The following is a 72,089-nucleotide window of genomic DNA, read 5'->3' as shown; positions in this document are numbered from 1 at the left end:
TTGTCTGATAGGCCCATGTAATCTGAGAGATTGCAAGTTGGGAATCACTGTAGATGGAGACTTTCTCAACCCCGACTTCCTTCGCCAACTGCAAACCGACAATGCATGCTTCATATTATGCTTGGTTATTTGATGTAGGAAAGGTGAAGGTCAGCGAGTGTTCGATGGTCATCCCCTAGCCGTTATCCAAAAAAACCATGCTCCGCTGCCCCGAGGACTGGATGAACCGTCAACATATATGGTGCATATTTGCTCAGAATTACCTGGTTGTATGGTCAATTCAACAACGAAGTCGGACCGAACTTGGCTTTTGATAGTCATCCTGGACTCAGGCTTGTGCAAATTTTGGCGGATAGGTTGATTGGTTCTGATCACCACCAGGATGGGATTGAAAATACTGTCGCAGCCGTCTTGTTGCCACCAAGAGGGCGTAGACGGCCTTTTCTAACTTCTGATACTTGAGCTCTAGGCCTTGTAATGCTTTACTAGTGAAGTACACTGGGTGCTGGCCATCTTCACTTTCTCTGATTAGGGCGGTGGCTACGACCCCATCTGTTACTGCCAAGTAGACGTACAATGTTTCGGTAGGTACAGGCTTTGAAAGCACGGGAGAGGTAGCCAAGTATTGTTTGAAAACTTGGAAAGCTGATTCGCAATCTTCCGACCAAGTAAAGGTATTGCTTTTTTTGAGAAGTTGGAACAGTGGAAGGGAATGTTTGGCGGATGCTGGAAGGAATCTGGCCATGGCCGCCAATCGCCCATTAAGTTGTTGAACTTCCTTAATTGATCTTGGGTTGTGCATGTTGATGACTGCTTGGCATTTTGCTGGGTTGACTTTAATACTCCGACTTGTTGACAGAAATCCTAAAAACTTCCTGGCTTCGACTCTGAATGTACATTTTTCCGGGTTGAGGCGTATATTAAACTTGCGTAGTCGCCCGAAGACGACATTTAGGATACTCACATGATCCTTTGTTGGCAGACTCTTGGCGATCATATCGTCCATGTAGACTTCCATGTTCTTCCCAATCTGATCTTCGGAAACGGCTCTGGTATGTAGCCCACATGTTTTTCAAATCGAACGACATGACCTATAATAGTAAGCCGCCTTGTGTGTAATGAAGGCGGTCTTGTCTTGATCTGGGGGTTACATGGGAATCTGGTTATACCCTGAATAAGGGTCCATAAATGATAGGAACTGGTACATGGATGAATTGTCAACGATATGATCGATGTTGGTGAGGGGGTATGGATCCTTTGGGCACACTTTGTTCAAGTCTGTATAGTCCACACACATCCGCCACTTCCCCAATGATTTTTTTGACTAGCACGACGTTTGACAGCCAAGTCGTATATGCTATTTCATGGATGAAGCCGACCTCTAGTAATTTTGAGATCTTTTGAGTAACCTCGGTTGCTCTGTCGGCGCCCATCTTTCTTTTCTTATGGGCCACCGGTCGTGCTCCTAGGTTTGTTGTGAGGCGATGGCATGTGACATAGTGATCTATTCCGGGCATATCCGCAGCTGACCAGGCAAAAAGATCTTTGTTGGTCTTTAGGCATTTGATCAGTTTAGATCTCCGAGCTTCGTCGAGAGTAGAGCCAATATACACCAAATTTTATTTCAAGGGGTCGAGTTGAAGGGAAGTTTTTTCTCATTCTGGCTGAGGTCGTATGTCTTATGTATCTGCTCTGACATCTAACTCCACCAAGTGCACGCCCACTGTTTTTTCTTAGGGGGTGGTGTACGTGTTGAAGTTTGATTTGGTCGAAGGCTCATCTGATAGCAACTTCTCGCACTATGTTGATCTCCCCTAAATGTGCATACATGGAGGTCAAAGGAGAGAAACTTCATGCAGAGGTGTGGAGTAGAGACTATTGCTCCGAGATGTTTGAGGGTTGGTCGACCGAGTATGGCGTTGTAGACCGAAACACAGTCGATAACCAGGAACTTTGTTTGAATTGTTTGGGTCAGAGGGTGTTCCCCGACAGTCAGCCATGTATCAACATAGCCCCAGGGGTGATTCCTTGTCCAGTGAAACCGACAAACTGTCCATCATATGGCAACATGTCTTTGTCCTTGAGTTCCATTTTTGTGAATAAGGTCTCTGTCCTTGAGTTCCATTTTTGTGAACAGGTCTTGAAACATGATGTCCGCCGAACTACCTTGGTCAACAAATAAATGTCCCAACTTTTTATTATTCATTTTGGCGGTGATGACGAGGGGATCATCATGACCGCGGACGACGCCTTCATAATCACGATCATCAAAGGAGATCAGGGGTGCTGCCTGGTGGCCCTCATATTGGCGGGGTTTTCACATAGTTGATTGCATTATCTCCCGGACATATCTTTTATGAGTTGGCCTAGATGTACACCGGCAGCGAATCCGCCAGATATGGTGTGTATGTCCACTAGGCTCTGTTGCCGCCTATTGTTGGAGCGATAATGGTCTCTCCGATCTTTGTTCGGAGGGTGTTCCTAGTGATGATGGGGAGGGGGGGCGTCTCCGAGGAGGACTGGATCGATGTAGAGGTGACGATCGTTCTTGGTGGGCTCGAGCTATAAATTTTCGGAGATGTCCGACTTGGATCAGGTCTTCGATAGTGTCCCTCAGTTGTGTACATTCTTCTGTTACATGGCCAAAGAGGGTGTGGAAGTCACAATATTTGGAGCAGTCTTGGGTCCCTAATCTCCTGCTTGGATTGGGTTTGGGGAGCTCGGTTAAGTGGGCGGCCATAACTTCTTCCAAAATTTTAGTTCGACTAGCATTGAGGGGGGGTGTAAGATGAGTATTTGGGTTTTTTGGGTTGTCGGTGTGGATCATCTCGAAGGTGTTCGTATGTTTTTGGGCGTTTGGTTTCCCGTAAGGGAAGTTGGTATTCTCTACGGTCAATGGGTGGGCGGTTAGGATGAGTTTCTTCTAGATTGATGAATTGTTGAGCCTTAGATCGGAGTTCTTCCATTGTGAGGTCTGAATATTTAGCCAATTCTTACCTGAAGAGGCCATACTGCAAGCATGTCACCAAGATATGTACCGCCACCTCCGGGCTCAGAGTGCGAACCTTCATGGTCGCCAAGTTGAATCTGACTAGGTAAGCTCGGAGGGGTTCATGTGACTCCTGCCGTATAGCGGACAGGGTGTAAGAAGAGCGAGGTTGCTCTTTGCTTGCTGTGAAGTGGATTTTGAATATGTTGGCGAGAGTGGCCTATTGGTCGATGTTGTTTGGTGCGAGTCGGGTAAACCATTACAGCGCGTTTCAGAGTAAAGAGCAACCTCGCTCTTTACTCTGAAACGCCAAGTTGAATCTGACTAGGTAAGCTCGGAGGGGTTCATGTGACTCCTGCTGTATAGCGGACATAGTGTAAGAAGAGCGAGGTTGCTCTTTGCTTGCTGTGAAGCAGATGTTGAATATGTTGGCGATAGTGGCCCATTGGTCGATGTTGTTTGGTGCGAGTCGGGTAAACCATTACAACGCATTTCAGAGTAAAGGGAAATGCCCGACACATGATGGGGTCGGTGGCCCCATGGAAAAGCATTGAGGCTTCAAAGACATCCAAATGATCCTGTGGGTCACTTGTTCCATCGTATTGTTCGATGTTGCTTGGTCGGGTAAGATATTTTGGGAGTGGTGAGGACATAATGGTGTCAGTGAAGGGATGTCTTGCTCGTGGGGAGATGTGGTCGTGTTGGGGGGGGGTGAGTTATCTGAGTGGTTTTCGTGTTTGGGGGGACTACTAACCTAGAGGCTTCAACGGAGTGCTCATCGACAACTGACCGTGAAGGTCCATTATTGGGTTCTGGTCGATGTTGGCGCAGCTCGGCATCGGCAATTGACCGTGAAGGTCCATTACTGGGTTATGGTCGATGTTGTCGCAGCTCAGCTAGTAGTTGGGCCTGTTGCTGGATAATTTGGCCTTGGGTTTGTATCATGTGGAGGAGTTGTTGGGTGGTGGGTGCTTCCGTGATGGTGTTTGGGGGATGACTTTGGCTGGCTTGGTGAGATGATTGCACTAGTGCTGAAGGTTCAATGGAAGGGGTATCATGATTCGGGTTGAGTGGTTCTGCATGGCTAAGTGGTTGAGCTTGGTTACGGATGGTCACCATGTTGTAGGTAAGCCATAGACGGTGCCAATGTTCTTTGCTGGAAGATCGGGAATTGAGGACGGATGGTTGGGAGCTGATGATGAATGAACGGGGAAGTGTGGGAGAGCAGGAGACTTGGTCGGATGATTGGCTGGACCCGTCGGGGGAGGTACCTGAAAAGGTTCTCCGACGATCAAGTCATTAATGTATTCTAGAGAGAGAATGAGAGTAAATAAGAGAGAGGTTAAAACAATAAGTGTTGCAATGAATGAGAGAATGAGAATTAATTATACCCCTTGTGTGGTCTCCTATTTATAGAGCGTTGTGAATGCTGAGTTGAGATCTGACCATTGGTCAGCATCTAACGGGCATAAGGAACATACTCAAATCGACCTTTCTTGTCCTACGAATATGCTCTGGTCGAATTGTCGGGAACAGGCGGAATGTGCAGGCGGCGTGGCAAACGGTCTGTTATCTGACATTGAACGATGAGTCAACGGCGCATTAAATGGTGAGTCAGTGGCACATTAAATGCTATGTCATGAGCATTAAATGTTATGTCAAGAGCATTTAATACTATGTCGGAGACTCTTATAGTTTCTCCCATGGGGAGCCTACTTAAGGCGGGCAATGGACGTTATGCAGGGTAATGGACATTATGCTCAGAACCCATTGTTAATTGCCCAATTATGACCGAGATGGAACAAAGAGATTTTTTTTTGGAGATTCTAGAAGGTTCTGTTTCCAGTTCATTTATTTTATTGGCTAATATCTCTCAAATAATAACCTTGATTCATTCCCTTCCATTTCATTTCCCTTTATTTTATTCACACAAATATAATTTAGGGTCTCTTTGGGAGTTCGAAGGAAAATGGATGAAGAATAAGGGATTTTATCCCCTCCTTGTTTGGGAAATACAACTCATGTGAGGAGAAATAACCAATACGGAAGCTGATATCCAAAACACGGGTATAAAAAAGATAAAACCATAAAGATATTAAAAAAATAAAAATTGATGCTTGGAATTTATAAATCAACTATCATGTGTGCCTATATTTCTCAACAATGATTTGATATCATTAATTATGTGCTCAAGATCTTATCAACTTCACTAATAAGTTGTTGGTCTAATAATATACAATCATATTAAATTTTTAGAATGACCAAAAAGTGAATAATTCGATTCCTATGAGCGACATTTGTTGAGATATAGTCACGCACCCAAGAGTAATTAGTTATTTAACCAAAAAGGTGAGGAAATACCTTAATAATACCAACAAAAAAAAACATCTTATCAACTCCAACAACAGTTCATGTGACTAATGATGCCTCTTACAAATATTTGTATGCAATGATTTTACAAAATGTCTACATAAAACTTTAAAGGTTCGTTTGCAAATTGAGTTTTAAAGAGGAACGAAGGGAAATGAATTTTTTCTGTAGTCATCTTACAAATGTATTTCATGATTCTCAAGCGTTTTATTTTCTTTCATTTTCCTCCAAAGTCCAAGTCCCGAAGAGACTTAATTGTTGGGGAATAAATACTGGACACTTAACACTGCAAATCCCTGGCTTACACTTAGTTAAGAGAAGGAAAATTTATACAGGAGGAAAATGGGCAAACTCTTGTTATGCACTCCAAATCTTTGTAGAATTTTTTAAAGGAATTATGTATTAACTTGAAAATTCAGTTTTTAGTTAAATCCAAGAGCCACAAGGAAGGTTTGGAAGGAAAAGTCAGTGAGCATGTGTGCCCCAAAGAAAATGAAGGTCAATCATGCAATGATCATGCACAAAAACAAAAAGTTGCAATATAGGAAGTGAAGGAGCGCTATGGTATGTTGCATAAGAGATGAATGAGTACTAGTGTAGATAACAGAATTCCAATAAATGAACTCTAGATCTGGATGTAGTGCAGTAGATTGTAAATGGACATGGTTTGAACAACATACAATTCTGGCTAAAAAATTAAAGGACATGGCAGTAATCTACTTTCTACATGTTGAGTCAGCTAAAATTCAGAGATGTAACTTGTTGCAAGCAAAATTTGTAGATAAAGTCATAAAACACTAGTTTCCCAGGGAAAGGAAAATAATACACGTTATTTTGATTGTTATTAAAAAAAATGTGATATCAAAAGCTAACAAACGTGAAAACAGAGAAAAGTAACTTCAAATTTTTGAAATGAAATACCAACATGATAAACTATGTGAACACCCAAGAAAGAAAGACCTTTTCTTTTTCTCCACCTTTCCAACATTGAGCGAGACATTTGAGTGTAGAGTTAACCTAATCCTTGTACTTCATCTCTGAAAGCAGGAAACCAGGCATATCAAATGAGGAGGAGAACTTCTCAACATCAGCTTTGAGATCTTCAATAGACTTGTTGTTCACCAAGCCCTTGTTGAAATCCTTGAGAAGTTTGCCATGCTCCTTCTGGATCTCCAGTGTGAGAGTCACAGCACGGTGAAGGAACTCTCCAATCTGCTCAAAATCCTTTTCAACCAAGCCTCTAGAAGTCATGGCTGGGGCACCTGTTAAAACAAACTCCTACATGTCAGATACTCATGCAAAATGAAAGCCCACAACCATCTGGCTCATGAGAAAAATAAAAAGGACGGCCTAGCGCACCAGGCTTCCACCTAGTGGGGTTTGGGGAGATATATGCAGCCTCCAGGAGTCTAGGTCAGAAATATTAAAGAAGGCCAGTGTGCCAGCTCAAGCTAGAAGTGATACAGATTTAGTTTAGTACTTAATTTAAAACACATCCTCAATGAAATTCCTACGATGCCTTTACCTTCTACCAATACAACAAAAACCAAGCCTTTACCTTCTATCAAAACATTAAAAAATTAGATTCACATAACAAAATCAAGTTCATACAGAAATTTCTTACCAACCCGTACTCCTCCAGGAGCCAAGGCGCTGCTGTCACCAAAAACAGCATTTTTGTTCACTGTAATGTTGCAAAGATCACAAAGTTTCTCCACCTTGTTGCCTGCAAGAACATGAAGCAGTGATGAAATTATTGTGCTTTAAACATATCAATGCCAATTTAAACCAGGTGATTCTGGTATTTTTTTTGGTTTTTCCCTTTTTTAAGCTACTAGTTAAGCGAGGTATCCTTTACCAGTCAATCCAAGAGGTCGGAGATCCCACAAGACAAGATGATTCTCAGTTCCACCAGTGACAAGACTGTATCCCTTGCTGATCAAGTAATTTCCAATAGCAACTGCATTGGCCTTAACTTGCTTGGCATACGCCTTGAACCCAGGTGTCATGGCCTGCTTCAAAGCAACAGCAAGGGCACCAATTTGGTGATTGTGTGGACCACCCTGAAGGGAGGGGAAGACAGCAAAGTTGATTTTGTCCTCAAACTCATAAACTGCATTCTCTGGCTGGCCCTTCTTGGGTGGTTTAGGTCCTTTCCGGTAGAAGATCATACCGGCCCTAGGGCCTCTCAAGCTCTTATGGGTTGTTGTTGTGACAATATCACAGTACTCAAATGGGTTATTAACTTCCTGTAGACAAAAAAAATTACTCATTTCAAATAAGTCACAGATTATTTGAAACAAAGTTCTGAGGCATACGCTAAAACATTCTTGATTGTTATTATCATTCACATATAACCCACACAGTGATAATATAAAAAAGTACAAATTAATCTCTTGGTCCATATTTGATCCTTAAGTAGGTCCGTATAGTTTAACAGTTTTTAATTAGGTCCCAACAAAAAATGTTATGAATGTATCCCTACTAGTACAACTGCACTTAATTAAAAAACTAAACTTTAAAGAACTACTTAAAAATTGCGTGAAAGGGGACTAAAACAGCAGTCAAGCCAATAAAAAAATTACAAACAACCTATTAAAATATGATCAAACCACTCCTTCTAAACAATGTACATTAAGTCTTTAAATATCAAAATCTAACGTCAGTCAAAGAAGAAAACATGAAAAGACCAACACAAGGCTTCAGATTCATTTCATTATTTCATCAATGTCAAACACACACATCTAGATCCAGATCCAAAATCTAGAATATACTAAATCAACAGATCCCATTTCACCAAAGTAATAACAATGCAGATACATTAATTCATTGCTCAGGATGACATGCTAGGTGCTAACAGTAACCCATCTATAAAAACAAGAGCAATACAGATCTGTAAAACACAAATATAATAAAAGAAATTTAAAACTTTTTATGCATTTGAATACACCATTTTCCAAAGCTTGATTTCTATCCCGAATCCTTAACCAATGCCATCAAGATACTCAACATTCCACACAAAACATAGTCAGAAAATGCAGATCCAATTGAAACACCACAGCAACAATAAAACAATAGATTCAGATTTAGATTATATTATATTATACCTGAGCAGCAACAAGGCCACTAGTATGAGCCATGTCACAAAGCAAAAGCGCACCACACTTATCCGCAACCTCTCTAAACTTCTTATAATCCCAATCCCTAGGGTAAGCACTTCCACCACAAATAATCAACTTAGGCCTAAAATCCAACGCTTTCTCCTCCAACCTCTCATAATCAATATAACCAGTACTCGAGTTCACCTTATAAGGCAAACTCTCAAAGTAAATCGACGTAGCCGAAATCTTCTTCCCTCCAGAGGTATAATACCCGTGGGTCAAGTGTCCTCCGGAAGGGAGGTCCAGCCCCATGATACGGTCGTGAGGGTTGAGCACGGCGGTGTAGGCGGCGAAGTTGGCGGGGGAACCGGAATAGGGCTGAACGTTGACGCCCCAGGATTGTGGATCGAGGTGGAAGGCTTGGAGAGCGCGTGAGCGGCACGTGTTCTCGATCTGGTCGATGAACTCGTTGCCGCCGTAGTAGCGGTTACCGGGCATGCCTTCGGAGTATTTGTTGGTGAGGGCGCTGCCTAGGGCTTCTATGACGGCGAATGAGGTGAAATTCTCGGATGCGATGAGTTCGATTCCGTGGGATTGACGGCGTTTTTCTTTCTCGATGAGATCGTGGATCTCGGGATCTATTGTTGATAAGGGAGTGTTACCCCATTCTGAGACGGGATCCATGGCTGAAAAAGATGGAGAAGGAAAGTGGAGAGAAATTGAAGTGGGAGAAGGAAAGTGGAGAGAAAATGAAGAGGGAGAAGGAAAAGAAGAGTGGTTAGTGTTGGTTGCGGTGGGAATCTGAGTGACTTGTGGTGTTTAAAACATTTTTCTGCCAGTTGTCAATAGACTATTTTACCCTTTTATTACCATTTACTTTTTATTTGTCGGCATGTTATTTATCCACTTGTGATGGTAGTAGCCACGACTTTTTTGTTTTTTCCTCTTCAATAATTATAGGATGCTGTTTTTTTGTGAATATACATACGATGTTGTTTTTTTGTGAATATATACACGATGCTGTTTTTTTGTGAATATATATACGATGTTGTTCCATCCCGGTCATAACCGGGCAATTAATCATGGGTCCTAAACATAACGTCCGTTGTCCCGCATAACTTTCCTTGTCCGCCTTAAGTAGGTTCCCTTGTGGTAGAAACTATAAGAGCTATATAGCATTTAATGTGTCTCTGACCCACCATTTAATGCGCCGCTGACCTGCCTTCAATGTCAGATAGCAGATCGTCTGTCATGCCGCCTGCACATTCCCCATGTCCCCGATAATTCGACCAGAGCAGATTCGTAGGACAAGAAATGACGATCTGAGTACGTTCCTTATGTTCGTTAGGTGCTAACCAATTGCTAGATGCCAACTCAGCATTCACTACGCTCTATAAATAGGAGACCATACATGCATCATAATCAATTTTCATTCCCTCATTTATTGCTACACTTATTGTTCTAACATTTCTCTTATTTACTCTCATTCTCTCTCTAGAATACATTACTGACTTGATCGTCGGATAACCTTTTCAGGTACCTTCCCCAGCGGGTCCAAACGATCATCTGACCAAGTCTCATGCTCTCCCACATACTCTTCCGACCATCCATCCTCAGCTCCTGATCATCCACCTTTAAAATTAAGAACATTGGCGTCGTCTGTGGCTTACATACAACATGGTAACCACCCGTAACCAAGCTTAACCACTTAGCCATGCAGAACCACTGAACCCGAATCACGATACCCCTTCCATTGAACCTCCAGCACTAGTGCAACCATCTCACCAAGCTAGCCAAAGTCATCCCCCAAACACCATCCCAGAAGCACGCAATACCAAACAACTCATCCACATGATACAAACCCAAGGCCAAATTATCCAGCAACAGGTCCAACTACTAGCCGAGTTGCGCCAACATCCACCACAACCCAGTAATGGACCTTCACGACCAGTTGTCGATGAGCACTCCGCTGAATCCGCTAAAGCCTCTAGGCTAGTAGCCCCCCAAACACGAAAACCACTAAGATAACTCACCCCTGACCACAGCTCCTCACGAGCAAGACATCTTTTCACCGAAACCATTATGTCATCACCACTCCCAAAACATCTTACCCAACTAAGCAACATCAAACAATATGATAAAACAAGTGACCAACATGATCATCTGGATGCCTTTAAGGCCTCAATGCTTTTCCATGGGGTCACCGACCCCATCATGTGTCGAGCATTTCCCCTTACTCTAAAACGGGTTGCCCTGTAGTGGCTTACAGGCTCACACCAAACAACATCGACCAATGGGCCACTCTCGCCAATGGATTCAACACCCGCTTTACAACAAGCAAAGAGCAGTCTCGCTCTTCCTACACCTTGTCCGGTATATGGCAGGAGTCACATAAACCCCTCTGAGCTTACTTAGACAGATTCACCTCAACGGCCATGAAGGTTTGCACCCTGAGCCTGGAGGTGGCAGTGCATATTTTGGTGACAGGCTTACAGGATGGCCTCTTCAGGCAAGAATTGGCTAAATATTCAGACCTCACAATGGAAGAACTTTGATCTAAGGCTCAACAATTCATCAATCTAGAAGAAACTCGTCCTATCTGCCCACCCATTGAGCATAGAGAATACTAACTCCCCTCACGGGAAACCAAACGCCCAAAAACACACGAACACCTTCGAGATGATCCACCCCGACAACCCAAAAAACCCAAATACTCCTCTTACACCCCTCGCAATGCCAACCGAACTAATATTTTGCAAGAAGTTATGGTTGCCCACTTAGTCTAGCTCCCCAAACCCAATCCAAGCAGGAGATTAGGGACCCAATACCGCTCCAAATATTGTGACTTCCAAACCTTCTTTGGCCATGTCATAGAAGAATGTACCCAACTAAGAGACACTATCGAAGACCTGATCCAAGTCAGACATCTCCGAAAATTTATAGCTCGAGCCCGCTAAGAACGATTGTCACCTCTGTGTCGATCCAGCCCTCCTCGGAGACGTTCCCCCTAACAATCAACAGGAACATCCTCCGAACAGAGACTGGAGAGACCAATGTCGCTTCAACAACAAGCGACAACATAGCCCAATGGACATCAACACCATATCCAGCAGATTCGCTGCTGGTGGTACATCCAGGTTAGCCCAGAAAAGATATGTCCGTAAGATAATGCAATCAACTGTCTGAAAACCCCGCCAATATCAGGGCCACTAGGCAGCACCCTCGATCTCCTTCGATGACCGTGATTATGAAGGCGTCGTCCGCGGTCATGACGATCCCCTCGTCACCACCGCCAAAATGATTAATAAAAAGGTGGGACGTTTGTTTGTTGACCAATGCAGTTCGGCAAACATCATGTCTCAAGACTTGTTCACAAAAATGGAACTCAAGGACAGAGACTTGTTGCCATATGATGGACAAATTATCGGTTTCACTAGACAAGGAATCACCCCCTGAGGCTATGTTAATATATGGCTGACTGTCGGAGAACACCCTCTGACCCGGATAATTCAAGCAAAATTCCTGGTCATCGACTGTGTCTCGTCCTACAATGCCATACTCAGTCGACCAACACTCAACCATCTCGGAGCAATAGTCTCCACTCCACACCTCTGAATGAAGTTTCTTTCATCTGACCTCCAGGTACGCACAGTTAGGGGAGATCAGTATAGCGCAAGAAGTTGCTATTAGATGAGTCTTACCAAATCAAACTTCTACACGAGCACCACCCCCAAGAAAAAGCAATGGGGCGTGCACTTGGTGGAGTTAGATGTCATGGCAGATACAGAAGATCTAGGACCTCAGCCAGAAGGAGAAAAAACTTCCCCTCAACTAGGTCCCTTGAAAGAAAATCTGGTGTATATCTATTGTACTCTCCACGAAGCTCAGAGATCAAAATTGATCAAATGCTTGAAGACCAACAAAGATCTTTTTATCTGGTCCGCTATGGATATACCCGGAATAGACCTTTAGTTGCTTGTCGGGCAGATGATCTCCCGGTATATTAAATTATCTCAATTTAATATACCGTACGAACCTAGAATGGCTATCAAAAGCCAAGTCATGTCTGACTTCGTTGCCAAATTGAACACACAACCAGGTAGTTCCGAGCAAATATGGACCATTTATGTTGACAGTTCATCCAACCATCGGGGCAGCGGAGCAGGGGTTTTGTTGGATAACAGCCAGGGGATGACCATCAAACACTCATTGACCTTCATCTTTCCCACATCAAATAACCAAGCAGAATATGAAGCATGCATTGTCGGTTTGCAGTTTGCCAGAGAAGTCGGGGCTGAGAAAGTCTCCATCTATAGTGATTCCCAACTTGCAGTCTCTCAGATTACATCGGCCTATCAGAAAAAAGACGTGTTACTTAGAAAATACATGGCCAAGGTTAAAGTGTTGATGGGCAAGTTCGAAACGACCTCCATACAACACGTCCCAAGGGAACAAAATATTTGGGCTAACATTTTGTCCAAACTAGTAAGCACGAAGAGCCCGATTAACAACAGGTCAGTAATTCAAGGGACAATCCTACAACCAGTGTCATGGCTGTCGAGCAAACACAGATCCTGAACGACTGGACCGACCCAATCGTCAGGTACTTAACCAACGACGACCTACCAACAAATCAGAAGGATAGACGGAAATTCATCAGGTACAGTTCATGGTTCACCATGGTACAAGGTTGTTTATACCGTCGGGGCTTTTATACTCCCATGCTCAAATTCCTCGACCCATATAGGGCTCAATACGTCATTCAAGAAATCCACGAAGGAAGTTGCGGTCACCATCTCAGCGCAGCATCACTCACCAAAAAGATACTCCAAGTTGGGTGTTATTGGTCGACCATGGACAAAGACGCCTCTGAATTCACTAAGAAGTGCACACCCTACCAATCGTTTGTCGACCTCCACAAGGCCCCACATGAGGAGTTGACAACGACAATGACCCTATGACCATTCTGTAGATGGGGTATGGATATTTCGGGACCATTTCCACCAGCAATCGGACAACTTAAATTTTTGATAGTGGCGGTCGACTACTTCATTAAATGGATTGAAGCTGAAGCCCTGTCCAAAATCATGGCAGCCAACATCCGGAAGTTCACTTGGAGAAATATCAAAACAAGGTTTGGGAGACCTGCCGCAATAGTCATTGACAACGGAACTCAGTTTTATGACCGGACGTTCAAAGAACTGCTGACGGGCCTCCGCATCAAACAACACTTCACTTTAGTTGAACATCCTAAGAGAAATGGTCAGGTAGAATCGGCCAACAAAGTCCTCCTCCATGAGATAAGAAGAAGATTACAAGAAGCTAAGGGAGCCTGGTCGAAACAGCTGCATCATGTCCTCTGAGCTTACTGTACAACTCCCCACTCCACCACCAGGGAATCTCCTTTCAACCTTGCTTACGGGTTCGAGGCTATGATCCTAGTAGAGATCAGCGAAACCACCTGGCGAAAAGCACACTTCGATGAAGCCGCCAATTCGACCATCTTAAAGCACAACTTAGACTGGATCAAAGAGAAGAGAAACCGAGCCAGAATCAGAGAAACCATAGTCAAATGGAGAGCCACCGAGAAATACAACCAAACGGTAGTACCACGAAACTTTGAAACAGACAGTTTAGTACTAGGAGAGCCGACGTCGGAAAAACAAAGGGCAAACTGACACCTAATTGGGAAGGACCGTACCGGGTAACTAACAAGACTGGAAAAGGGGCCTACAAGCTCGAAGACCTAGGAGGGAAGGAAATCCCCCGTACTTGGAACGCCGTAAATCTTTGACAATTTTAGGCTTGACAATGTAAACCTCGTGCCATACCCTTATACGGCGGAGCAAAATGATGTAACTGAATCACACTTATATGTTAACGAGGTATTATTCATATGTCTTTTCCAAGTCCTCTGGGTTGCCGTCAGTATACCCTTCGGAGGCGTGGGCCAGTCCCCCTTCGATGGCGGTTAAATTCATAAACCCAAGATAGGACCAAGTCCTCTGGGTCACCATCAGTATACCCCTTGAAGGCATGGGCCAGCCCCCCTTCGGTGGCGGTTAAATTCATGAACCCAAGACAGGACCAAGTCTTCTGGGTCGTCATCAGTATACCCCTCGGAGGCGTGGGCCAGTCCCCCTTCGATGGTGGTTAAATTCATAAACCCAAGACATGACCAAGTCCTATGGGTCGCCATCAGTATACCCCTCGGAGGCATGGGTCAATCCCCCTTTGGTGGCGGTTAAATTCATAAACCCAAGACAGGACCAAGTCCTTTGGGTCGCCATCAGTATAGCCCCCGGAGGCGTGGGCCAGTCCCCCTTCGGTGGCGGTTAAATTCATAAACCCAAGACAAGACCAAGTCCTCTGGGTCGCCATCAACAAACCCTCCGAAAATATGAACTGAAACGACGGTAACCGATCATTAAGTCGATTACCCGGTCAATCCAGCCTTGCTAATTGATTAAGAGTTTCAAGTCCATTAGGTTGGTTACCCGGTCAATCCAGCCTTGTTGGTTGTTAAACAGTCGCAGTTCATTAAGTTGATTACCCGGTCAATTCAGCCTTGTTAATTGATTAACTGTTTCAAGTCCATTAGGTTAGCTACCTGGTCAATCCAGCCTTGTTGGTTGTTAAACAGTTGCAGTTCATTAGGTTGATTACCCGGTCAATCCAGCCTTGTTAATTGATTAACAGTTTCAAGTCCATTAGGTTGGCTACCTGGTCAATCCAACCTTGTTGGTTGTTAAACAATGGCAAGTTCATTAGGTTGATTACCCGGTCAATCCAGCCTTCTTAATTAAACAGTGACAAGTTCGTTAGGTTGATTACTCGGTCTATCCAATCTTATTAATTGATTAACAGTTTCAAGTCCATTAGGTTGGCTACCCGGTCAATCCAGCCTTGTTGGTTGTTAAACAGTTGCAAGTTCATTAGGTTGATTACCTGGTCAATCCAGCCTTGTTAATTAAACAGTGCCAAGTTCATTAGGTTGATTACCCGATCAATCTAGTCTTATTAATTGATTAACAGTTTCAAGTCCATTAGGTTGATTACCTAGTCAGTCCAGCCTTGATAATTATTAGACATTTTCAAGTTCATTAAGCAGATAGTATAGACGACCAAAAGCAATACGTAAACAGGACAAGCGGGGATAGTATAGATAACTAGAAACATTACAATTTTTCAATGCATTAAACCTACAATCATCCCCCACTATATCCTACCCGGGACTGGAAGCTTCACCAGGCCTTCACCATCATCGGCAACCAACTCCCCCTCAAGGGTGACCGATGCATCAATCTGGGTCCAAAACCATTCGTGATTTGGAAGAACCAACCGGGCCTGAGCAAATGCATTGTTTCACCCTACATTCGCCACAACAACGACATCTTCCTCCAAGTCCTGATAAGACGCCTTCAGTTGAGCCAACTTTCGGTTAACCGAACAATGTCCTCATTGTTCGTCTCATCACACTCGTCGGTCAGCTACAACTTCGTCTCTAGTTGGCGCTTCTCCCCTTCAGCTCAGTCAAGACGACCACATAGAGCCCTAATTTCCCGTTGGACAAATGCCATTTCGGCCTGAGATTGCAGCTCAGCATCGTGAGCCTGTTGAAGTTAGAGGGTCATCACTGACAGCTGCTCACCAAAAGTCAGGCTTTGCTCCTATTGTACCTTCAGCGCCTCGAGGTACTTTTTCTCCAGCTCATGGAGTTTACCCGAGTGCTGCTCTTGGAGCTTGGCCAAAGCATCCTCCTTGACCCGGGTAGCCAACACTCAATCACCTTCGAGATACTTTGCCATGGAAGCAGCCAAGACCCCGACCTTCCGAAACCTCCGCATAAGGTCTAACACGGGCACATAATCCATCTTCTCCACTACCCCGAGGTTGAGTAGCCCGGTCTCCACCATCTTAAGAACCCGATACAGGAAAGAAGACTTGGCGGCAGTCTTTCCTTTACCACTACCAGGGGTCTTCCCCCTAGTAGTTTCCTCCGAGCTAGGATCAAGGGCCCCATCGAGCATAGTTTCTTCCCTAGTAAGGTCAACCGGGTGGACATCAACCAAAGTAAGCACAACCACCTCCTCGGGTTCAGAAGGAGGCATAGAAATCACCGGCACAAATGACTCCCTGCGATAAGATTCAGCACGAGCGGGCGAGCCAAACCTTGCCTTTTTAGTGACCTCCACGCTCTTCCTCTTCAGGGCAGCCCTCCTAAGCAAACTTGACCGGTCAGATTGATCGCCCATAGTAGTTGCTGAAAGGAAGAGAAAAGGACGTTAAAACTAGACAAACAATACAAAATATGAGATTATATATGCACACTACATTCGTAAACCCATATGCTCACCAACGTCAGCCTAAAAAATATAATCTCCCTAAACCAACTTATAGCAGATGACGACTCGACCCTCCTTGACCCAATTCAGCATCTCATCTGCCACCGCCCTTTCCTGCCGGTTCAGCTGGTCATACGAGAAACTGAAGGACTTGGTCGGTTTATGATGGATTCTCATATTCCAAGACAAAGGGAATCGGGTTTGCCCGTCGGGACCATATGTCCACAGATGTTGTTCGCCTACAACCTTTACCCGGAAGAACCCAAATTTCCACCCTTTGATTGATTCCTCGAAGGCTTGGAAGATAGCACACCCATTTGCAGATTGAAGCGAGGTCCACTCGCGTCGGCCTGCATCACTCTCGTCTTTATTGGAAATGTGTCCCACCTGGAACATCTAGAAGAAAAGACGAAGTATGCACAGACGCTCCATGACCTCGCAAAAAATCTTGAAAGCCTGGATGAACCCCCAGGAATTAGGATGAAGTTGGGAAGGGGCACTTGAAGGTGCTACAACACCTGGGCTGACCAGTCGTCGAAAGGAACCTTCACCCTAATATGACGGCAAAAGTACTCGTACATATAGAAACTATGGCGGTCATTGTACTATAGGAAAATATCCTGACAAACGCGCTCCTTCTTCGTTGGACTGCGCCATGTAATATCCTCGGTAGGGTAGGCCAGCAACTCTACCCGAGGTTGCTTATCTACGGTATAGAAGGAAGGGCTCCATATGACCTCTCGGTCAACCCACCAATAAGGAGATTTTGAACCCATCATCTCTGGTGGAAGTGCATATTGGTCGAAACGATCGGCGAAATTCCTCCCCGTAGATAACCTGTCATCAAAAGAAGTGCCAGACTTCGAGCTGGATATACCATCCAAGACCGGACCCCACTTCTTACAAAAGGCTGCCAGGTCCAAGACGATAGCCTCGCTCCTATTACCTCCCACCCTCACGTCACGCAAGAGTGCGAATAAAGATAATCGTCGAGGTTGCCCCAGTCATAACCAGGCAATTAACCATGGGTCCCGAACATAACGTCCATTGCCCCACATAACCTCCATTGTCCGCCTTAAGTAGGCTCCCTCGTGGTAGAAACTATAAGGGCTTTCGACATAGCATTAAATTCTCCCGACATAGCATTTAATGCTCGTGGTGTAGCATTTAATGCGCCTCTGACCCACTATTTAATGCGTCGTTGACCCGCCTTCAATGTCAGATAGCAGACCGTCTACCATGCCGCCTGCACATTCCGCCTGTCCCCGACAATTCGACCAGAGCAGATTCGTAGGACAAGAAAGGACGATTGAGTACGTTCCTTATGTCCGTTAGATGCTGACCAATGGCCATATGCCAACTCAGTATTCACTACGCGCTATAAATAAGAGACTGCATATGGAGTAGAATTAATTCTCATTCCCTCATTTATTGCTACACTTATTGCTCTAACATCTCTCTTATTTACTCTCATTCTCTCTATAATACATTATTCACTTGATTGTCGGATAACCTTTTCAGGTACCTCCCCGGCGGGTCTAGACGATCACTGACCAAGTCTCATGCTCTCTCACATACTCTTCCGACCATCCATTATCTGCTCCTGATCATCTACCTTTAACATTAAAGAACATATGCTATTAAAAATGTATAAATATTTATCCTTAAATTTTATTCATAAATGTATTTATTTATTTTTGTTTCTGTAATAAATTTTTGAATATGTAGTCTTTTCGATTCCGGGATGAAGTGTTAAATTGAGCTCTAACTCATCAGTGTCATTATTATGGGTTATTAAAGATATAGGGAAAAAAATGTAAGTATTATACGGTGTTATTTATATTTAATTATTGATTATTTAAATAAAGTAATCAAAACAAATAATATAGTAAATGTATATAAATTTTTATATTAATTAATAACATATATATTTTACATTCTTATATGTATCAATGTGTCATTAGTATATGAAAAATGATGTTTTATAGTTCTAGTTATTGGACGGATAAGATAATATTCCGGTTGTAATTAAATGGATGAGATGAGTGATACTATCAATTTAAGTTCAACCATAATTTATAATTGATATGTATTAATCTCATTACAAATCAATATTAATTATCATGTAATTGTTAATATTACACAAAATGTATAAAAACTCTTAGTTAATATAATGATTGTAAAATGTATGCACTGATAGTGTAAAGATTTATACATAGTCAGTGTATCATCCACCATTCATTTGTAATACTTTTATTTAAAAATGATGACTAAAAATCAATGGTGGATGAGTTAGTGACAGTGTAAAAAACCTTTACACTGTCGGTGTATATATATTTTTCCTTAATATAAAATATAAGATTTCCTCATTAAATGTTAATATGTAAGACATACATTTCAGAATAAAAACATGTCTGAAAAATACATAAGATTAATGTCTGTGATTATAAATAACTTTGACAAATTATTACACTAATAATTAAGGTTGAAAATACATATTTAAAAACCAATTATCCAGTCTAGAATACAGGCAGACACAACTCGTAGAAAAATTCTTGTATATTAACTTACAAAAACATATTTGAGAAAAAAGTTAGTCTAGTATAATGTCACTATCTGTTAGAAATTTTAATATCTATGAGTGGCCTTAGAATTAGGTAGCGTCCTCCTTTCCTATATTTTGAATGCGGTACTTGTCATAATGTTGAGAAAAAATATAGAGTAAATTACTGACATACCTGAGTTTTAATGAAATTACATAAACAATTCCTCACTTTTTTACACCTATAGAAACCTCCTATAATTTTTATATTTTCATTACAATGACCACCCCTTCATAAGAAATAAGTATAATCTTTTAAACAAAAATGTGATAAATACAATTAAGTTAAACAAAACATGATATATTGTGTAGACAAGTCTAAATAATATACAAATCAATATATCTTTATTATTTTTTGTTACAAAATGCATCAACAATTCTAAAGATGTTTTGTTAAAAAAATATAGTGTAACGAACCAAAAATAATAAAAAAATATTGATTACTGTAATTTACTAAGACTCATGAAGTGTCAGTGTAATTTACTCAGAAATATATGGATTAACAGTATATAAATTGAGTAAATGATGTATGCATTAATGTATGAGTTTTATATGCTTTTATTGCATCTTCTTTATTGATTTTTTAATTATTGTTGACTTTTCAGAAAAGGTAATCCAAATAAATGGTGGATGATGAAGTGCATGCATATAAATCTTTACACCATCAGTGTATAAATTTTATATATTATTATATCTTCTTTCATTCATATTTATTATTATTAGTTCTTTAAGAAAAATGATATAAATGAATGTTATATGATATATCAATTGTATATGACTCTTTATATTGATAATACACAAATATTATATTCTATAAATTTCATTATCAATGTAAATCCTATTTTCGTTAAAGTTCTTCTATTTTATACGACCCGCAAAACGATATCTTAATTGCTTAAACTATAAGCACACATTTCTTTTAAGAAGACAAGAAAGACACCAATCTTAAATAAGTTATTGGTAGGCCATGATCAATGTTTAAAACTAGTGATGCTTTCTTTATCATACTCATCCTTTTACAATTTTGACTTGTTTTCAAATCATATAATTAGCTAGATCCGTCAAGAATGAGAAGAATTATTTTTCATTTGGATTTTAGAGAGTTGTATACATCAATAACTTGCAATTTCAAGCATCAACTTCATTTCAATTATTTCAACATATAAGATAAAGCCATAAATTCAAATGCTCTATATTTGACTGGAAATGATATCCAAGGCATGGATGTAACCAGTGTTGTTAAAACCGTACCGGTTATCTAACCGGTCAGGGAACTGGTATAGTGGTATAGTGGTTCAACCAGTGGTTCAGTAATTAAACCGCATGCCGGTTAAACCAGACATACCTACTTATATTTATATATATATATAAACCTATAACAAAAAAAATTCAAATGGGTAGATACTCAAATTTATAATTCATATTTATAATCTACTCAAAATTCACATAAATAAACAACTTTAAGTCTTTAACAAATTCAAAGTCTAAATTAAAAAATATATATCAATCCAAAAGTATCACTTAACAACCACAAAATATAAATAAATGACATAACTTCACAACTCACTCTATAAAACAAATAAATTTAGAGTTTTAACATTTAACATCAATGAGTCAAAATTGTCTTATATGAATATTATACTTTTCTACTAAATCCTATCTTCAGACAGTACTCCAAGATTACACACGAATGTTAGGAAACAAAATGTGTAATCTAAGTATGTCTTGGAAGCATGTGTCTTGAAGTGTTGAAAAAGGGTTGGAAAGATGGGTCATCATTGTAATGGGTTTTTAAGTTTTAAAAAAAAAATATATATATGTGTATAAACTGACCGGTTTAGTAAAATACTGGCCGGTTCACCGGTTCTGACCGGTTTTGACCAGTTTGGACCGGTTTTTGACCGGTTTAATACTTGGCCGGTTCAACACCTGTACCGTACCGGTTAGGGGACCGGTTCACCGGTTGAACCGGCCGGTACGGTACGGTTTTAATAACTATGGATGTAACTATCAGATTTGGTTTTAAGCATCTTTCTCTATTCCTAGAGTTGGTGAAATTTTGGTGAGAGCAATATGGCCAATTGGTTCACACCAAACTTTTCTACCACCGATGCTGACACTTACATTCCCCCACACTTTGCTTCACTAGTATTCAAAATATTATGCATTTTGTTCCCAAAGCCATCATTTTTTTATTTATGAAATTAAGTAAGCTTAAAATAATAATAACAAAAAAATCGAAGAGTAGTCTTTTTTATTGCCCAGTTGCCTCTAGTACTTAATAAAATTTTCTTCGGTAATCTGTTATAAAGTTTTAAATCATCTCATAACTAGGCCAATCCTAAATATATGCTAAGATTCATCTTTAATTGGCATCATTAAAGTGAAGGTTGAGCAGCTACTGACCAAACCCGACTTCAACAACCTCATAGGTCTTTACTATTGGAAGATGTAATCAATAGTTAGTTGATATAGTTAGGAAGTTTCTATTTTTAGTTGGTAGTTATTGTTAGTTAGCCAATTATAGAAACTTGTATAAATAGGATTGATATCTTGTTAATCAAAGTATTCATCATTCATTCTTCAAACTCTCAAATCTTCTCTTCACTCTGAATCTTCTTCTTTTGTTTTTCGTTAACATTTGGTATCTAGAGCCACAAAAAGATCAATCTACTCCGCTGCAAACATGGCTCGAGTAACAGGAAATTTTGCCACGAATCTCCCTGTGCTTGATGGAAAGAATTAGACCATATGGAGCATTCAGATGAAAGCCATCTTTAGCTACCAAGAAGTTGTCGATATTGTTGAGGAAGGGTTGCCAGTATTGGAAGAAGGGGCAACTGAAGCACAAAGGAATGCTCACAAACAGAACAAGAAGAGAGATTGCAAAGCAATCTGTCTCCTACACCAAGCAGTGGACAATGCCCACTTTGAAAAGATTGCAGGGTCTGCAACAGCAAAGGAGGCTTGGGATGTGTTGGAAAAGCATTATGCAGGGGCTGCTCAACTGAAGAAAATTCGGCTACAAACAATGAGGAGACAGTATAAGCTTATGCAAATGGATGAGGGAGAAAGAATTGCAGATTTCTTCACAAGAATCATAACTCAAGTGAATGGAATGAAATCTTGTGGTGAAAGAATGGAGGATGCCGCAATTGTTGAGAAAGTGTTGAGAACCGTGACTCCCAAATTTGATCATGTTGTGGTGGCAATTGAAGAATCGGGAAGAGTGGAAAAATGATAATTGAAGAACTACAAGGGTATCTTGAAGCTCATGAGCAGAGACTCAATGAAAGATTAGTTGATATGCCCTTGCACCAAGCCTTGCAGACTCAAACATCAACAAAGAGAGGAAATTTCAATGTGAGAAATTTCAATAAGAACCAAAGCAAGAATTGGGATACAAAAGGTGGGCCAAGAAAGGGAGTTGATTAGCAAGATCAGCTCAGCAGGAAGAATAATGGAAAGCAATCCAAGAATTGGAATAGGAGAACTGATAAGAGGAGAATAAAGTGCTATAATTGTGACAAACTAGGGCACTTTGCATCTGAATGTTATGCACCAAACAAAAACCAACTTCAAGGGAAGCAAGACCCTGAAGCAAATCTTGCCAAGGAAGAGGATGAAGACTTTGATGATGAGGCAGTGCAACTAATGATGACAACAACAATAAGCAAACTTGGAAATGATATATGGTACCTTGACTTAGGATGTTCCAATCATATGACTGGACATAAGGATTGGTTAGTGAACTTTGATCCAACCAGAAGAAATAAGGTGAAGTTTCCTGACAATAGAGTTGTAACAGTTGAGGGAACAAGGGACATTCCACTGAGAATGCAAGATGGCAGAAGGACACTCATAACTGATGTGTTATTTGTCCCTAACATGAAGACTAATCTCATCAGTATTGGTCAGCTGCATGAGAAAGGGCTCAATATGGAGTTGCATAATGGTTTTCTAGAGATTTATGACAACAAGAAGAAAAGAGTTCTCAGTGCACCTCTTTCAAACAACAGAACATTTCAAGTCAAACTAGATGCAGTAAAGTCTCAATGCCTGAATGCTGAAACCAATATGGATGAATCTTGGCTTTGGCACGTAAGGTATGGCCACTTAAACTTCAGAGATCTAAAGCTACTAAACCAGAAAAACTTAGTCACTGGTTTACTCGAAATAAAATCACACTTGCCAATATGTGATAGCTGCATAATCAGTAAACAAACAAGAATCCCCTTTAACAAGAACACACAAGCTAGAGCTACTGAACTATTGCATATTGTCTACTCTGGTGTGTGTGGACCTTTTGAAGTGAATTCACTAGGAGGAAACAGATATTTCGTATCTTTTATTGATGATTTTAGCAAGAAGATGTGGATCTATCTCATCATGGCCAAAAGTGAAGTGTTTGAACACTTAAAAAGGTTCAAAGTAGAAGCTGAAAGACAATCAGGAAAACAAATGAAAATATTCAGGACTGATGGAGGAGGGGAATTAACATCAAGAGAGCTTGACAAATTCTGTGTTGATCAAGGCATAATCCATGAGGTGACAGCTCCTTACACACCTCAACATAATGGTGTAGCTGAAAGAAGAAACATGATAGTAATGAATATAGTAAGGTGTATGTTAAGATGCAAGGGGTTACCTCATAATCTATGGGGAGAAGCAATCACAACAATCACTTATGTTATGAATAAATGCCCAACTCAGAGCTTAAAGGATCAAGTCCCTGAGGAAGTTTGGACTGGAAGAATACCATATGTAAAGCATTTGAGAGTGTTTGGATCAATATGCTTCAAACACATCCCAGATCAAGAAAGAAAGAAACTTGATGATAAGAGTGAGTTAATGATATTTGTTGGCTATCACTCAACAGGGATGTGTACATTGATGAGATGAGTACATGGAATGATCTTCACAAAAGGATTGATAAAAGGAAAACTATGCCTTTAATTCCTGCACCAGAAGATCAAGATGAGTATGAAGTTGCAGATGAAGACAACTCAGCCTCAAGAACAGATGCTGCAAGGATTGTATCTAGACCTACAAGGATAAGACAACCACCTATGAGGCTTAATGAATATGAGTTATTTCCCGATGATGCAATAACATATGAGGGTGATCTAATCCATCTTGAAATTATGGGAGAGACTGAACCAATTACTTTCCAACAAGCTATGAAGGAAGATGTATGGTTCAGTGCAATGGAAGAAGAACTCAAGGCAATTGAAAAGAACAACACCTGGACAGAAGCTAACCTACCAGCAGGAAAAGTACCTATACCTGTAAAGTGGGTATACAAAGTTAAACTCAGACCATATGGTAGTGTCTCAAAACACAAGGCAAGGTTGGTTGCAAAAGGGTTTATGCAAAAGGAAGGTTATGATTACACTAATGTCTTTGCACCTGTGGCAAGGTTTGAGACAGTAAGGTTAGTTGTAGCTCTAGCAAGTTGGTTTGGGTGGAAGTTGTGGCAACTTGATGTCAAGAGTGCCTTCCTCAATGGGCCTCTTGAGGAAGAAGTGTATATAACACAGCCTCCTGGTTTTGACATAGCTCACAATGAAACAAATATGCTGAAATTGAATAAAGCTCTCTATGGGCTTAAGCAAGCTCCAAGAGCTTGGAATAGGAGAATAGACTCATTCTTAAGGTCTATTGGCTTCATCAAATGCAAGACTGAACATGGAGTCTATGTAAACTCATCAAGTACAGGAGAAACAACTTTACTTTGCCTATATGTTGATGATATGGTTATCACTAGTAGCTGCGAATTTGAAGTCCTAAGAATTAAAAGCAAATTGAAGTCTGAATTTGATATGACAGATTTAGGTGAGTTGGCCTACTTCTTGGGAATAGAATTTCAGAAGACTCATGAAGGAGAAATGATGCATCAAAGGAAGTATGTCAAAGATGTTCTAAGCAGATTTCAAATGCTTGAATGCAAACCAGTAGATGTGCCAGTTGAAGGAATGGTTGGTTTGATTGATAAAGAAGCAGATAAACCAGCAGATCCAACTCTCTTTAAGAAAATGGTAGGTTGCCTTAGGTTCATTTGTCATAGTAGACCTGAGATAAGCTATGATGCAGGAGTAATAAGCAGACATATGGCTAATCCTAAGCAAAATCACATGATTGCAGCCAAGAGGATAATGAGATACTTGAAGGGAACTATGAATTATGGAATTCTGTTTCCCAACCAGAAAGAGATAAATGAATCTTGCTTTGTTGGCTACTCAAACTCAGATTGGTGTGGAGATAAGGAGGATAGAAAAGTACTTCTGGGTATGTGTTCTCCATATTTGGTGCACCTGTGTCATGGTGTTCTATGGTTGACATCATTGATAGCAGAATTGAAGTGTGGTGAGCTTGGTAAGTTTGAGCTAAGAGTAGACAACAAATCAGCAATCAACTTAGCCAAGAATCCAGTCAGCCATGGAAGATGCAAACATATTGAAACAAGATTCCATTTTCTAAGAGATCAAGTTGAGAAGGAGAATGTGAAGTTGGTTCACTGTCCAACAGAAGATCAGGTTGCAAATGTGCTAACCAAAGATTGAAGATTGAAAGATTCAAGAAAATGAGAAACATGCTAAAAGTTCTCTGTTTTGACTAGAATGGAAGATAATAGGCTATGTACTTTGTTGTGTGTACTTGTAGTGTGATAACTCTTGATTAAGGAAGGGTATTGGAAGATGTCATCAATAGTTAGTTGATATAGTTAGGAAGTTTCTATTTTTAGTTGGTAGTTATTGATAGTTAGCCAATTATAGAAACTTGTATAAATAGGATTGATATCTTGTTAATCAAAGTATTCATCATTCATTCTTCAAACTCTCAAATCTTCTCTTCACTATGAATCTTCTTCTTCTGTTTTTCGTTAACATTTACTCATCATGCCATGCTAAGAAAAGTCATGGGAAAATATCATTGTCTTATTAGTCATATGGTTGGATAGCGAATGTGCAAGTATAACAATAATTCATTGTACTCCAAACTACAACAAGATATTTACTACCTTAAAGGAAATGATTGTTGTTAAAGCTTGTTGTAATTCAATTTAGTTAGTTAATCTAGTTAGTAGGAACTTTCTGAATATAGTAAGTTTAGTTAGTTGGTTGTTGCTATAAAAGGAAGTTCTGTTTGTAATTGATGTAATTCTTAATGCAATAAAGATTACTCAAATTCACTCACCTCTCATCTCCTCTCTTCTATATTCACCCTCTTCTCATCTTCATAAACCGATTTCCCTTTCTATTTCTTCTCTGCAACTCATCTTCTTCATGCTCTGTTTCTTCTTTTTCTTTTCTTCTGTTTTTGCAAGTAAACCAAAAGTGGTATCAAGAGCTTTGTCGATTCCTGGATCGGTGGGAAGAAGGAAACTCATCAGTTCATCCATGGCTACAAATAGTGGTTTTACTATGACACTACCCACTCTGGACACCAAGAACTATGAAAGATGGCACATACAAATGAAGGTGTTGTTTGGTTATCAAGAAGTACTTGACATAATCCAAGAAGGATATCAATCAGTAGATGAAGATGCAACCGAGGCTCAGAAACTTGCTCACAGAGATTGCAAGAAGAGAGATTGTAAGGCCTTATTCATGATTCATCAATGTGTGGATGAATCGAATTTTGAAAAGATCTCTAATGCAAAAACAACAAAGGAAGCTTGGGATAGCCTTGAGAAATGCTATGTTAGGGCAGAGAAAGTAAAGAAGGTCAAGCTCCAAACCTTGAGAAGAGAATATGAATTGCTACAAATGAGAGATGGTGACACAATTGCAGAATACTTCACCAAAATCAGATCACTAACTAATCTGATGAAGGGATATGGTTAAGTCATGAGGGATCAATTGGTAGTAGAAAAGGTATTGAGAATCTTAAACCCAAAGTTTGATCATGTAGTTGTTGCCATAGAGGAGTCTAAAGATCTTGAGGTGTTCAAGATTGAAGAATTGCAAAGCACATTAGAAGCTCATGAACAAAGAATCAAGGAAAGAAACTCAGAAAGAAATTCTGACCAAGCACTCCAAGCACAGGCAAGCAGAAAGCCATTTAATCAAGGCAACTTCACAAAGAAGTCCAAGAATAAATGGAAGTCTGAAAAAGGAAGAACCTATGAAGGAGTTAGGTATGATTCCAACTCATTTTCTGGAAACAGAGGTAGTGGACAAGATCAGATGCTAAAGAGAAACAAGAAGAAGTTTGATAAGAAGAAAATTCAATGCTTCAATTGCAAGAATTTTGGCCACTTTGCATCTGAGTGCAGGTTCAAGGTTGCTCATGGTAGTGGTCCAGAAATTGAGGCAAGGTTGGCTCAATAGGAGGAATCTGAGGAGGAACAAGTCTTACTAATGGTTACATCTGAAAATGAAGTCAAGGAGGTCTGCTGGTATCTAGACACAGGGTGCTCCAACGATATGTCAGGAAACAAGGATTGGTTTGAGAGGCTTGACGAAAATGCCAAGAGCATAGTGAAGTTTGCTGATCATAGCTCCATCAATGTTGAAGGAGTTGGAGACATCTCAATCAGAAGGAGGGATGGGAAAAGTGCTAGTATAAAAAATGTCCTATATGTGCCCAAGATGAAGAGTAACCTACTTAGCCTTGGCCAACTACTTGAGAAAGGATATGAAATGACCATGGCAGACAAGATGCTAAATATATTTGATCATGACAAGAATCTCATCTTAAGGGTTCCACTGTCCAAAAACAGAACCTTTAAGATTGGGATTCATGTCAATAATCACAAGTGCCTATTATCTAGGACAACTCATGATAATTGGACTTGGCATCAGAGGTATGGCCATCTGAATTTCAAGAGCCTTGATTTGTTGAGCAGGAAAGGAATTGTCAATGGATTACCATCAATCAGTAGTCCAAACACACTGTGTGATGACTGCTTGGCAAGCAACCAAAGTAGGAGCAGTTTTGTGGCTCACATACCAACTAGATCAACAAAGTCACTTGAGTTGATCTACTCGGATGTATGTGGCCCCTTTGAAGAACACTCATTAGGAAACAACAAATACTTCATAACCTTCACTGATGACTTCATAAGGAAGACCTGGGTTTATCTGATCAAAAGGAAGTGTGAGGTATTCTCAATCTTTGTGAAGTTTAAGGCTCAAGTAGAAAGGCAGAGTGGACAGAAATTAATGACCTTAAGAACTGATGGAGGAGGAGAGTACTTGTCAAATGAGATGAGAGAATTATGTGCCAAAGAAGGATTGATTCATGAATTGATTGCTCCTTATACCCCACAGCATAATGGTACTGTAGAGAGGAAGAACAAAACCATTCTTAACATGACTAGAAGCATGCTTAGAACAAAGTCTATGCCAAAAAGATTATGGGGTGAACTTGTCTCTACAGCAGTGTACATCATGAACAGATGCCCTACAAAGAGGCTAAAGGACACTACACCTGAAGAGGCTTGGTCAGGCTTGAAGCCAATGGTTGATCACTTCAGAATATTTGGTTCAATCTGCTACACTCATGTACCTGAAGCTCAAAGAAAGAAGCTTGATGATAAAAGCAAGAAACTTGTATTGATTGGCTATCACACTACAGGTGCATACAGGGTCTATGATCCACTAAATCATAGAATAATGATGAGCAGAGATGTAAAAATTGAAGAGACACAGAGCTGGAATTGGAATGAAACAAGCAATGATCCAACAAGACATACAATAGTGCAGCTTGATGAAGGCCAAGCAGATATGGAACAAATGCATAATGATCAACTAGTTGTTGCTGAAGAAACTCAAAACCAAACAAGACCACAAAGAGCTAGACAACCACCATCAAGACTAGGTGACTATGAAGTCTTTCCAGACTCAGAAATCACCACTGAAGGAGAGCTAGTTCACATGGCACTGTTGGCTGAAATGGAACCAGTAAACACGGAAGAAGCATTCAGGCAGAGTCATTGTCTTGAGGCTATGCAAGAAGAACTCACTTCCATTGAGAAAAATAGAACTTGGGAGCTTACTCAGCTACCAAAAGGAAAGAAGGCCATTGGTGTAAGGTGGATTTATAAGGTAAAAATAAATCCAAAGGGAGAGGTCACCAAATACAAGGCTAGACTTGTTGCAAATGGGTTCCTTCAAAGACAAGGCCTGGACTATGATGAAGTTTTTGCTTCTGTTGCAAGAATGGAAACCATAAGGTTGGTGGTGTCATTAGCAAGCTATAAAGGGTGGTGCATACAACAGATGGATGTAAAGTCAGCATTTCTGAATGGGCCATTAGAAGAAGAGGTGTATGTTGCTCAACCCCCTGGTTTTGAAATAGTAGGAAGTGAAGGATTGGTGTACAAATTGCATAAGGCCTTGTATGGTCTTAAGCAAGCACCAACAGCCTGGAATAAGAGGATTGATGGCTTCCTATTGAAGCTTGGCTTCACCAAATGCACAACTGAGTATGATGTCTACTTAAGAGGTGCAGAGATAAATCAAATGGTAATTGTGTGCCTATATGTTGACAGTGATGTGAGTGAGATCAAACAAGCAAGCTATGAAGAGTGAGTTTGATATGAGTGATCTAGGAAATCTATCCTACTTCCTAGGGATAGAATTAACTAGAATCAAGGAAGGCATAATCATACATCAAAAGAAGTACATTGCTAATGTTTTGAAGAGATTCAACATGTCTCATTGCAACTCTGTGTCAACACCTGTTGAAGCGGGAAAACTGGTGCATCAAGATGACTCGGCTGTTGATAAAACCATGTATAGGCAAATGGTTGGGTGTCTAAGGTATATCTGCAACACAAGGCCTAACATTGTGTATGTTGTAGGCTTGATTAACATATCTATGGAGGCACCAACTAGAGGGCATCTCCTAGCAGCCAAAAGACTACTTAGATACATCAAAGGCACTATAGATTTTGGTCTACTACTACCAAATCACTTCAGCAATCTAAGCTATGATGTAATTGGCTTTAGTGATGCAGATTGGTGTGGAGACAAGCTTGACAGGAAAAGCACAACAGGGTATCTGTTTATGCTTGGAAATTCACCAATTTCATGGTGCTCAAAGAAACAAGATGTGGTTGCCCTCTCCTCGTGTGAAGCAGAGTATATAGCAGCATGTATGGCAACTTGTCAAAGCCTATGGTTAGACACATTGTTGCTAGAACTAAAGCTAAAAGAAGAAGGTAATGACACGGTTTTAATGGTTGACAACAAATCAGCCATACATCTTGCTAAGAATCCAGTGGCTCATGGTCGTAGCAAACACATTGAGACAAGATTTCACTTCCTAAGAGATAAGTAAGAAAGGGCAAGCTAAAGTTGGTGTTCTGCAGAAGTGAAATGCAACTTGCAGATCTCTTCACCAAACCATTGAAGAAGGAGAGGTTTGAAAAATATTGTAAGATTGAATGCTTGACTGAATTAAGTAGGAGTGTTGTTAAAGCTTGTTGTAATTCAGTTTAGTTAGTTAATCTAGTTAGTAGGAACTTTCTGAATATAGTAAGTTTAGTTAGTTGGTTGTTGCTATAAAAGGAAGTTCTGTTTGTAATTGATGTAATGCTTAATGCAATAAAGATTACTCAAATTCACTCACCTCTCATCTCCTTTCTTCTATATACATCCTCTTCTCATCTTCATAAACCGATTTCCCTTTCTATTTCTTCTCTGCAACTCATCTTCGTGCTCTGTTTCTTCTTTTTCTTTTCTTCTGTTTTTGAAAGTAAACCAACAAGGATGATTTATAAATTTTTAAGAGAGGCTCGAGCAATCTGAGTTTTCATGGGAGTACCATTATCCAATGTATTCACATTTTATGGTAAGCTAATTAGAAATGCACAATGTTAAAATTAACATTTTTTGTCTAAATGTCAAGTTCACCTCATTCCAGTCCAATCATGAGTAGGTTTAGAACTTTATAATATTAGTTGGTGCAGTGGTTTAGCAAAATTAGACCTTTTATAGAATATAAAATAGAAGTTCAACTCTTAATAATAAGATTTGTTGGAAGGGACGATTCTAATAATTATTCGAATTAGATTTGTCATTTATCAAAAATACGGAAAAATATTCTCAAAATAAAAAATAATATTAATCCATTACAATTTACAAATATTAGAACAATTCTTTAAAAAAAAAAAAACTACAATATTTACCAAATGAAAAAAATTAACGAGCATGACTCATAAACTACAATATTTACCAAATGAAAAACAAACTATGTTATAATTATTTACATTTCTCAATAATATAAGCAATTCAAACCATAATTTACTTCAATGTACAATTCTACCATATATCCTTAAATGGATGATCTAACTTTCCTCATATTTATATTTCAAAAAAATCAAAATATACAATTAGAACAAGATTCATCAAAAACTACAAATATGCAAAAATTGGTCCGTTGGAGAGGCCAAAAAACAACATAGTTACCTACATTTTCCATACTATTGTGAAACCTAAAAATGACATCCTCGCTTAAATTTTATGTTGTTTCAGAGTAAATAACACTATATTGTTTCTTTTAAATCCTACATATTTTGTTTCTTTTAAATTTTATGTTGTGAAAAAATCGGGATGGAGACATTCACTTTTTCCCTTTATTTTAAAAATTATTCTAAAAATAGAATCTAATCATTACAGTCTCATAATTATGTTTTTTTATCAATAATATGTTGATATAGTTGTGTAAAGCTTTCTATATCGTCAAAATGACTAAAATGTCAAGTGATCGATTTATATGAGCAACATTTATTGGGAGGGACAATCACATACCACGAAAATGATTAATTTATTACTCAAAATGGTAAAAAATACTCTTGGTAATACAAAAATTATGTCTTTTAAATTATTATACATCTTAAATTGAATAGTTTTATTTTAATGAGATACTTTATCAACTTTCAGTTTGTAATCACCAAGAAGTATTTGATGGAATGAATGCTATTATTTACATAAAAAGTTTAGATAATTATTCAACCATGTTTGATAACCATACATGAAAAACTTTCAGCTGGAAAATCAGCAATTCTTATAAATTGAAACCCCATCAAACAAACACACATATCTGCCCAACTTCTTCAATTGTTAATACATTTTTAGCTAATTGTGCCAAACATTAAATTGAACATAAGAACATTAACTTTTTTAGCAACTCCTATCTCCCTACTTATACACTAACTCCTTTGTTATCATGGCTTTGCTAGTTGAGAAACGACAAGCGCCCGTCAGTACAAGGTCAAGGACCTTTCTCAAGCCGAATTCGACCTAGTCGAATTGGAGTTGGTTGAAGTCAAAATGCAAGGCCTTATGGCCTGTCGGGCCGAATTCGGTCCATCTCAGCCCTTCAATGGAGCTCGAATCATTGGCCCCTCCGAATGGAGAGCGCATATATTACCCCATATGGTATGTCATTTTGTGTACTATTAATTATGATTAGTTGAAAAAATATAATTAAATTAAAAAATTAATAATTAAACACATGAGGTGGTAGTCTTTTTTGGAATTTTGGGACAAAACATGTAATCTCCACCATATAACCCTCCAAACTTCATTGAGAAAGACTTGTACGAAGACATATGTATGTACAACCAATAAAACTTTGCCAACATATTAAAAATCTAATTCCAATTAAAATTTAATCATAACTAATACCACAGAATAAAATAAAATTCACTTGTCTTTCCAGATGTATTGTATGAGTCTTCATATAAGTTTTTTTCAATGCTATCCTCATCGAAACCCTAAGGGTGTGTTTGGGAGTACCATTTTGAAGGGAGAGGGAAGGAAGAGGAAGGTTTAGGAGAGGGATTCCCTTGTTTGAGAGTTTAGTGGAGGAGAGAGGAGAGTTTTGAAGGATTTTTCAAACCCCCTCAAACCCTCCAAATGCCAAAATACCTAGTTCCCCAAATTGGGGTGTTTTGGGAGGAAAATAAGTCAAATTACCTAACTAACCTTACTAATATTATTCTATAATATATAATACATAACATACTATTGATTTTTTAAAGGAGGAAGAGGGATAAAATATTATTTTTGTAATATATTAACCCTCCATCCCCTCCTATCTAAATTCCACACTCCCAAACAAGGGAGGGGTTTAGTTGGATTTGCCCTCCCTTCTCCTTCCTTCCATCCCCCCTCTTTACCCTCTCATCCCTCTCCTTTCCTTTCCCTCCTAACTCCCAAACAAAGCCTAACCAGCTCGGCGCTGAGGTCCTTTGGTGCTCCTGCAACATCTTCTCCACCCAGGACCATGCTGCCGCCGCCATCGCCAGCGACAGCGCTGCCGTATTCGCATGGAAGGGGGAAACCCTACAAGAATACTGGTGGTGCACGGAGCGCACACTCGATTGGGATCCCGGCGGTGGCCCCGACCTCATTGTTGATGACTTAAACGGGTGAGGTTCCGGATCCGAATTGAACGGATAATGCAGAGTTTCAGATAGTATTGAGTATCATAAAGGAAGGGTTGAAGAGTGATGCAAAGAGGTATAGAAAAATGAAGGAAAGGCTTGTTGGGGTTTCTGAAGAATGATCCAACGGATTGTCTTGACTGAGGGTCGTTTAATGAACTTGGGTTGTGCAACAGGACACCCCAGTTTTGTGATGTCATGCTCTTTCACCAACCATGTCATTGCTCAGCTTGAGTTGTGGAAAGAGAAGGATACTGCCAAATATGAGAAGAAGGTTTATGTTTTGCCCAAGCACCTTGATGAGAAGGTGGCTGCACTTCACCTCATGAGGGTCCATACAAGCCTGCTCACTACAGGTACTGAGAAGATCAAGGAATGGTATTTAGTTTGTGGGAAAAGAAAAACCGATTTGTGGACCGGTTTGATTGTTCTATTTCCCTTTTTTTTGGGTTTTTAGAATGTCATTTTGTGGTAGGAGAATTGTAGGTTTTAGTGGGTTCTCTATTCTAGTGGCAGTATGAAGGGTAAGAGGAAGTTAATCTATAGGTTTCTGTGAAATGAGACCAAATGGGTTTGAAAAAAGCTTTGGTTGAGGTTGTGTTCACTCTGGTCTTGTAATAGCTTAAGTTTGTGTTTATGTTCACCTTTGTAATATCAAAAGAAAACTAAACATTGGAAAGGTGGGGTTTTAATATGCAATTGTCTGTGCATTGTTTTGTGCTTAAATTCATTCACGGCTATAAAGTGAAGTTTGAAAACAAACCCAAAAAGGATTGTGAAAATTTATTCACATTCATTTGCAGCGAATGTCAATGGGAATAGATAATTTCATATTTTCAGTCACCCATCCTTCATTCTTTTATTTTTATCAGCAATACCCATCCTTCATTCTTAAGTACTCAAATCTTGCAAACTTGCATGAATGAATTATAGTTTTTCTGAACGGGTCACTTTTTAAATATTATGCACCTCTTCAGATTTACAATTCTTGCTTATTTTCATAATTCTTAAGGATTGAGTGAGGGTCATGCCTGAATCAATAATCAACCTTGAAAAGGATAAATATCTAATCTTCCAATTTCAATATAGAAAATTGTGTCCTTATAAAATAAATCTCTTTCAAAAATAGTCTCAGAAGTTCATTTATGGCACGAATCATTGATTTTATGCTAATTTTATAATTAGTCTTCCTTTATGGGATTCATGATTTTATGTGAATTTTGTAATTAGTGTAAAACATGGGATATCAAAAAAAGACTAGCTGAAAATAAGTTACAAAGTTAGTATAAAATAAAGGACAAAACCATCAAAAACTAGTTTAGGGACTATTTTAAAAAAGAGTGAGGATCCATTTATTCCAAGAATCTCCACATTTGAGCCATCAATTCTAAGGAAATCCAATGATTTAAATTAGTGAGTAATCTAGACTATTAGATGTCTATAAAATTGATAACTAGAATGGATAGTAAATTTAAATAAGTGGATTCCCTCTCTTTAAAAAGAAATGTCATATCTATAATCAATTAATCCTTCCTGAATAAGTTAATATGAGATGAACAATAATGTGACAGACATGGGAAATGAATGATTGAATGCATAGTCTAAACCTACCATTGGGTTAGGCACCATATTTAGAGATATATTCATCATTGAGGGTGAGTTGAAGGGGATGGGTATCATCTGTCCCATTTTCTGTGTCACATTGTGTCCCCATCCAATTGAAAATTGCCACATACTTAAAAAGAAAAAACATAAAAACAAAACATAATTTTTTTATGTTAATTGGTAGAATTTGATTGGTTTGGAACATGGGGACGGGAATATTTGGGGACAGAGGATCTTGGTTCAGTTGAAGGTCCTTCTTGAGGCCTAAATAAAAGATCCAACATTTTGAAAATTGAACCTAAGTTAAGGAATTCTGAGATTTACACTATGTCTGGTTTACTAAATAAAAGTCAAGAAAATAAAAATTAAGGAAAGAAAAATTAAAATGAGAAAATACAATTAAATCTTAAATATAAATCTATACACTACTTTACTCATGGTACATTTCCATCAACCTTTATATTCTTCAAATCTTAATTACAAATCATAAATAAAATGACTTAAACTCTATAATATAAAATACTTACCAAATACATGTACAAACTTAGAATCTAAGTTTCATACTTTATCAACACTCAACAATACAAATCAAGTAAAATAACAATATTATGTGTGAAGATTGCACTTCTATGACTGACAAAAGAGAAGAACAAGCCTTGCGGCAATCAATGATTTTGCATAGAGCAAGGAAAAGATAAGCTTACAAAGCTTTGAATGAAAAATGAATGAAGTTCTTTATTGATTCTTTAATGAATTAAATTTAGAATGAGCAACTTGAATCCTATTTATCCTAATTCTAATGAGTCAAAACAGATTCAAGCTTATCCAACTGAAAAATAGAAAAAACAGAAAACTACAAAAAAAGGAAATTAAACTGATAACAGAAAAAACAGAATTATGAAAACTTGTTATATTGGGAAAGCTTTCAATTAAAGGCATTGGATCCATCAAGATCATTCGGGTTTTGATCTGAGTAGTCTGGGCTTTTATTTGGGCTTTGTGAATTAGTGATAATTTCAACACACCCTCGCAAACTTGGCATATGAAAGTCAATTATGCGAAGTTTGGATATGATGCTTCGAAATGGTGAAGGAGATAGCGATTTGGTGAAAATGTCTACAAGTTGAAGAGAAGTGTGAATAGGTAGAAGATGTATTGTATTATTTTGTAATCTTTCACGAACCACATGACAATCTATGTCAATGTGTTTGGTTCTTTCGTGAAAAACTGAATTTGCTGCAATGTGTAAAGCTGAATTGTTGTCACATAAGATGCTAACTGGTTTGTGTTGTGAAATGTCAAGATCTCTGAAGAGGAAGAGTAACCATTGTGCTTCACAAGCAGCCATGACAAGGGCCATGTATTCGGCTTCTGAAGATGATATTGATACGGTGTTTTGCTTTTTACTCTTCCAAGATATGAGGGAAGATCCAATGAAGAAGCACCATCTAGTGACATATTTTCTTGTGTTCAAGCACATTGCCCAATCTGAATCTGAGTAGCCTTGGATGATTGTTGTATTGTTGCTAGGAAAAAAGATGCCTTCACCGCAGGAAGACTTCAAGTATCTGAGAATATGTGTTGCTGCTTTGTGGTGTTTATCAGTAGGAGAGGTAAGGAATTGGCTAAGACATCCCACTACAAAAGAAATTTCAGGTCGAGTGTGAGTAAGATAAAGTAATTTGGCTATGAGTCTTCTATAAGGAGTGATATCTTGGAGAGGAGAGCCTGATTGAGAGTGAATGGTGGTGTTGTAAGCCATAGGTGTTGAAGTAGCTTTAGCTCCTAGGTATCATGTTTCTTGTAGAAGCTCAAGGGTGTACTTCCTTTGGTATAATGTTATGCCTTGTCTGGATCTAGCAACTTCCATTCCCAAAAAATAATCTAAGTCAACAAGGTCTTTAATACTGAATTTATTGTGAAGAACAATTTTGATGTGGATGATTTGGTCTAAGTTGTTTCATATCAAAATCAAATCATCTACATATACTAAAACATCTGTAAAACCAGAGTTAGTGTTATGAATAAAGAGAGATTAATCAGAAAAGGATTTAGTATAACCAAGTTGAATCAAGTAGTAGTGAGTTTATCATGCCATTGTATGTTGGCTTGTTTAAGCCCATATATGATCTTCTGCAGTTTGCACACCATTGTTGGATCAAAACATTTGAGTCCAGGTGGGGTCTTTATGTAGACCACTTCTTTGAGATCTCCATGGAGGAAGGTTGTGTTTATGTCTAGCTGCTGCAAATGCCAATTAAAAAGGGTAGCAAGACAAAGAAGAACCCTTATGGTGGTCATTTTTACCACTAGGCTAAAAGTTTCCATATAGTCTACACCCTCTGTTTGAGTGAATCCATTTTCAAATAATCTTGCCTTGTATCTTTCTATGGAACCATCAACATGGTGTTTAATTTTGAAAATTCATTTACAACCTATGGCTCTCTTATCTTGTGGGAGTTTAGCTAGGATCTAGGTATTGTTGTTAGCTAAGGCTATTAGTTCAGTATGGATAGCCTCTTGCCATTGTTTTGATTGAATTACCTCTAAATAATCCTTAGGTGTTTGATTGACAGATATGGTCAGAGAAAAATGTTTATGTTTGTTGGAGAGGTTGTTATAGCTAAGGTTTTTGCTAATGGGATGTTGGACATGTGGTTCAGGAAGTTTGGAATTGTGAAGAATGTTCCAATGATAATCTCTTAGATAGGTGGGTGGATTTCTAATTCTCTGAGAGTGTCTGGTTGAGGCTTCTGGTGTGTTGTTGGATTGATTAGAAGTTTCAGTGATGTTAGGAGGTGGCAGGGTGGTTTTAGGTATAGGATAAGTAAATACATCTTGCTGGATAATAGGGAGTATAGGTTGGGAGTTAGGATTGATTTCAATATTGGTGGATGAGGTACTGGAAAAAGGGAAAATATGTTTTAAAAAAAAGGCAAGGTCTCTAGAGATAAAGATCTCATTTGTTTTGATATCAAGTAAGACATCTTTAACTTCATGGGGGTAACCTTGAAATATGCATTTTCTTGATCAAACATCCAGTTTTCTTCTTTGAGAGACTAGTGTAGAAGCATAACAAAGACACCTAAAGACTCTCAAGTGCTTGAGGTTGGGCAAGGTGTTATGTAATTCTTCAAATGGAGATTTATTAGATAAGAAAATAATAGGTTGCCTACTGATTAGATGAACAACATGTGTTATGGCATAGTTCCAAAAACATATAGGCAAGTTAGATTGAAAAATTAGAGCTCCAACCACATCTAGAATATGTTGGTGTTTTCTTTCAACTATGTCATTTTGCTGTGGTGTTTCAACACACGAGGTTTGGTGTTGTATTCCCTTTTCCATATAGAAATCCTTCATAGTAAATTCTCCCCCATCATCCGATCTAATGGTTTTAATATTCTTATCGAATTGATTATGAGCATATGTGACAAAAGCCTTAACAAGGGGAGTGGCTTCTGCTTTTAATTTCATGAAATAGATCTAGGTGAACCTGGTCTTGTCATCTACTATTGTCAAAAAATGCTTGTGGCCAAAAGTGGATGGGGTGGATAGGGGTCCCCATATGTATATGTGTATTAAGTCAAAAGCAGATTCAGACTTAGTAGTGCTAGGAGTGTAGGGTAACCTTTTGTGTTTAGCTAAGTAACAAATGTCACAAGGATCTAAAGTTTTATTGCATCTAATGAAAGGGAAAACAGATTGCATAGCAGTCATTTTTCTTGTGAGATAAGTGGCCTAATCTAGAATGACACATGTTACAATCATTATAGCTAGTAAATGCATTTATGTGACGTGGCTCATTGTATTTCTTGTTGGATTGATTTAGCACATATAATCATTTCCTTAGCTCAGTTGTACCAATCATCTTCAAGGAGTGTAGGTCCTGAATTTGACAATGGTTGGTTGAGAAAATCAAGGTGCAGGCCAAGGAGGACCTGATTTTTGAAACAGATATGAGGTTGAAGTGAGAAACAGGTACATATAGGACACCAGTAAGGAAAAAGTTATCAGAGAACATAACAGTTCCTAAATGGCAAGCAGTGACTTGATTGCCATTTGGCAATGCAATCAATAGAGGTTTAATTCTCTTGTAGTTATGATAAAGAGAAAGGGAGTGACATACATGGTTTGTTGCTCCTGTATCAAATACCCAAGAACTTGACTTGGTTTTGCATAAAAGGGAGGTCAGAGATGTACCCGACTGGGTTGGTTCAAGAGAGTGCATTGAGGTAGATATGGAGCTAACTTGGTTAGTGTTGTGAGGAGCTTGGTTCATAGACTCTTGGATCGTATTCTTCAGTGCATTGTGTTGGGCAGGTGTAAACAAACAGGATGAATCTGACTTGTCTTCTTTGGACCCAACATACCCAGATTCTTCTGGTCCCTCAGTTTGTGGTTCTGTGCCTGAGTAACAATTGATATTGGTAGAATTTGTGAAATATCCTAGGGGAAACCTATGCTTTTTATAACATGTATCAATTGCATGTCCAGTTTTCTAACAATAGGTGTAAATATTATGTCCTCTACCCTTGTAAAGGAACTAGATCTATCTTGAGTGTTTGATCTTGCACTTGTTGTTCCTCCAATCCCTTTGCATCTGCCTCTTGACCTATTGTCATGGGAATTGCTTGCTAAATTGGTTGAGAAACTTGGTTCTTCAAAGAACATTTGTCTTTCTTGCTAAACCAATATCGAAAATACCTTGCTGATTGGGGGGGAAAGGGTCCATAAGCATAATCTGTGATCTAACAGAGGAGAATTGATCATTCAATCCTCTAAGAAAATAGATTACATAGTTGTTTTCCCTATACTTTCTTATGGTTGGTATCAATGTACAATGACACTTGATTTCACATTAGCAAGGTGGAATTGGTTTGTAATTGTCCAATTGTTGCCACAATCCTTTCATCTGAGTGTAGAATTTGTCAACCGAGGCATTACCTTTCTCGATTGAATGAATTTGGCCAATTAATTCTAAAACTCTAAACATATCTCCTTGGTGATACATTTCCTTCAAATCTTCCTATATTTCTTGTGCACTTTCCATCCATGGCAAACTTTGCACAATGGATGGTTCTATTGAGTGACTAATCCATGACACACTAAGTTGTTGCATCTCTTCCGTGTTGCATACATCAGATCATGTTTAGGGGTTTGGTCAAAGATCCATCGATGAATTCTAGTTTGTTTTTAGTTTCCAGGGCCATGGCCATTGCTCTTGACCATGAATGATAATTTTCACCATTCAACAGGGTAGAAACTAGAGTAGACCCCGAATTCTCATTATGGTGTAGGTAATAGGGACTTGAAGGATCTAGAATTGGGTTAGCGAGTTGATTGGCCATCAAGAGAACAAGAAAATAAAGATCCGTGGAAAAAGAAAATGAAACACAAGAATAGCAAGAAGAAAAGAAGAATTGAATGCTTAAAGAAAAAAATAAAAGGAAGTGAGGATACAATAGATGCGCAGCAGAGTCACCCTCTTAAGTGTGCTTTGATACCATGTGAAGATTGTACTTCCATGGTTGACAAAAGATGAAGAACAAGCCTTGCAGCAATCAATGATTTTGCATAGAGCAAGGCAAAGCGAAACTTACAAAGCTTTGAATGAAAAATGAATGAAGTTCTTTATTGATTCTTTAATGAATTGAATTTAGAATGAACAACCTGAATTCTATTTATCCTAATCCTAATGAATCAAAATAGATTCAAGCTTATCCAACTGAAAAACAGAAAAAACAGAAAACTACTAAAAAAGGAAACTAAACTGATAATAGAAAAAACAGAATTATGAAAACTCGTTATATCGGGAAAGCTTTCAGTTAAAGGCATTAGAACCATCAAGATCATTCGAGCTTTTATTTGAGTAGTCTGGGTTTTTACTTGGGCTTTGTGAATTAGTGATAATTTCAACATTGTGTCCACATTACCAATTGTGAACAAATAAAGTGACATATAATAATTAGTTAGACCATCTCAAGGAAAATTCCAAAATGAAACTCTAGGTTGAAAAGATTAATCAATTTTGTGTAGAGAGCAATGGGATAATGGAGTCATGTTCATATTAGATGCAAATGTATTATTTTTTTTATTATGCATTAATGATCATCTTAAAGTTATGTTTTAGAGTTATTAGAGAAAGAAAATGACATATATCAATGGGCAAGGAAAGGGAAAAGGAGAATGAGAAATGAAGACAAATCAAATTATATATCTTTTTCATTTGGGAGCGTGAAATTTAGATAAGATGAGAAGAAAATGGATGATTAAAATGCAAAAAAAATTGTTTTGCAATTAGATTAATAATGATAAGTAGTATAAATTTTTAGTAAGGATGTTTAGGTACTTTAATATGATTATATTCAGAAATACCACAAATTGGGTAAATTATGAAAATAACTATGTAAAGAGTATCTTCAAAATCTCCAAAACATTTTCTCTTTTTTACTAACTCTAAAAAAGGCATATACTTTTCAAAATCATCATTTTTCTCTTCCTCCAAAATAAGACTCTCAAATATAGTTTTAATATAAGGAATAAAATATGTCCTGGTGTGAGGAGAGAAATTATCTCTCAACACCCACTCATTAATAGATACTTATGATATTTTACTTTTTGTTTTCTTATTTATTTTAAAAATGAGTAAAAATTAATCATGTATCATTGTCTAACTGATATAAGGAGAGAAATTATTTTCTCATACGAGGAGATACTTATCCTTTTTAATATAATTGATGTTCAAGTTATAGTCCTAGAAAGTCTACAAGTGAATATGTGAGTTGGGCCTATAAATGCATTAAAATTAAATAATTAGTTAAACATTTTAAATTAAACTTTTCATCCTTACTTATTAATTAATACGCTTCATATAATAATATCACCAAAAAAAACGTAAAGTAAAAAAGCTTCACACTATCACCAAACGAAGCACAGAGGGAATAAGACGCAAATAGAGAAGGTGAGAACCAAAAACGAAGATTTCTTTAGCTGTCGCGTTCTCTGCCCTCTCTAATTGTAAGTCCCTCTAACCTATTTTTTTCTATGCCTTCAACTTTTACTGTTTTTAATCAATTATTTCAAACCTTTTTCTCAAACAATGCATTCAAAAGTTTCAGCTTAGGGTTTTCTCTCTCAACGTCTCTCCTCAAATTTCCATCTTTTTTCCAAGCTGTTCGATCTTTTGTTTTAATTTTCATTGCAACCTGAAATCGTTTATCAATTTTATAATCTGTTAAACTTATTTTTATGTATCTGCCTATGTTTTGTAAATTAGGGTTTGAAGTAAGGGAAGCAAAATTAGTTTCTTCTGTTGAATAGTGGAGGAACAATGTCGGTGACGGCAGGGGTTAGTGATACGGTAATAGCTATAAGGGATAAGCTCAGGGGTAAAATTGGACAAACAAAAGTTCAGCGGTATTGGCCTGGCAAAGTTCCTGAATGGGCTGATGAGGAGAATGAAGATGTCGCCGCCGATATTAGACCTACCAAGGAAGCTGCCTTGGAGCAAGCATTTCCTCGTCGTGAGGAAAATGCGGCTATGGTTAGAGGTGATGATCGTAGGCTTCGGCGTTTGCTTGAGAGTCGAATTGATAATCGCGAGGAAATTAGGGCGGATCATCGGCGCATTAGGCAGGCTGAGATTGTTTCCACGATGGAAGAGGAGGCTAGGAGGCAGGAAGGGTTGGATTTAGAAGAAGAAGATGTGGATGCTTTGACTGAGAAGAGATTGAAGCTTAGAGAGAAGGCGCTTCAAAGACAGCAGGAAGAGGTGCTCCCTCAGGAAGAGGAGGACGAGGAGGAGGAAGAAGAGGAGGAAGAGGAATCTGAGTATGAGACTGACTCTGAGGAGGAATATACCGGAGTAGCGATGGTGAAGCCTGTGTTTGTTCCAAAATCGGAGAGAGATACCATTGCTGAGCGTGAGCGTCTTGAAGCGGAAGAGTTGGCACTTGAGGAAGCAACAAAAAGGAGATTGGAGGAAAGGAAAATTGAGACGAGGCAGATTGTTGTTGAGGAGATCCGGAAGGATGTTGAAATCCAGAAGAATCTGGAATTGGAGGCAAACATAGCTGATGTGGATACTGATGATGAACTCAATGAGGCCGAGGAGTATGAGGCTTGGAAAGTGAGAGAGATTGGTAGGATCAAGAGGGACAGGGAGGAACGGGAGGCAATGTTGAAGGAAAAAGAAGAGATTGAGAAGGTCAGGAACATGACAGAGGAAGAAAGGAGAGAATGGGAGAGGAGGAATCCGAAACCTGCTCCACCACCAAAACAGAAATGGAGATTTATGCAGAAATATTATCACAAGGGTGCTTTCTTCCAGGATGATCCCGATGACCATGCTGCCACTGCCAGAAGTGATAATATCTTTACGCGTGATTTCTCTGCCCCAACTGGGGAAGATAGGATGGACAAGACAATTTTGCCTAAGGTTATGCAAGTCAAACACTTTGGTCGTAGTGGAAGAACTAAGTGGACCCATCTTGTCAATGAGGACACTACTGATTGGAACAACCCGTAAGTTCACTTCCCTTATATTCAATACCTTTCAAGAACATTGGTACACTCATTGGTTGATACTTGATATTGCTTCCCTGCTCACAATTTCCAAATTTACTTCTGAAATTAATCTGCCACGACCCTGTTCTAGAATGGTCTTGGACATTACTTTTACATCCATGTTATATACTGAAAGGCTCAAGTGAAAACTAAAATGTTAATTATCAAGTATTCTTCTGCGCTGATCTTTTATTAGAAATTGTGTTGCATATTAGTAAAGAGTGAGATTATGAAGGTTGACTTTGTTTATTAAGGAATTTGATTGTATATGAGATTAAGATTAAAGAGAGAATTTGTTGGAAGAAATATAGTTAAAAGACATTTTCCGTTTGAGTAATCCTTCTCGATCTTAATTTTTTTCTTCATTTATTTGGTAGAAATATAAATCTGATATAGTAAACAACTTTTCCTATTTTCTTGACTTCACCTTGCTTTCTATATCCTACTTATCAGTTATTGCTTATGAGTGCATGTTTGTTTTTTATAAGTCTTATCAGTTCATCCGTTTCATCATTTTCTTGTTTGCTTTTTCTGAAGTTGAGAGAGTATTAAATGGCAGTTATAAGTTATGAACTTAATGATTTTTATTGTTATTTTGCATGTTATGAACTTATGATTCTACATTAATATCTTGATGAAGGTTTATGATCTTTTAGTACTATATGAAATGTTAGTTTCATTATCTACAGAACTCTGATATGTTTAGGTCGTGTACATGTATGTAACTTCTGAAACTGATTCAGCCTCACTTTTGATTTTATAAAAATAAAAACAAAATTGGTCTACACAATTTATTTTTCACGCCAGTGTTTTATAGTGCACTCTCATTCTAGTTTGATAGGCTGGGAGTCATGTCAATACATGTTGACAATCATCTTTGGAATGATTGCTTTTTAGCATGATTAGGTAGTGTCTGCTGCATCACCATGTGTAATTTAATTTCATTTTTTATAGACCTAAGTCTTCATGTATACACTAAATTATAGGATGTGATGTTCTATAAGATTATAATCCTTGTCCCTAACCTTTGTTATTATTACAAAGGGTTTCTTGAGATCTTCAAGGTTTCATATACTTTTCTTGTGTTGTGTCTGATACATCTCCCTTGCCATGAATTTAGGACTTGTTAATGCATTGATAATAGAATTAATTTTGCTTACAATGTAACCAAGTACTCCTCCCCCTTAAAGGAAAAAACCGGGCTCTTTTAGTACCGCGAGGAGCAGATTTATACGTAAATAAGTGATAGTGTGATCTAATGCTCTTGTTAATGTTGATTGTTATGCAGGTGGACTTACAATGATCCACTTCGTGCGAAGTATAATGACAAAATGGCAGCAATGAATGCACCTATAGCGAAACCAAAAGGAAGCAAAAAGTTGAAGGATTGGGAGTCTCGTTCATAGTTGCGAAGTTATGTATGAAGAGAGCTTATGATTTCAATTATTAGACTTTACCAGTGCAGAAATACCAGACTAGTGAGACATCTTATGTATGCTTTGCCCTCTCTTAAACAGAAACTGAGAACATCATGGGTCAAGCATGTATGCTTTTGGATCATTGAAGGCAGTTCCATGCAGATTGTTATTGGAATTTATGGCTAGTCATTAATGAATCTTAGCTGATTAATGGTTCTGCACTTCTGCTAGCTTGATTTCTTAAACGCATGAGTCCTGTAATATCCATGGGTGACAATGGCTCTGTTTGATTCCCTGAAAAATAAGGGGTAAGACAGTGTAACCAAAATTGTATTTTGTTTGATTTTTAGATAAGTACAAGTTCTATGTAAAAAATAATTTGAGAGACAATACAAAACTCCAATTTATCGTGCCTTACTATTTACTAATGGTTCATAAGCTTTTGTTCACGTCACAAAAAAAGATCAAATTGGGCAAGTGGTTACTGAAAATGGTAAAGATAACTAGCCATAAATTCCTAACAAAAACAACTTCTAATCACTTTGAACGGAAAATTTTGGTAAGATTATTTGATTATTAGAGAATAAAGTATTCCTGGTATAAAAAGATAAATTATTTTCTTTAATCATTAAAATTATAACATGTATTTTGTTTAATTATTTTTAAAAGTATTTTTAAAACTAAATAAAATATTACATTTGTTATATTTTTACTAGTAATAGATAATTATCTCCTAATACAATGAGATATTTTATTGTCTTCATAATATTACTCACCTTGAGGTACACATCTAATGTTTCACAAGTTGTGTTATTTTATGTGTTATGAACTATGATTGGTCAAGAAAATAAATAATTATTAATTTTTTAACTTAAATATATTTTTTCAACCAATGACTGACAAATGGTACGTACAATGACACAACTTGTGGGATATCAAGATATGCTCCCCCAACTTATAGTTGAAAAAGTGGATCCAAAACATAAAACACAAAATCTATAATAATATAAATTTAAAATTTGATTATTTTCATTTAACTAGATAAATAATTTTAATTTACATGTAAAAAGTAACTTAATTTTTTTATATAATCTAAAATCACTTCTTCTAGGTTTTGACAAATAAATCATTGAGAGATATGTTTGGTAAATTTGATTAAAATATAAAAAAAACTTGTTTTTTATAAGATATAAATGACTTAGTGAAAATAAGTTTGAAAGTTATTTTAAAAGAAAAAGATTGTTTGGATATTTTGAAATTCATTACTTTTCCATATCACTCGGGTAGATACATCCATTAAACAAATATTAATAATTCGTGTACATAACATCTATTTTCTAGTAATTTATTATATGGAATTGATTTTTTTTTAAATCTAAAAAAGTTATCTTATAATAAATTTTCAGCGACACGTCCAAATATAAATCTGTTTCAATTATAATCAGTTACATTGTCAAAAATATTTAGATTGGGATGAAAAGGGAGGAAAGAAAGTAGGAGGAATGAAAGAGAAATGAAAAGAGTTTTTTCCATTGGCTGCATTGAAAAGAAAGAAGGAAAGAAAAAATTGGTGACGCCTATGTATTATCTTTTCTCTCCATTATTGAGAGGAAAACGTGTAGAAAAAATTATATCAGAATCAATTGTCTCAAAGTATGTTTTTAAATCATATTCCAAACCAATGAAAATGAAATAAAAACAGAAAAAATAAGAAATATTTAATTTTTTAATTCATATTACATGTTTTCATTGATTTAAGACATGATTTGACATATACTTTGAGATATCATTTCTTTGATAGTACAGAGAAAATGTAATTATTAATAATAATTATATTATTTTATCTTCATTTTCTATCATACCAAACAACTAAAAAATCATTATATTCAAGTTTTCTTTCCTCAATTTTTCTTTCCTTCACTTTTCTTCTCTAAACCAACACAGTGTTAATCTGTGCAACCAACTCAACCCCTCCATCTTAGCCTTTCTTTCCCTTTTACTTTTCGATATTTTCTTCAAACATTTATAGCTATCTTTTCAAGTTGATTTGATATATGTAATAATTGAAAAGTAATACACAAGTATCAGAGTGGCGCAGCGGAAGCGTGGTGGGCCCATAACCCACAGGTCCCAGGATCGAAACCTGGCTCTGATATGTTTTTATAGAAACTTATAGATCCATATTTTATTTCAGAGAATTATATCACTTTTTTCGTATATGATATTATAATTTTTTGATAAAAATATAAAAATAAATTGTGATATTATTAAAAAATGCATTGGTAGTTTAATATATTTAGTGAGTGTAACTTCCTCTAACCTTCTTTTATATTTTTTATTGTATGGAAAAATATTATAATAATTATTAATTATAAGGGCAAAACAGGTAATTGAAAAAATATGTCATATAGGTAACTATAATATGTTTTAACTTTATATATAGTATAGATAAATGAGAACATAATAATTTAAAATCAGTAAAGCTTTGGAGTAAGAAACTCACAACTTTTCACAACATGGTGTTGATTATTCTCCGTTTTGAAGACTAGTAATGGTTTACTTTATTGATGAGATTGATGTATATGAGGTAACTAAGGTTAGATAGTTAATCCAAAAGAGAAAGTTATTGTAAATGTACTAAGTATAATTTAAGTAGAGTTATTTAAATATAAACTATTAGAGATGCAAATATAAGGTCAATTGCTCCGAGTTCCAACCTTTATCATTCTGATATAAATGAATTGTTTATGCCCACCCCAAATTTATGTTTAGAACCAAACAAATGTAATTAACACTTCTAAATTAAATTTATGTTAATTTAATATTCTAATTAAGATTTATCATATTTATTAATTTGGTTCGTCACCTTCTTTCATTAATGCTAAGATCGAAAATCGTATTAATGATGATATTTTTAGAAAAGGGGATGGGAAAAATGAATATTTTTGAAGCACTAGACATTATAATATTTATTTATGTGAGCCTTTAAAGGGAATAATATGAGGTGGGACTATGAGAGTTTTCAAATGGTTAATTAGAACAATATATATTTTGACAAATTAATATAAGTTTTTAAAATTTATTTAAATGAGATATAAGATTTTGGATAATAGATTCGAGTTCACCGTTGAAGTAGAGAAATTAGGAGTATTTGTTTAAACATATTTAAATGAGTTTAACTGGTACATTTAAATGGAATTTTGGCAAGCATATTAGTTATTAAAATAAATTTTGTTGAACCAGACTGTGACCGGGGAACCTCCAACTATCAGGGAGTTCCATTGTTATATGGGTACGGGAAGAGTGAAAAGTCACAAGTGAGACACCACATCTTGAACCAAAACATTAGGGCATTAATTTTATGGGCATTTCCTTCTTATAAACTCTTTCATTCTTCCACGTATATCCAATGTGAGACTTCACACTTGAATAAACCCAACAACTTTTAACATATCAATATAATAGTTTGTTCACATACTTTCTTGTGTGTCAATGGGTCACAAAAATCATTTACAAAATTTTATTCATCAATCACATGTCTCCTTGGCATGAAGAATATATGCTCTTAGCATTTCATATTTTCTCCAATAACATGTGATAACACTATAGGTAACATGGTTTAGCGTCATATATCATTAATAAACTGTAGGTAAATGTTAGTATAAAACTTTTTTAAATATATCAACAAAGTTTAGCAGATGAACAAATTCCTAAAATATAATGCTTAATATTTGATTGTTGTCCTTTGAAAGAAAAATATAAATGATAACTTATATGGTCTCTAACTCACTTAGGCAATATTTTTATTTGACTCCTAAAAAAATACTATAAAAAATAGCTATTTCAAGGAAAATAACATATGCCATTTATCTCATCCCTTTGTTATTTTTCTTCTCGTTATTGTGAAAAGTACAAAATTATCTATCTAAAGATTGCGATACTTCTACCACTGCTCACATCCTACATTAATTGCTACCAATTTGATTACAACTTGGAGTAGACCTATCAAAATGGGTTATCCCATTTTTAATTTGTACTAAAATGAATCAGGTCGAGGTTAAATTTTATGTATTTCAAATTATAGTCCATACTTTCCCAAAGCAAGCTTGCCTAAATCACTTTTAATACCAAAGTAAACATTTGCGATATTTAATCTTGTTAGTAAACATTTGCGATATTTAATCTTGTTAGTGATGTGCATATAACTCTGTTTACTATTTGGAATTATAATGGGAAGGGGAAAACTAAAGGGTGAAATTTAATGGATGGGGAAAAGAATGATTAACAAATTAGAATAGGGCTCGATTTCACTATGGTTTGGCCAAACCAATGTTATTAAAACCGGACCAGTCATCAAATTGGTAAGGGTACTGGTTTAGTGGTTCAATCAGTGTGGTTCAGTAATTAAATTGTACGTGATTAAACTGGACATACATGCTTATATATGTGTGTAAACCTGTAACAAAAACTATCTAATATGTAGATACTCAAATTTATAATCCATATTTATAGTCAAAATAAGAATTCTCATAAACAAACAACTTTAATAAATTCAAAGTCTAAATTACAAATACAAATAGTAATCCACAAGTACTTGTCTTACTTGACAAACTCGAAACATATGATGCAAGTTCATAACTCAGTCTACAAAACATATTATATATTTAAAACTTTAACATCAATGAGTCAAAGTTGTTTCATATTGAGGTTCCATTTCTTCACCATTTAAGTCCAAAGCTTGACTAACGTTGTCTTCAACTAGGTCCACATTCTCCACAGAATTGAGTTATGCATCATCATCATCTTCTAAATTTAATTGATCTACAACAATATCATTTTTCATACACCAAACCAAATGTTTTTTCACACATTTAACTGGTGAAATACAGGGCACAATATCATTCTGCCTTGGTTTTTTCAGATTATAAAACAAAAGGATAAAAAAGAACTTCTCCAATTCAACAACCAGGTACCTGCAAACAATTAGAAAAAATTAGAATATATAAAACAGATAAAAACAAATGGATGAAAATGGTGAGGTAAGAAGCACTAAGCAATGGATTATGAGAGAATAACTAAGAAAGTTTTTATCACTGGGAATGGTAACAAAAACTAATGTTGGGAAAGTTATTTTGCAATATGAATCGAATTATCCCAAAAAAAAAGAGGTTTTGGTGGCTGCATTATATGGTCATGTTCATAAAATTGAATTTCTATAGGTTAGCCGGCACAATTTAGAGGAGGTGGTCTGAATTCTCCAAACCAAAAATGAATTCTAACTTTGCTTATCTATCCAAACACACTAAAGACCAAGAAGGAAGGAACTGTGGAAGTGAGATGAAAAAGGATTAAGAAGAAATGGGATTAAGAATTGAGAAGGAAAGAAGGATTTGTCGTGTGAATGAAGAAAAGGGATTTCTAATTCTATGTGGTATGTGCCTATGTAGGGTTTTTTAAAATTACATGTATGAACCGGCCGGTTCACCAGTTTTTCTCCAGTTTACACCGGTTTTGATGCTTAGCCGACACAACATTTATTACGTACCGATTATGAGACCGATTGGCAGGTTCTCCGGTCATTCCGGACGGTCCGAACCGGTTTTAATAACATTGGGCCAAACCATACTAGAAAAGCTGATTTAAGTAAATGCTTGAAATTTAATGCTCATACCCTATGACTTTTTGGAGTATATTGGCTTATCCCGATATACCTAACCATTTTGTTAGGTCTAGGTTGGAGGGTTTGGGTTTTAGATTCTCCAACCATGTACGTGAACCTACATTATCAAATTTGAATATAATGATATTGGGAGAACGAACGTCATCCTTGTTGGATTTCCTCGACCCATTACCACTTCAAGTTCAACCCAAACACATATATAAGGCTAGTTTAGTAAAACTCTTATATATAAAATTCTAATCTTAGATAATTTCGTAATCATTTATACACGGAGGTTCTAGTTCATAGTAGTATCACCAATACCAAACTTGCAAGGAACTTCTACCCAAACAAAGTGAGTTTTTATTAAACTTTGGCCAAATTGTGCCATACCCACGAACTAACCTATATTATCATCTTTACTTGAATGATATTATTAAAATATTGCTAATAATTAATTATAAAGCTTTATTATGCTAATAATCTAATTCTCTTACTTTTTCTCGACTCATCTAGTTATTATAACATATAAAATTAGTTTTGCTCATAATTAATGCATGTAATATTTTTATTGACGTGTAAAGAGTATCTATACTTCAAGTTATTATTTATAATATAGATTAGTGAACTAACTTCCTTTTTCTGTACTATTCACAGAACCATTCCTTATATTTTTACTATATTCAGCTGGAGATGCCTTAGCCATTACTTTTTTGATACTATATTAGCGATACAATGTATTGCTTTTAGCAAAGACACTAGTAAGATACCCGTGCATTCGCACAGGTGGTAATGTATATTGCATGAATTTATTTATAGAAATACATCATAATTTGTTAGTAAAAAGGATGTTGAAGATTACCTCATAAAAAACGGCTGTATGTATTTCATTGTTAATGGAGAATCTTCATTAATGAAATGATAATGAACCTGTTATATTAAAAATAAAATTAAGAATAAAAGTTTGGAACGTAATGTAAAATAAGTTATAGAATACATTTTACAGATTTTGGAAAACTTCTTTATAAACCACATTTGTTGTTGTCTTCAGTGGTTTACCATTCTTGTCATGTATCAATATCTTTAATCCCTCTTTGCTTTGAACTCTTGAAATAGCTACGTACAATTGACCATGACTGAATACTGGTTTAGGTAAATACAACCCCACACTTTCTAATGATTGACCTTGAGATTTATTGATTGTTATAGCGTATGACACAATTATAGGGAATTGTCTTCTGATAAGCATGAAAGGCCATGGAGATTGAGATGGTGACATTGATAACCTAGGAATATAAGTAATATTTCCAATATTTTTTCCAGACATGATCTTTGCCTCTAGTACATTATTCGCCATCTTAGTAACCACCAATCTTGTACAATTACATAATCCTTCGGACTGGTCTAAATTCCTGAATAGCATAATCGGAGTGCCCACTTTTAGCTTGATCTTATGATTTGGAAGGGTAGATGTTGCAAGCGAATTTAGAAATTCAGGAGTTAATATGTTGAATGCTTCACTTTCATTAGCATCAGACATATCAACTTCATCCGAACTTAGGTATTCTTTTTCATCACCTATAATTATACATTAGAATATTTATCAATATTAGTTTAATAAATGTAATATAGATTCAGATGATGAATATTTAAACAATTTTGAATATACATTACCTGGAATTTTACTCAGAACATAGTCATTAATTTGATCAACAATCTCAATTGTTGATGCAAGTATTGCTCTACATTAAAGAAATTATTCGTCATTGTAATGATCTTGTAAGTTTGGGTAGGTGCTAGAGACTATGTCCTCAATTGGATCATCATAATCTATAATCAAAAGTTCTTCTGGAATATCAATTTCAGCACAACCGTCATTAGGCTCAGATAATTTTCCATTTCCCATCTTTAGAATCCAATCAGAGAATTTCCTGACATCTGTTGCATTGTCATGATTTTTTAAACGTATGTTCTTTGTAAGAGTTAAAACTGTACATTGATGCCAAAGATAAGATGCATTAATTGTTGCATGTACAATATCTGAACGACAACCTCCTGGAATCACTGGTAAGATTTGTCTAAAATCACCTCCAAATACTACAACTTTTTCCCCAAACAAAATTGAGCCATTTGTTGTTCCCATGATGTCACGTAGACTTTTATCAAGTGCCTCGAAGAAAAACTTATGTGACATTGGAGCTTCATCCCATATAATTAACTTTGTTTGTTTCAATAACTCTGCAAGTTCAGTACCTTGATGAATGTTGCAAATGGAATTGTCAAAAGTTGGTACAGGTATTTTGAATTTAGAGTGTGTTGTCCTACCCCCAGGTAATAATAAAGAAATTATACCACTTGAAGCCACAGTCAATACAATATGCTTTTGAGATCTCAATGCATATGTCAGAGTTCGCCACATATGTGTTTTTCCTGTCCCTTCACAACCATATAAGAAAAACATGCGACCTTGTTGATGGTTGGCGGCTTGCATTATAGTATGGAATATCTTACATTGTTCTTCTACATAATATGAAATCATTATGTAAACATTAATCTTTTTAGTACAAATAGATTAATTGAGAATAAGGTGAAATACATACATTCTTAACAAAATGGAAGTACTTGTGAGAGAGTTGAAAAGAGTATTGAAGTTTTTCTTTAATTCATCTGTATCATAATTAAGCTCTTCATATATTAGTCTGTTGCCTAATTGACTTGTTATGTACCCATTTGAGTATGACATTGAAGGATAGTCTTTTAAACTTCTTCGATTTCCTTCAAGTAGTTTTTCAATCTCTAGTAAAGTTAGATTTTGTAGTTGTTCATCGGTAAGCATCAACCCTATAAAGTATAAAAAATGTTATATTATATAATATATTTACATAAAAGAAAATTGTCATAATAAAATATAATATTATTGTTCGTACCTTGATTATTAGATATATTTCTTTAATTGTAAAGAATTCCATCAGATAACCATTGTCATGTCTCCTCCCAAACATGATTTGGCCTATTCATAGATGTTGATAGAAGCATTGTCACAAACAATTTCCTCAAGTAGAATCCAAAACCCCAATCATTTGCTTCTCTTAAAGCTTTAATATATTCTTTATCATCCTTAAGTAATCCCATAGCAAAGCATGCATCCCTGGATGTTTCATATTGAATAATTGAAACAGTTCTAATATCTTCATAACATGTTGGTCCTTTAATGACTGTCAACATCATCCTAAGGTAATACAGCTCACCGGTGCATGGAGAGACCCAAATTAGTCTACCAATTGTATAACCTGATTTTCTTGGCTTCCAAAACCTAGTTTTTTTGACATAAACAAATTTTGAGACAAATTGAGCATAACCCAAAGTCCTACCTTCAGGATATTGTTTATTAGCTTCCATCCATGATGTAAACATCGATTCTGATACTGTTGGTCTTAAAAGAATATTGTCAATGTCCTCATGATCATTAAAGTAAACAGGTTGTTCTCATTGAAGATGAAAGTACAACCGTTCAACTGCAGGTTGTCTCCCATGAATTGGAAATTTAAAAATTCTCCAACATGCTTCTGATGGTGATACATATCTACAATCAAGATATTGTTTAACCTCGTCAACATTTCCTCGAGTTTGTGATCCACCATCTTTTGTTGGTTCAATAACAGCTGTGATCCTATCATAGTCTTTGTTTATATACTTGAATAAGTACTTAACTGGAGTACTTTGGTTACACCACTCCATATTAATGTGAGCTTGATATTTTCTTAATAGTTGTGGGTTGTAAGGGACAATATAACGATTGTCAAGAGAAATACCATTTTTTTCAACCATGTTTCCATTATCTCTTCTCAGATATAAACCGGATAACCATCTTGATCAACAATTGTAGATTGTTGGAATTGCTTCGGAAAATACCTAGCACATTTACCATCCTTCATACATGGAGAAGATTTGTTGCAAGAACCACATGGACCATGAATCATATTTGACTTCACCAAATTATACAACTCAGGATCATCATTCGGATTTGGAATTTCAGCAGAGATAATTCTATCAATGTCATTTGGATATGGATATTTGTTAGTTGGATGCAAAAAATTAGCAAGTGTGCATGTGGTAAACCTCTCTTCTGAAATTCAATGGTGTACATATCTGAAACATTAAATAAAAAGGATTAATAAGTATTCGAATTTAGTTAAATAGAAACATGTTTGAGATCCTTTAACAAATTATATGGAATAAATACTTACATGTAATTACTTTACCCAAAACATGCCTCTTCTTCAAATCTTGAAGTAATTCTTCAAACTTAATTTTGAAACCCCTTGAGATGATATATGGCCTATCATGTGGCTTCGAACCCACAGGGTTAAGAAATCTTACAATTTCAGGCCAGTTAGGATTGCATGTCATTGTCAAAAATAAATCAGGAAATCCAAGTGTACTACAGATGGCCGTCCCATCAAAGTATAATTGATCCATGTATCTACGGCTACCAACACATGTGGAAGGTAAAATCACCCTTTTTCCTATATTTGATCCCTGACTTTGGTCATTTGTTTGAGATGCATTCAAATTTATGTATTTGTCAACCCTTAGCTTTGACTGGTTTCTTCTAATAAAAGACAATCACTCAGACTCCACCATGGTGTAAGCGTCTACTAAAAATTGATGAAATAGTCTTCTTGATCGCAATAAAGTTTGAGCCTCATTATTCCTTGTTTGCAATCTAAATGAAATCCATTCTCTTAACGTAAGACGATTTCGTTTTCTGTTTTGAGAATCAGCTCTAACTCTATGACATATATCATGTCTGTAACCATCCTCTCCAAATGGAAACAACAATGGATATTGAAAAGTCAAATAGCTTGCATGTAGTTCATCAATTCTCTTCAAATAACCACCTTGTGTTTCCATAATTATATCTCTTTGTGATGTTGAGTCAATATCTCAAACTATTAAAGCAGCCACTTCAGAAACCGTTGGTAAGTTATTTATTCTGCCATCAGAATTCCTTTCGGAAATTAGCTTCAACTTTAAGTTAGGAATAACACAATCTTTTAATCTTTCCCTTGCCATTCTGAAAGACTTTGCATGAACATTATTTTCATCCAACATTTGTGATAATTGGAAAACTACTTTTGAATCAACCTTGTTGTTCCTATATTCGTAGATTCAACAGAAAATAAAAAATTAGTATTTGGGAAAAAAATGACACTAATTTATAGTAATTAAATACTATATACCTTATTCCTTCCATCCTGTTTTCAATTTCATGTTATGTATCATAAATATAAAGTTGAGCAAACTTTGGGCATTGTCCAGGCATCGGTAGCATGCTACTAATGCGATGACATGGTTGTCCTTGTATCCGAATAGGTGGTGGACCTCTACCATTATTGATAGATCTATCAAATTTTGCACCCGCTGATGTGAAAGCAAATATCATGTTTTATAAACGGATATTATTTTGATAATTTAGGCTATCACTAGAGAACTTATCAAAAAGTAGATGTTGAAGGAGGGGAGGAGGTGTTTTCAGTAATGAGATTTGTACTTTTTCATCACCACCACAAAGTTCATACTTAGGTGTTGTAGTATTTCTATGTTTCCGCTTTCGCTCTTGATACCACATGCATGCTCCACAATAATCACATTCAACAATAGGATCACCAATATCAGAATATCCTAAACAAAAAAAAAAATAACCTTAGTGGTATATTTGTTGCATTATAAATATGTATTCATAAAATATACTAAATAACCTTCTTGACTTTGAAACATAGAGGTCGTATATGAGTTATGAAATTGATCATCATCCTCTGAAGAGTCTTCAATATTCACATCTTTCAAAAGTAAACAAAATTCAACATTATTGTAAAATAGAAACAATAAGTTTACTAATTCAATGACTAATAATATGATGTCATATTAAATGAATACCTTGTATGTCAATATCAGACATGTCATCATCTTCTGTTTTATGACAATTGAATTGGTGCCTATTATTTTTAGTTGGTGTAAAAGGCAAGACATTTTCGTTTCCTTGTGCCACACTATTGATATGTTTATCATTAACCATGCTTCTATATCTACTCATTAGATTTACACCTAAAGATTCTTGGTTGATGAATCTTTTCTTCCTGCTTTGCTCATGAATTGTAGATGGTTGGGTATGGGATGCAGAAGTTGAGGCGTCATTTGCATTAATGAAACCATAATTATGTTTCACATTTACACAATTTGAAGATAGTTATGATAGAGGGGTTCTACTCATTTGCATCAGTGTTGAGTTTGATTGTTAGGATACAACCGATGGAAGTAGTTATAGCTTTGATCTTGAATAATTTATATATCCCGTAAAGCAGACTTTCTTTTATTTCTTGCAATTGAAGTGCAAATATTTGGATTATTATTATCCATGTTTGACCCCAACAAAAATAAATTTGCAAACAAATTCCCTGTTTAAAAAATATAGACATGTTATGTATAACTTAGTGGATAATTTAAATAACCTTGGTATTACCAAAAATAAAGTATCAAACTTTGATGTGTTATTTCCATTCAAGTATTGTTTTAAGGTTTGTACTCTAAAATCTTTACTACTATATTTTTATACTTATAACTTAAAATCATTCATCCATGTATTCGTAGTGTAGTTAATCATTACTGCATAAATGTTAATTACATCATCGGTTAAACAAATACAAATGTTACATATTAATATGTTATTATTTAGTAATAATATGATAAAGTTAAGCATAAAAATTAAAGAAACAATTTTCGTGAAGGACAATAAAGTTATAATTCATTGACAACAAACTTTTAAAAAAAAATATCATTATAACAGTCCATATCATATTATGTAAATTATAAAATGTTATTAAGAATTTCACATATAATATTGTATATGTGAAGTAGTAAATTAATCTTGACATGTTAATATCCCAAATGACTAAAACTTTAAGTGGGGAACACCAAATTCCATTCCAAAAGTAATCCTCTAATGATATATTGAAAATTTTAGTCACCTTTAAAAAAGGAAGATCAACAACAATAAACTATATTATGTTATACATTAACACTTCACTTACTTAGTTAGACACATTGTATGTACACTTCACATGGCTCATTAAGAGCAAACTCAACAACAACAACGCAAAAAGACCACACATATAACAACATAATACACTTGTTTTATTTTCTAATAAAATATAAAATCTGATACACCTTGTATATGATATGTTAGTGCGGTTATTTAACTGTACCAAATGAATAAAACAAATATAAAACTCATATTGGACAGATATATATGTTCGTAACTACATTATGTATAGAGTTAGTAACAATACCTAAATCTTATAATATCAAATGACTTTGATTTTCTTTTGACAACTGATAATGGTTCTTCGACTATAAATACAAATATAGTAGTTAAATACAGAAGTCAATGTGGTTCTTCAACTGTAAGTACTACTTCAAAACATAAAAGGCAAGAGAAAATAAATAAAAAATGTTTTCAGAAAAGAAAAATCTTTGTTTAATACTTGTAAACATAAAAGAAAAAAATGTTTTAAGTTTAACTTAATAACATCAACTTATAAAAAACGAAGATGGTTTTTGTAATGTAAATGGTAAATAGAGAAGAAGAAAAAAGGGAGAGGGTTTAAGTAAGTTTAAATAGGATTATGTGTAAATAGAAAAGAGAAGAGGAAGAAAAGTATAGAAGGAGATGATGAGAGGGTGTTTTGTATTGTTACCTGAGGAAGTTAAGAAGCATAGATCATAGTGACCATGATAAACTGCGATTCTATTTGAAAACCTAAACTGTCACAATGTTTTAGAAGGAGAGGTGTTATTATGTTTGTAGCAGAAAATATATTATCATTGGAAGCCAACAAAAAAGTCATTTAATTATATAAATATATCAGCAAAAACTTCTAAGTCAAAGAACTTGTGGTTTTGGAGAAACTTGATAGGAAAGTTTTTGACTTACTTTAGCCTCTAAGTCTGAACAGTGCACTTTTATTTAGAGTGAAAGTAGAATCTGCACCTGCTGAACATTCATCATTTCATTGGGTTACCAATGTTATGTAGGACAAAGCATATCAATTAACCTGCAATATTATGTGTTTGAAAAATTATTAAAACTACTAATAAGTTGGTCTTATTATAAGTTGAAATTGAAACAATAATTGAAGTGGATTTAGAGATAGTTCAATAGGAAAATTTATAAAGTTAGGCAATCTATTCTATAATAGGTACTATAGCTTCCATATCTATACAATTCCATTTTTTTTGTAATAGGCTGTCATTTTCTTTGCTTGCGGCTGGCTATTTGTTCAAACAAATATTATGATATCATTAATTTTTATTATAGAGATTCGACAAGACGACAACATTAGTTGTCAACTAACTAACACAACAACTTTTTATTCGAGTCTATGATTGACAATGCATAACATTAAACACAAATACATGTTTAAGTTAATAGTGGAGAAAAAAACAAGAGACCAAAGTGAGAAAAACAACTAAGTTAAAAATCAAATTGTGTTTTACCTTATAAAAATATTTGTATCTTTGAAAAAAGTATAACATATTATATCACATTAAACTCAAACTTTTTTTAAAAAAAAAGTAATACTTATGCGTTGACAAAAAAATGTTATATATTCTAATATTTATATAATAATCATCATTGAATTTTTTAAACAAAAAATAATACATATAAATAATAGATAAGTTATTAACCAACTCTATGATAGTCTTCAATATTAAAGTCTCCAATTCAAAACATAAGATGAAATTAAGTTATAGAGTATTTGAGCGGGTTAGTTTTTGTACAAAATATTTGAGCGGCTTTGAGCGGACTCTTGTAAAAATTCATTTTGAAAACAAAAATTATTAGTCACACGGATCGTTACACAAACAGTACTCTACAACCGTTGATAATTTTTAATCAAACGTCCACAATCTATTCACACACGGATCGCGAATCCTCCTACCCTGTCCGAACATCAATAAAACCCGTCTCCACGTATCATTTCACTCACACTTCTTCATTCACTTCTCTCTCTTTGCGAATCAAAATTCTCTCTTAGGGTTCAGAAAATGGATACCGGTGCCGGAAAATCGAAGAAGGGTGCCGCCGGAAGGAAAGGCGGTGGTCCAAGGAAGAAGGCCGTTACTAGATCCATCAGAGCTGGTCTTCAATTCCCCGTCGGAAGAATCGGCCGTTACTTGAAGAAAGGAAGGTATGCTCAGCGCGTCGGAACTGGTGCTCCTGTTTACCTCGCCGCCGTTCTTGAATATCTTGCCGCTGAGGTACGAAGTTAATTTCACTATTTGTTTCTTAATTCTCGACTCTGAAATTGTCGATTGAATTAAATTAGGGTTTTTCTGAACTTGATTTCTGGGTAATGCAGGTTTTGGAATTGGCTGGTAATGCTGCTAGAGATAACAAGAAGAATAGGATTATCCCAAGGCATGTGTTGTTGGCAGTGAGGAATGATGAAGAGCTTGGAAAATTGCTTGCTGGTGTTACTATTGCACATGGTGGTGTTCTTCCTAATATTAACCCAGTACTTTTGCCGAAGAAAACTGGTGCTTCTTCTTCTGCTTCTTCTGCTAAAGAACCAAAGTCTCCATCTAAGGCTGCCAAGTCTCCTAAAAAAGCTGCTTAATTGTTATTTAGGCTTTATCAACTCTTTTGATTTTTTTGTTATGTATATCTGTGTTTAGGAGGAAGCTTTTTTGTATGACAAGAAAGTTTAGTGCCTTTGATTGTAATTCTGATCTTATTATCTCCTTTAATCAATGGAAACGACTTGTTTTTAGTGTTAATGTTCTCACTCTATGAATACTCCATGTAGTGTAAGTTTACTGTTGTCCATTAGTAAAGTTTGAATTTTAATATCTTTGTTGTTGGATAAGTTATTGATTTGAGATGTGTGTGGGGATAAATTCTAAAGTTAGTTTAGAGATAAAACTATTGAGATTTATGATAAATTAATAGAATATTATTTAAAGCGAAAACTGGGGACATTGTTTACTGTTTTTTTTCTTCGTTCTCTACATCGTTTGTAAGGTTGTAGAACTTGACTCTCAACTGATTCGCCCATGAATTTGGAACTGTTGTTTTTGCCATGACCCAAATTGAGCTCCAACCGTTGAACGATTATCACGCCTCCAGGACTATGTTCTATTCATTTTATGTATCTAGTGTGAATATTTTAGTTACACTTATTCACTTGGATTTGTACTACACATTACGTTTTACTTTCAACTTCCCTATAAGTCTTCCATATATTGATCTAACACAATTTTAAGATTAGAATTCCCTGGAGTATTAACAAACTTGCAAAGTATCTATATCCTAAGTTAGAACTAACAACATGATTATAACCAAATCAAAAGAGGGGAATTTGACTGACAATGAGTGTGGAGACAAAGTTTGAACATGTTTACCAATCTGACATGACTCACATTCTAATGATTTCAAATTGGAGAGATGATAAATCATTTTCTTCAATTTATTTATATTTGGGGTGACCTAGGCAACAATGAATGAGCCATGGGGTATCTATACTTACATAAGGATGCTTAGGCCATGTGATTCAACTCACTAGCCAATTGTCTATCCAATACTCTAATCTTTTATAGTGAAGGAGTTATTAGTGAAGACTATAGAACAATTAAAAGTACGAGTGAGTTGAGTAACTAATATCAAATTAAAGGGACAATCATGTACGAGTAGACTAAAATTTAAAGTTGATACTAAAATGCAATTGTTAAACTAACCCTAAAAAATTTCTCATATTAAAGTTGCTACTTGCTACTACTATTATGTTGGTGGTATTTTGTAGGATACAACTTCGAAGCTACCTTCTGCTAGAGCAACGACAAGGAGAGATGCTGAAGGTGTGGTCAGTGCAGAGCTAAGAAATGATCCTTACCTCACTATTCATCCTGCTGACCACAAGGGGTGCACACCCAATACAAGAGAAAGATCAAAGAGAGATCTTTTTACTAGCTAAATTGATACAATTCTTTGGGTCAATGCACCAATTAGCAAACAAAATAGAAGAAGAGTTTACATATGATGAAAACCAAACCCACAATCTATTCTGGATCAAATCCATAATATGAACAAAGCTTGGGTCCTTTCCTGAGAAAACTGCTTCATTCCTCATTAACCAAATTGACTACACCACCGCAAACCACAACATTCTCCAAAGATTTAATCCTGTACCACACACAAAAGAATCATGAAGAATGAACAATTCTACTATTGATGCAGGAACATTAACCGGAGTTTGAAGCCAAAAGTAGAAGCCATATCAAACACTCATAGTGAAGTCACAAGAGATAAATAAATGATCTATAGATTCTACTTGATTCTTGCATAAAACATAAATCATGTCATCAATCCCACAAATGATGTTCCTTTTGTACAACTCATCCTTGGTTGGAATCCTTTGTCTAACAAGTTTCCAAGCAAAACAACAAATAGAAGAAGACACACAACTAATCTAACACTTTTTAACACATTATCTAAAGTAGAGTTGTTATGAATCACTTGAGCCAAGTATGTGGTTTTAACCACATAGGATCCTGATGTGTCTAACCCCCATCTCCAAGAATCTGAGACCTCCTTCCTACATGCATGATGATGAATCAAGTCAAGCAGGTTTCTTGCCAAGGACTCTTGTCTGCCAAATAAATTTCTTCTCCACTGAATCTCCCAAGACCAAACCTCATTCGACCAGAAACCATTCTGAGCCACCAATGACCTTTTATCCACAACAAGAGAAAATAGTCGAGGAAAAAAATCCTCGAGACTCTGCTGACCCACCCAAGTATCAAGCCAAAATAATGTTTGGTTACATCACCGATTTCCTTCCACACATTCTCAGTAAACCAGCCACCATTAACCCCGTTAAGTGAGCCCACTTTTCCAAGATCCTTCCACCATCTAGACGCGGAATTAGGAGTACAACAAAACAAATCAATACCATACTTGGAATTAATTACCTTCACCCGAAACGCTTCATTGTCAATAAGTCTCCGCCATTTCCATTTCCCCAACAAGGAATCATTAAACACCAAGAGATTTCACACACGTAAACCTCCTAACTCCTTAGGCTTACAAACATCATCCCAAGCAATACCTCTATTACCATCCTTGTTACCCCAAAGGAAATTTCTCTGCAAAGAAACAATTTTTGGCAAGACCTTCTTAGGAGCTTTGTAGAGGGACAACATGTATGTAGGAATGTTTGACAACACCAAATTGATGAGAATAAGCCTTCCTCCAAAGGAAATATGCTTGCACTTCCATGAGGCAAGCCTCTTTGACACCACCTCAATCAAACACTGCCAAGTAGAAAGCCTCCTTGGATTAGCCCCAACTGGAATTCCCAAGTAAAGAAATGAAAAGGACCCAAGTTACACGATAGGAAATTAGTTGCACCAGTAAGAAAAGAATTTGAATCCGAAATGCCAAACAAAGAACTCTTTTGGGAGTTCACTTTTAATCTAGAAATTAGTTCAAAGCACCTGAGAATGGATTTGATACACCAAAGATTTTTGACATTAGGCTTACAAACAAGAATAGTGTCATCAACAAACTGAAGATCACACACCTCCACTCCATAACTACCAATTTTGTAACCCTCAAATAACACAGCACTTCTAGCATTGCGCATCAAACCTGCAAAACCTTCCGCCACCATAAGGAATAAGAAGGGTGCCATAGGATCCCCTTGACGAATGCCTCCCGAAACAGAGAAAAACCCCATTGGGCTCCCATTTACCAACACAGACATCGAGGTCGAAGAGAGACAACCTTTTATCCACTTCCTCCACTTATAAGAGAAACCAAACCTAGAAAGCATATAATCTAGGAAACTTCAGTCAACAGAATCATAAGCCTTCTCAAAATCAATCTTGAACAACAAACAACCATCCTTATCCTTCTTAGCCGAATGAATGATTTCGTTAATCACAACCGTAGCATCCAGAATACTTCTATCCTGGATAAAAGGTGACTAAGTAGGAGAGATTAGAGAACTGATTACTCCCTTAAGCCTTCCTGCCAAGATCTTTGCAAGAATCTTATACAAAGACCCCACAAGAGATATCAGTCTAAAATCTTGGATCTTATTAGGGTTTTTATTCTTCGGAATCAAAGTGATGAATGAAGAATTCAAACCCTTCGGAATCCTACTACTCAACTGGAATTCCTGAACAAAAAGGATAATATACTTTTTAATCAAACCCCAAAACTCGTGGAAGAATTTGAAATTGAATCCATGAGGCCCCAGACTCTTTTCAGTGGCACAACTCCAAACCGCTTCTTTAATCTCCTCCTCCAAAATTCCAGAATCCAGATACATGACTTGAGAAGAATTCAACCGGTTAAAATGCACTCCATCCAGTCTAGGCCTCACAAATTGGTTGTTGGAAAATAACCTTTTAAAGTAGGAGGTTATCCCTTTTCTAATAATAGGATCTTGTTCACACCAAACCCCATCTATCCACACACCATGAATTTGGTTTCTTCTTCTCTTATTGTTGATACAAGCATGAAAATAACTAGTATTTGCATTCCCTTCCTTCAACCATCTACACCTGGACTTTTGCCACAAAAGATTATCCCTCCAATTAGCCATTTTCTACCAATCCGCAGTCATATTCTTCTTCAATGCAATTTGATTTGAGTCCAAAACAGAGCTCTCTCCCAGGAGGTCTAAATGCTGAATTTCCTTAACCAAGTTGCCCAATTTGGATTCAAGGCACCCGGAAGTCTCCTTATTCCAAACCTTTATAACTTCTTTCAAAGACTTTAATTTTTCCTTCACAATAAAAGCCTTCGTTCCTGCATATCCATCCTTAAGCCAACAATTTGAAACCAACTCCTGAAACATATGATGCTTGAGCCAACAATTATTAAATCTGAAAGGAATTGGACCCTTATCAACCTTCTTTTGTCTAAGAATGATAGGACAATGATCAGAAAAATCTCTGCTCAAACCCCATTGAGTAGTATCTTTCCATAGAGACATCCAACCAACTAAAACAAGGAATCTGTCCAATCTGCTCATTACACTATTTCTGGGTTGGTACCAAGTAAAATTTCTACCAATTAATGGCAAATCAACAACTCTAGCTCCCTTAACCAATCATTAAACAATTGCATCTTTTTTTTACAACTTCCCCTTATACCACATTTCCTTTCAGAATCACTTCTGATTGCATTAAAATCACCAAAACAACACCAAATAATATCTCCTAAGCTCCTTTTCAAATTCACAATTTCCTCTGAAAGTTGTTTTTATGGGTGAGTAAACAAGGCGAATAGATGTTTACCAAGCAGCAAGAAACCTGACCGCTCAGCCAAACTCCAAGCGTTGCTAGGAAGCCAGTACCGCGAAAAGTGTTGATCCTTTGAAATTTTCTACTATCCCATATGCTAAGGATCCCTCCTGATCTAACAGTCGAAGGATTAAAGTCTCAATCATAGTCGTTGTTTCCCCAAAGAGAAAAACAGAGATTAGCATCACAATCCTCCACCTTAGTTTCTTGGATGCCAATGAAATCCACATTATTATTTTTGATTAAGTTTGTTACACCTCTTTTCTTCAACCTGCTCCCTAACCCCATCACATTAATAGAGATACAAATCATTGATTACCATCTTGTTCCCCAAGGTTGGATTCGGCAAATCCAATCCTATCTTTGTCCTTCAATTCTGCGATCTTCTTAATCAAAACTAAATCATCCCCTTCATTCGAGACACCCATACACTTCCCCAGTTCCCAAATCTTCCTTGCTTTCTGATCACCGTTCATCGAATGAAGCATGTTGGCCATCCTAACATTAGGATCCAAAATTGAATTACTAAATGAAGAATCTGAACGGGCTTGAGGTCCCTCTTCTTCACGAGGTAGACCAATGCTATCCCCTGAAGACACACCAATACGTTTCTCGCCCCTTCCATTTCCATTAATTCTTCCCTTTTAATAGATGATTTCCTTCTAAGCTTCCTTGAAGAATTTAGCCTAAGGGAGGCTAAAACATGGGAATGGGAATTAAGGGGGAGATTTTGGGGCCTTTTGTTTTTTTAGACTCCTCCCTTTGAATTTAGCAGCTCGGGCCATACATTTCTGTTTATCAATCCATACCCCTTTTGCAGAAGAAAAATATTTTATAATACTGGAATCCTTGGTGGGCAAAAAACTTTTTGAAAATGGGCGTTGAATTGTGGAATCTACTGGTTGAGTTGAAGGATGTTGGCCCAACATAATATTTTGCACGTGATCAACAAGGTGGCAATTGTGGACATTTAGAGTGCAACCACATGAAGGATTAAGCTTATTATTTAAAACCATATTTTTGGGCCCAAAACTGAATTGGGGCCCAACTTGAACCTCCTTTCCTTTTATTTTTCTTTCACTTTCCCAAGCACATTCAGATATTAACCCTTGTACTCACACCTTCCTCCCCTTTCAAACTTGGTCTGCTCTTACCTTTCCCATTCCCAGAGGAAAAGGATGCCATTTTTTGTCAATCTTGCCAAATTTCTCTGAATCGGCCAAAACCCCTTTTGCAGAAGAGTTGTTTTGGCCTATTCCACCTGCTCCCCTCGTCACCTTTTCCCGAACCCCAATGCCCTCAAGACTGAGCAAAGTTCAGAGGCGCCTGAGACCTTGCCACGTCCTCACCCTCATCAACCGAGAAGGACTCTTCTCCTCTACCAGAGACGCCGTCCAGCCACCAGTCACCATCTTCTGATTGGAAAGACATTGAGTCATCACCCCCAACAACCTTAGGTTTTCCCAAATTAGTGCCATTAACGATCTCCACAGGTGCTCCTTCCACCAATCTAATTAAGTGCTTTTACAACAATATGTATATTACAATTTTTACTTTTGAGTTATTAGTTTTATATTGTTGTGTTTGAACATTGAAGGTGTTGAGATAGGTGGGAGAATTTTATAGTCTGTTTATTTCAATAAAAATTAATTCCAATAAAGACTGCTTCAATAAAGACTCAAGTTTGATATTTTGTGTTGTTTTAGATAAAATACAAATCATACAAATACCATCTTCCTTAACAACAGTAACTTAAAATTCACCATTAGATTAGCAGTGTTTTTTGTTTCTAATACTGACATTTGCTCATCACAGTATTCTGTTCATCAGTGTCAACCAATCATTTTATTTAATTCAAATAATTTGTCAGTTGCAAACTCAGGATCCGTTTTAAACTTACAATCTGTAGTATATTCCATGCATAAACTGGTAATCTTTCGTCATAGAATTTAATGCCGTGTTAGTTGATAAAACTCATTTTCCATAAACTCTTATGAATCCTTAAGATTCAAATTGTATGGTCCTCACAGCTATTGGGACCCTCACAAAATGCTTGCCATTGGTCCAAGTTAGGCTACCAAATCTGTAACCTCCATGAAGCTTTAGAGTTGACAAGAAACTGACATTGAAGGAAAGGACTGTCGAGGAAGAATTGAAACTCAAAATTTGAGGTTCAACTCTCACTTTTATGCCATCTGGAGCCTTCACTTGAGCTTTGTAGACAGAAGTTATGTTTCCAACATTTGTCACGGTTCTCATTACTTTTGCACCCTTTTTTAGGTATGGAATTGATATGGAAGGAAGATTAAGGTTCAGTCCTTGGTGTTTCTCTTTCTTACATTTTGTGTTGGTTTTGGTCATTTTGCTGATGGATGCACTACCATAACCAATGGAACATAGGAAATGGATATAATCATCAGTGGTTATGTTATATATGAGCCCTGGATCCATTGCTTTGTTAGGGTTCACATGTCCACCTCCTATGTCAAAAGGGTCTGCAGCCTTATATGTTGAACCCTCTTCAGATATAACACTTCCATCAGTGCCAGTTTGAGAGGCTGCATTTTCAATGACGAACTAGTTACTTTGAATGTATACTACACTGTAAAGAAGTAATTTAATCTAGGAAGTATGGGTACTGAATACAAACACAACAGGGCAAAATATGAAAAACGTTCATGTGGAACAAAAAATCATAGAACAAATGAATGACATATAAACGACAAGTATCCGATATGATATGTAGCCTATACTGGTATACTGGTACGACAACCATTTTGAAGTATATGTGATTAATTCTTATTATGGCTGATTCACCTGTTGTTACCAAAGCTGATCTTATGGCTGCAGGTGACCATGTTGGGTGTTTGGATTTGATGAGAGCTGCTATCCCTGCTACATGGGGACAAGACATTGAAGTTCCAGATAATAATGCAAATCCGCTGTCCTGTGTTGTGCCCTGTGGTGGAAACGCAGCCAAAATGTCCACACCTGGTGCAGCTATGTCAGGCTACCACCATGAATCATCATACACTTAGTAAAAGTTAACGATGGCATCATATAATATAAATCCATGTAAAAACAGTTCTGTTTTATGGTAAGTTGCTAACTTAATTTACAAAGTAGCCCACCAGAGGCATTCTCCGAGTTCCTTTTCCTTCACTCCAAAATTGCTTGTTGCATATGTGTTGCTTTTGTGGTTGCATATGCATCGGAAACATACTGATATTATAAATATTTAAAATTATTTTACAGTTCTAAGTAATCTGCTATTTAGTTTAGTTCATAAAATTCAATCAGCAATTTTCTGCAGCCTTATTTCTGACAAGTGACAACTACTTTCCTGTGGAATTGGAGTTTCAATGATTTCTTTGATGCCCATATGTACATTTTATGTAATAAATAGTAACATATTGCACTACTACTCTTTATTACACTACTCTGTACGCATTTCTATGATATTGATGAAAAAAATCAACAGAACAAACATACATACAGTTTTCTCAATCTGTGAAGCAAGTTCATAATGAAAAAAATCAACATAGATCAGTAACTTACTAACAAGACAAACTAAGCTGCAATCTACCGTAGAAAGATGTAGTGCAATGGAAATTTATGAGAATATCATTTCCATGTTAATTGAATGAATGTTTCATTTAAGCTAACCATGGTATATATAATTCAAGTAGCTAAAGTATAGAATGTTGCAAAAATATTGAGTTGAATCTCTTATTGTTATAAATCACATCTAATTAATTTGTCTCAAAATTTCAGAACAGGGTTGGTCTGGTTGAACAAAAAAACCATGCCTGAAATAAGAATATAAGATCCTGTTATACCTTTAGCACAGTTGGAGACATGCTACTAGGTCCTCTTGAAGAGAAAGATGAAACTTGTGGAGATGTCAATTTTCCAATAACAGTCTTTGGAAGACTCAAGCTTGCAGTTGGGAATCTTTCAGATAAGAAACTTGTGATTAATTTTAGTTCAAATGAATTTCATAAGTCAATCGATGCATATTTTGATTATTTTCTCACCTTGTTCTTCTAATATATGATAATATTTGTGTCCCTACTTCATAATCTACCTTAATACATGGAAACACACCACAGTGATAGAGCCCATCTTCATGAAATTGAGCATATATTAGTCCAACTCCTCCAGCTTCCATTACTGTACGTGAGGCAGATATAATATCTTGTTGATCTGATACTGAAAAGCATAGAACAATTTTGCCTGCTGCCATTGTTGCATTTAGACTTCCATACTGACAATCCTTGCTTGAAAGGAAGACATTGACTATTGATATAAAATGTATAGTAATGGAACAAAAAGATAGTAAACATGCATAAATAATATAAGAAGGACAAGAGGTCTCACGCTAAATCATTTGCAGGGTCTAGAGCAATGCGTTCAGAGTATGTGAGCCCAACAAATCCAAGATTATGTTTTCCAGTATCAATGGATTGTCCCTACATTATACCATTCAACTAGCTGATTATTTCAATAATCAATTATGTGAATTCATTATAATAGAACCAGTTTCATGTTTGAATATGTTTTCTGAAAAACGATTTCAAGATAATCTATTTTGTTTGGATTGGACAAAAAACTCACTTGTGTAGTAAATTACATAAATGAGTACAAAGCTAGTTGTTTAGATTAAATAATATCTCTTTGGTAGTTAGTTCTGTAGAGGTAAAAATGAAATTGTGATTGATTTCAAAATAATCAAATAACTTTTTCAAATAAGCTTCATACCTCTACCCTAAGAACAGATTTTTCCTGTACGCCATTTTTTTTCATACTTCGGTTGGGTTTGGCAAACATGTAAGATTATATCTGGAAAGAAGTTTTTCCATTCAAAACAAAAAGAATGTTTTCTTTGGAAAAAAATCTTTCCAAGCATGGTATAAAGCCTATAAGTTTTAGCTGATAGCATGGTTTATCAATGTGATATGAAAAATAACTGTAGCATTAGCATACCCACACAGTGTTGTTATTTCCAAGAGTTATAGCTGCTTGAAAGGCCCTATCTATTGTGGTAGCTGCAACTGTAACTATCCAAGGTGCAGTATTTGCAATGGTTTGAGAAATGGGGCCAGAATTTCCAGCTGAACAAACAACAGTGATTCCCTTCGCAGTTGCATGAAATGAACCAATTGCAATGGTGTCACGTTGATCAACATAAGAAAACAAGGGAATGTTAACGCCGAGAGAAACAGTTAAGACATCCACTCCATCATGTATAGCCTTATCAAATGCTTTCAGAATATCAGCATCAGCACAACCTCCAACAGAATTATCCCAACAAGCCTTGTAGATAGCTAAGTGAGCAAGTGGTGCTCCTCCTCTTGCTAAACCATATGCAAGTCCTCTATAGTTTGCATTTTCAACATAATATCCTGCTGCTGTTGAAGCTGTGTGAGTGCCATGGCCAATAGCATCGCGTGCCGAGAGAAATTCCTTAGTGCCATTTCCATGGATGAGGTTCTTATTGTGGTCAGTTATTCCTTTCATGAACCATCTTGCACCTATTATCTTCTTGTTGCAATTGGTTGTGTTGAATTGCTCTCCAACTTCACAAACTCCTTTCCACCTTGATGGGATTTGTCCCATTGCTTCATCATTAAAACTTCGAGATTCTGGCCAAATTCCTTCAAGAAATCAAGTTTATCTTTGGTTACAGTGCCACTTTTCTATGAATGCTTGATCATACATAAGGTCTTAATTAGTAGCAAGACATTTTCATTCAGACATCCAATGATATTTTTGACAAGTAGTCATTTATTTTATGATGATTGAAATAAAAGTACATGTCAAAGTATCAGTGGATGTTTGCTTAAAATTACCTCAACAGTGCATACTTTAATTCTATATGTAAGTATACAACTATAAATGTATAATTACTACCTGTGTCTATGACACCTATGATGGTTCCTTCACCTAAGTTGTTTTCAGTGTAAGAAGTTTTTGAGGAGGAATGATGGATACCAATGAAGTCCCAGCTTCTTGTTGTATGGAGTTTGTGAATGCGATTTCGAATGACTGAAACGACCTCAGGAAACTCTGAAACCACATGGTATATAGCTTTTAAAATGTGTTAAATTTTTTAAAATAACAAGCTTAATTAAAGAAATGATCATACTTTCTATTTCCTCTGCTTGAGATTTAGTCAATCTTGCAGCAAACCCTGAAAAGCCATGCTTATAGCTATAAAGGATTGAATTCTTTGCAGCTTCTTTGCTTAAGAACAAGAAAAAGACACTTATAGTTATCACTAATTCACTACATTATTGGCTCTTATTGCATTATTACTATATAAGCTCTAATGGAAAATTAATATATGAAGGTTACAAGCCATACCTTCCTAGGAGCGAAGATAACATTTTGAGGTGATACTTCTTAGCAGTTTCTGGATTTTGATATATCTTATCTCCAGTGTATACAATATACACCTATAAACACGCATTTAATAATTATTGTGCTCAAATTAATGCCAAATATTATTCACATGTATTTAAAGCAGAACTAGAAAATTAAGTTGCACTCACAGAGCTTGTTTCCTCAGCATATATCTCAGAGATGACCAGAAAATTTTGCAGTAAAAGAAGAGCAGATGTTACAAGCAATTTGGCCTTTCTTGGCCATCTCCAGT

General features: G+C 36.6%; 5 protein-coding genes, 1 long non-coding RNA gene and 1 other non-coding gene across 10 annotated transcripts in view; 5 read left to right on the top strand and 2 right to left on the bottom strand.

The window, feature by feature from the left end:
* LOC109362533 (serine hydroxymethyltransferase 4-like) lies at nt 6,105–9,223 on the bottom strand. Its single transcript, XM_019608376.1, has 4 exons — nt 8,467–9,223; nt 7,218–7,608; nt 6,984–7,085; nt 6,105–6,621 (listed from the first exon to the last, which is right to left on the bottom strand). The coding sequence occupies exons 1-4, from the start codon at nt 9,142–9,144 to the stop codon at nt 6,377–6,379; spliced, it is 1,416 nt and encodes a 471-aa protein (XP_019463921.1). The 5' UTR covers nt 9,145–9,223; the 3' UTR covers nt 6,105–6,376.
* LOC109361881 (adenosylhomocysteinase-like) lies at nt 32,691–35,674 on the top strand. Its single transcript, XM_019607409.1, has 4 exons — nt 32,691–32,798; nt 33,597–33,793; nt 33,926–34,164; nt 35,598–35,674. Exons 1-4 carry the CDS (start codon nt 32,691–32,693, stop codon nt 35,672–35,674), a joined length of 621 nt encoding a protein of 206 aa, XP_019462954.1.
* LOC109362803 (microfibrillar-associated protein 1-like) lies at nt 42,313–45,653 on the top strand. Of its 2 annotated transcripts, none has more exons than XM_019608824.1 (3): nt 42,313–42,408; nt 42,693–43,939; nt 45,270–45,653. In XM_019608824.1, the coding sequence occupies exons 2-3, from the start codon at nt 42,747–42,749 to the stop codon at nt 45,385–45,387; spliced, it is 1,311 nt and encodes a 436-aa protein (XP_019464369.1). In that variant the 5' UTR covers nt 42,313–42,408; nt 42,693–42,746; the 3' UTR covers nt 45,388–45,653. The 2 variants fall into 2 exon arrangements, with proteins under 2 accessions (XP_019464369.1, XP_019464370.1); XM_019608825.1 differs by having other exon boundaries at nt 42,332–42,433.
* Nucleotides 47,483–47,554, top strand: TRNAM-CAU. Its single transcript has one exon. It is a non-coding gene; the product is annotated as a tRNA-Met (tRNA).
* LOC109362949 (probable histone H2A.2) lies at nt 60,088–60,898 on the top strand. Its single transcript, XM_019609054.1, has 2 exons — nt 60,088–60,379; nt 60,481–60,898. Exons 1-2 carry the CDS (start codon nt 60,167–60,169, stop codon nt 60,736–60,738), a joined length of 471 nt encoding a protein of 156 aa, XP_019464599.1. The 5' UTR covers nt 60,088–60,166; the 3' UTR covers nt 60,739–60,898.
* LOC109362745 (subtilisin-like protease SBT3.9) overlaps nt 67,098–72,089 on the bottom strand; it is a 5,026-nt gene continuing 34 nt past the window's right edge. The window contains exons 1-11 of one of the 3 annotated variants that reach the window (XR_002109439.1): nt 71,986–72,089; nt 71,798–71,889; nt 71,580–71,677; nt 71,345–71,500; nt 70,418–71,088; nt 69,812–69,903; nt 69,469–69,711; nt 69,271–69,385; nt 68,249–68,441; nt 67,365–67,989; nt 67,098–67,334 (exon numbers count right to left, since the gene is read on the bottom strand). The exon at nt 71,986–72,089 is cut by the window's right edge and continues 34 nt beyond it. Coding sequence is in view for 2 of the 3 variants with exons in the window: in XM_019608750.1 (XP_019464295.1) it covers nt 67,433–67,989; nt 68,249–68,441; nt 69,271–69,385; nt 69,469–69,711; nt 69,812–69,903; nt 70,418–71,088; nt 71,345–71,500; nt 71,580–71,677; nt 71,798–71,889; nt 71,986–72,089 (2,321 nt within the window). In the remaining variant the exon portion in view is untranslated. Of the gene's footprint in view, nt 67,990–68,248; nt 68,442–69,270; nt 69,386–69,468; nt 69,712–69,811; nt 69,904–70,417; nt 71,089–71,344; nt 71,516–71,579; nt 71,678–71,785; nt 71,890–71,985 lie in introns of those variants that run through there. The other 2 variants (XM_019608750.1, XM_019608751.1) reach the window with 2 other exon arrangements.
* Nucleotides 71,422–72,089, top strand: part of LOC109362746 — a 1,551-nt gene continuing 883 nt past the window's right edge. Inside the window, exons 1-3 of the long non-coding RNA XR_002109440.1 lie at nt 71,422–71,513; nt 71,784–71,826; nt 71,961–72,089. The exon at nt 71,961–72,089 is cut by the window's right edge and continues 32 nt beyond it. This is a non-coding gene — a long non-coding RNA (uncharacterized LOC109362746). The remainder of the gene's footprint in view (nt 71,514–71,783; nt 71,827–71,960) is intronic.

Source organism: Lupinus angustifolius, chromosome LG12 (assembly GCF_001865875.1).
Source record: "Lupinus angustifolius cultivar Tanjil chromosome LG12, LupAngTanjil_v1.0, whole genome shotgun sequence".
NCBI lineage: Eukaryota > Viridiplantae > Streptophyta > Magnoliopsida > Fabales > Fabaceae > Lupinus > Lupinus angustifolius.
This window is presented reverse-complemented; position numbering and strand designations above follow the sequence as displayed.

Excerpts from the sequence above, each read along its gene's own strand:
- LOC109362533 (XM_019608376.1), bottom strand. The coding sequence starts at position 9,144 with ATGGATCCCGTCTCAGAATGGGGTAACACTCCCTTATCAACAATAGAT. Across the intron at positions 7,609-8,466 it reads GTGGCCTTGTTGCTGCTCAG|GAAGTTAATAACCCATTTGA; the intron begins GTATAATATAAT and ends TTTTGTCTACAG. Across the intron at positions 7,086-7,217 it reads CCGACCTCTTGGATTGACTG|GCAACAAGGTGGAGAAACTT; the intron begins GTAAAGGATACC and ends ATGTTCTTGCAG.
- LOC109361881 (XM_019607409.1), top strand. The coding sequence starts at position 32,691 with ATGCAAGGCCTTATGGCCTGTCGGGCCGAATTCGGTCCATCTCAGCCC. Across the intron at positions 32,799-33,596 it reads CGCATATATTACCCCATATG|CTCGGCGCTGAGGTCCTTTG; the intron begins GTATGTCATTTT and ends AAGCCTAACCAG. Across the intron at positions 34,165-35,597 it reads TACAAGCCTGCTCACTACAG|AATTTGATTGGTTTGGAACA; the intron begins GTACTGAGAAGA and ends GTTAATTGGTAG.
- LOC109362803 (XM_019608824.1), top strand. The coding sequence starts at position 42,747 with ATGTCGGTGACGGCAGGGGTTAGTGATACGGTAATAGCTATAAGGGAT. Across the intron at positions 43,940-45,269 it reads ACTACTGATTGGAACAACCC|GTGGACTTACAATGATCCAC; the intron begins GTAAGTTCACTT and ends ATTGTTATGCAG.
- LOC109362949 (XM_019609054.1), top strand. The coding sequence starts at position 60,167 with ATGGATACCGGTGCCGGAAAATCGAAGAAGGGTGCCGCCGGAAGGAAA. Across the intron at positions 60,380-60,480 it reads TTGAATATCTTGCCGCTGAG|GTTTTGGAATTGGCTGGTAA; the intron begins GTACGAAGTTAA and ends TGGGTAATGCAG.